Source organism: Narcine bancroftii, chromosome 3, assembly GCF_036971445.1.
Source record: "Narcine bancroftii isolate sNarBan1 chromosome 3, sNarBan1.hap1, whole genome shotgun sequence".
Classification (NCBI taxonomy): domain Eukaryota; kingdom Metazoa; phylum Chordata; class Chondrichthyes; order Torpediniformes; family Narcinidae; genus Narcine; species Narcine bancroftii.
The window spans coordinates 54,163,285-54,235,373 of record NC_091471.1 but is presented as its reverse complement, the minus strand read 5'-3'; the positions used below and the strand labels follow the sequence as shown (position 1 = coordinate 54,235,373).

Below are 72,089 nucleotides of genomic sequence, written 5' to 3'. Positions count from 1 at the left end.
AGTGATTTCTTTGGTGCCCTGTTGTTTTCTATATTGAGCTGTGCATAGAAAGTGTTCAGTGTGTCAAGAAGGGAGATGTCATTATCACTGAGCTGATCTGGAAGGTTGACTTAAGAACTTTTATGTTTTTAATACCTTGCTGTATTCAGGTTGTGTTGCCAGTTCTGCACTGTTATCTACAGATCTTATGTGCATTTCCTCACTTTGCCTTCCTGATTACTTGAGATAGTTCGGACCTTGCTGTTCTTAATTCCATTTTATCATCTGAGCTGAAAGCAGCATCCAAACTCTGAGTAGTGCACATAACTCTGTGACTAGTCATGGTTTCTGGTTCACTTTGGCTGTATAGTATTTGGCTACTGTGGCATCCTCAGTCTATACATTTCCTATACAATTGGTCACTGGACTTGTATTATCATTGATGCTGATATGGTCACAGTAGGTGGTGTTACAAACTGAGCGTAATGTTGGACTCTGGCTTTAATTTATTTACTCTTAATTTAGTCTATGTGTGAGCTGAGTCCAGCGCGTTCGTTGAATGAAGTGATAGGAGAAGGTATTCGGTTCAACAGTCAGTTTATTACACCACACAGCACAGCACAGCACAGCACAAGAATAAAACTTATCAGAGCTCTGGGTCAGTCTGTTAGTTCATAGGTCACCTGCCAGTGAGCTACTCCCCGAGACTGACCCCTATTGTCCAGTTGGCACAGTTTATATAGGTCAATCTTATCATACAGAACAAAAGTTGTTTTCCCTGCTAGATCTTTTTGCATAAGGGTTATCACAAGTCATCTCCTGTTTTGCAGATTTCTGGGGTGTAGCCTTCCCATGTTAATCCTCCAGGCCAGACTATCCTGTTGTTTAGATCTGAAATTAATTCATCCCCAGATATTTCTAATCACCATTTGGTCCCTGTCTGGCCAATTTCTGCTGTTCTCTTTAACACCTCCTCGTGCCTTAATCTTCCTCCTAGACTGGTTTTCCATTCCCTTTGATTCTTGCGGGCCATTCTTTGTTCTGATCTGGCCTGTGTCTCCTGTGCTACTTCCCACCTCCTTCAGTTGAGCATTCCTCCTAAATCGTTTTATGCATATCCTCTCCCTGTATCTTGGGAGCGGCCAATTTCTGTTCAGCCAACTTTGCTCCATGCTGTGACAGCCACTTAGCCACATTCCTCTTTCCCTGACTCATGCAGTACAAATAAACTTATTAATTAATCATTTATTTCATAATGTTTTAACCCCTAGATTCCAACAGTAACAAGCAGAAATGGACAATGAAGCAGACAATGTTTTATTTTAAAACAATAACCTTATTTATAACTCTTAAAATATAGTCTTAACTTTTAAACTATCCTTTACACTAAATCTTTCCCCAGCTATGCGCAGGTGTCTTGTGTGAAAGTTACTGTGATGTGCTGTGGTGCAGCAAACAAAACAAAACTCGAGAAGACTGTACTACAGACTTCAATCAGCTTAACGTTGAACACCAGGTCTCTGTAGCCTCTGGTTCTATGTGATCGACTGATTTAGGAATGGGCCAGTGATTGACAGCTGGCATGGAGAGGCCAGCCTCCCGGGTTGCCTACCTGCAGGTAGGCCGGTTGGAGTGCGGCTATAATACTGGTTATATCACCACAGTTACTTCAAAGTTCAGTCTTTTAAATTCAGTGTTGAAGTGTAGGCCTTTGAAATTTGATGCCCAGGATTAATGTTGAACTGATAGGAAGACTGGAGTTGTGGATGCTTCAGGCTCACAGATTCTCCTTGCGTTGCCTTTGAAGAAATGTCCATCCACACAAGCTGTGGTTATAACACTCCTGGTCCCTTTGAAGGCAAGACTCGAACTGGGCGGCCACCACGAAGCTTCCAAGCACCATTCTCTCCAAGTACCTTCACTGCCAGTCGTATTTAAAATGAAGCAGTCTCTCCAACTGACCTCCACTGTTATTTGTGGGGTAAAGTGATTTCTTTGGTGCCCTGTTGTTTTCTATATTGAGCTGTGCATAGAAAGTGTTCAGTGTGTCAAGAAGGGAGATGTCATTATCACTGAGCTGATCTGGAAGGTTGACTTAAGAAGTTTTATGTTTTTAATACCTTGCTGTATTCAGGTTGTGTTGCCAGTTCTGCACTGTTATTTAAGCCCTTTGTTTCGCAAAAAAACCCTCCTGGCACAGGTCAATCTACCAAAAAAGCCCAGTCATTCACAGAACGTGCTTTGCTCTGAATTCCACAAAAATGGCTGGTCACAAGAACTGGTTCAAAAAGCTTCAGCCGTCAGAATAGTTCTCCCATGCAAAATCACAATGTCTTTGAAATGTATCGAATCTGGAACAGACTGTAACAAACCTTCCCTCAGTTCTTCCAATGTATTGAATTATCACTTGGCTATGAAATGTTAAATGTTAACTGCGACCATTCAGTCCTCCTGTCTATACTATCCCTTTCTGTGATAATCCCATTTTACTAAAATAGGAGCTCATAATATCCACCTCCCTGGATCTCCGTGGTTCCAAAGCAGACTTGCACCTCTGCTGTGGCTTCCCCCTCAACCCCAACCAACTTACGATTTTCCTTTAAACTGATTTGACTCATTTCACCAGTGGTCTGTATGCAGGTATTAGCAGAATGGAAATATGGTCTGAGTTTCTGAGGTGGGGGCAGGCACAACCCTTTAGGCTCCAGGGACATTTATGCACACCCACCCTAAGATGTTCTCTCGTCAGTTTGAAAGATTGAGTTCACTATGGCTAACTGCCATTGAGGAGCTGGTGGTGAGCCACCTTTTTGAGCTACTGCAGTCATGCTGCTCGGCAGTGTTCCAGAGCAAAGATGATGAACTGGTGTAAAAACACAATGCTGGAGAAACTCAGCAGGTCAAACAATGTACTTTACATAGCAAAGAGAATGATACATATCAAGTGTTTTGGGCTTAAGTCCTTCAAGGTATGAAGAACCGGTGACAGTTTCGCAAGTCAGAATGGTGCGTGACTTTAAGTGGAACCTGAGGGCAGCAGTGATCTGATACAACTGGTCTTGGTGTTGGATGTTGATCAGAGAACTGTAGATTGCACATAATACAACTGCTGATCACCAGTGATGGAATGAATAAATATTAAATGTAGTGCCAGTCAATTGGTTATGTTTCTTGAATGGTGTAAAACTTCATGAGAGTTATTGACACTTCATTTCTCCAGACAGTGGATAATACTCCATTATATTCATGATTTGCAGACAGTAGGAGTCGAGAATAAGTCACTTAACCCGGGCACCCAGCTTTTGATCTGATCTTGCTGTAACAGTATTTAGTTGTTGGTCCAGTACAAACTGGGCAATGGTGACCTCTGAAATATTGATGATATGGGACCTGATCATTGCTAATGCCGTTGAATGTCTTGGGAGGTGACTGAATTCTCCTTAGTTGGTTGTGATTATTGTCTGGCCCTTTCATGGGACCAGCATTACTTATGTGCCCTTGCCTGAGTATTGTCTGCATCTTGCTGGATAGTAGCACAATCAGGTTTATTTGCTGAGGAGTTTCAAATGGAATTTGTCTGCAGTTCTTATGATGAAAGGCACATCATTAAAAAAGTCAGCTGAAGATGGTTAGATTTGAGATATTGCCTTAAGGAACTCCTCTGGTAATGTCCTGGAGCTGATCTGGCAGGTATCCAACAACCACAGTCATCTTTCTGTATCAAGGTGTGTGCTCCCTTGAATGACTATTGCCATCAATTTTTATCAGGGCACCTAAAGCCAAACTTGTTATAGGAACATAGGAAGTAGGAACAGGAGTAGGCCAAAAATGGCCCATCGAGCCTGCTCCACCATTCATTAAGATCATGGCTGGTCCATGTTCAAATGCTGTCTTGAATTTAAGGCAGTAGCTCTCGCCCCACCTCTGGAATTTGGCTCTTTAGTCCAGGATTGGACCAAAACATTGATGAGGTCTGAAGCTAAGTTGTCCTGGCAAAACCTATCATGCATTGGTCAGAAGGTTGTCAGTGAGTAAATGCTGCTTGACAGCACTGTCAGCTTTGCTTATGATTGAGAGTAGACAGATCAGGTGGTAATTAGCTAGACTAGATATGTCCTGCAGTTTTCTGAGCAGGACATCCTCGGGCAGAGCTTTGATCTGATCTGTGGGTTGTGATCATGCTTGCTCCATCTAGTTCGTACTATCTTTGATGATCAGCATTTGTGTAGTCCTGAAATAAGACTTTACCAGGGAGGTAACTCATCATTTTTAGGTTGTTCTGACATGTTCTCTGCCATTCCTCTCCGAATCAAGGTTGATCCTCTGACTTACATGATCCAACATTGATGTCAACAGCTAGTTTCCTGTGCTTTCTCTTTGTTCATTGACTTCCTTGTAGTTTATTATCTTCACCTTGAATATATTGAATAATTCTACATCCATAACCCTGAGGGATAGAGAATTTCTTCTATTTTTAAAATAGTTTTATTGATTTTAATAAAGAACTTATACAAATACAAAAGGTACAGATCAGTAAAATGATATGGACAGTAACACAAACTAATAAGAAATTACGTATAACACTAACATAAATAAAATGTAAATCATATCCATAATTCATATTCCAAATAGTACAGTACAACTCAGATTATTTGAAATCAGATTCTTCAAAATCCTCATTTATCCAAATTTTAAAAAAATGTTCAGATGAATGAGGTTATCGGAAACAATCAGAAATCCTCTTTTATCCAAATTTTTTTTGGAGCTGAACTGACCTCACAGGTTGAAAAAAAATTCACCTGACATGAAATTAGATCGATGATTGACCTCATTTCAGGTAACTCCCTCTGCTTTCTCTTTTCATTTTTTGCTTTACCTTCCCTTGTTGACTTTTCCCTTCAACTCTCCCTCTCAAACTGTGTGCCACTATCTCCCAGCCACAAGTGGTCAGAAGAATCCCTTGTCCTGGCGTCATCACGGAGAGCGGCTTCTTGGGCAAGTGAGGGATTTTGGACTCAGTGACCTTCACTCCTATCCCCTTCCCTCCCTCCGACCTTAGCACAACAGAACTCCTGATGCCAAACTCTCCCCTCGCCCTACCATCACACAGCACACCACTCTCAGTGTGTATGTGCAGTCGGCTTAGGGGAGAATTTGGAGTCGGGACTCTGGCATCAAGGGCTTCAGTGACCAGGAAAACAGAGTCCGCTGACTCACCAGTGAGTGTTCTACTGGCTCATGAAGCCTCCCCGGGGATCAGCGGCAGCGGTTGGGAGGTCTCGGTGATCAGTGGTGTGCTGCACTGTTGTGGCCAACATTTTTTTTTGAAGAATTAAACATTATTTTAATACTTAAAAAGCCTTCATACAAGTGATTTGCTGTTGCTACTGGGCTGTTTTTAAAAAATGACCAGTTATCTGAAAATACACATTTATCTGACATCGGCCTGGTCTGACTATTTCCGATAATCGGCATTGTACTGCATACACCTTTTTTAGCAGAAAAAAACCCTCTAATAATGCAAAAAAAAGGAAAGAAGAAAATAATAAAGGATTAAAATCTCAAACCCCTTGCCTAACTCCATTACCAGATGCTACATATGACTGGTATTTAAAAAAAAAGGTTAAAAAAAATATACATAAAGAACTTGGAAAGGATACAAGTCAGACAATTTAATTATATTAGAGTAGGATAGTGAGTCATAAATGACCCCCAAAACTTCTGGAATCCTATATCTGAATTATTAATCAAATAACAAATCTTTTCCATGTTCAAACAGGACATGATGTCACCCAACCACTGATGATGAGGAGGTGGGGCAGCATCCTTCCATTTAAGTAAAATTGCACGCCTCGCCAAAAGAGAGGCAAAGAAATAGCAAAAATTAACAACTGTCTAATGGAGAAAAAAAAAATCCTCCTCATCTCCCTATGAAGTGTGAAATCACTTTTTTGAACCAAGTAACTAGATAACTCGAGAAATATCATTTCCATGTTCATCCTGTTAAGAACCTTATCTACTTCAGTTTGTTAATCTCCCATGCTTCTTGCTGCTCACTTTCTTGCTGCTGCCATTAGGAAAGAGGTGTAAGTGCCACAAGACTCATACCACCAGGATCAGGAACAGTTTCTACCCTTCCACCATCAGACTCCGAAATAACAGACTCAATCAGACACTCATTTAGACTTTTCCTATGCACACTATTTATTACTAATTTTTTTTCTATGTTGCACAGTTTGTTTACATTTCTTTCTTTCTTTCTTTACATATATTTAAAGACTCTTCATTCTTACTATTCAGGCCCACCATGGTCGTGTTGTGAGCGAACTTGATGATATGGTTCAAGTTGTGTTCAGCTGCACAGTCATGGGTCAATCTGAATGAACAACAGTGAACTAAGCACTGTTTCTCTTTTGTACATATATCTTTTTTTTTATCTTGAGTACAATTGACAGTAGAAATTCTGCCTGGTCTACAGGAAAAAAGAATATCAGGTTGTCATGCATGTACTCTGAAATAAATTTAAATTTTGAACTTTGGAACTTTTCTCACCTCCCCATGAGTATTGTCCCAAACTGCTGAACCTCTTTGCCTGTGTGTAATGGAGGATTAAAACCATGTACCCAGATGCTTTTTGCTTATGTGGAACTGACGACACTGGGTCCACACGCAGGTCACCTTACTTTCAGAACTAGCAGATGTAATTAAACTCAGCCATGGGGACTTATCTGAAGATACACTTTGAAATGGAATTCCACTGTGAGGCCCAGGGAAAGCAGTTGTCAAATGCAACACTCTGAAATTGACGAATTGGTCACAACCTGTCTTGCTCGAGAAGTTTTAATAAGTCTTTGTATCTACAAGATAAACCAGGAAATTATAACATCCTGGTTCCATAATAATTAATCTTCTAAATTGTAGAATGTAATGTTCAGTTTTGATTTTGACTGACAAATATTAGAAGGAGTAGGCGCATGATTAATTGTTTTTGGGGTATATAAGCCTGTGGTCCTGCTGCTGAAGTTTAGATTCTCCGAGGGGTGGGAACACCCCTTGTCAAGAAGGAAGAACAGCCAGAGTCCAAGCAACGTCCCGGTCGGGGGAGGTGGAGAAGCTGCTACCAGCGCCCTGACAACCTACTACAAGTGTGCAGTCGTTGCCTCGCTTCGGCAGTTGGGACCAGTCCAAGCGTTGATAAGTATAGTTGGGAAGGGCTTGCATATTGTAGTGTGAAATCAGCTTTTGAATTAGTAATAAACATTTGTATAAACTGAACTGCTCTCGGTGTGTGTGTCTATTTTCTTTCGGTAGCTCAAACACTGTGACCAATCTAAAATGAACAAAATGAGAGGTATAAGTTTACCCAAGACACTGTGTCAGTTCTATTATTGCAAAATTCATCCATGTGAATACTTTCTGAACTGCTGCCAATTCAAGTGCTTCCTTCCTTCACTTTGGAGACCTAAACTTTGCATTGTGCTCCAGTTGCAGTTTAACCACTATCTACTTCCCTGCTTTTATACATCAATCTTCTTACAATAAAAGCCAACATTATAATTGCCTCCCTAATTCCTTGCAGTACCTGTATGCTAATATTTTATGTCTCATGTATCCCTAGGTTGCCCAAATCCCTTTTTAAATTTAATCTATTCAAATAATAACATAGGACAATGAAGATATTGCTTCTTCAACACTTTTCAGTGTATTTTATAGATTTTGGGCTACTGATCACAAAAATCACCTCAAAACTTACACATACGTACCATTTTGTAAGATATAACCTACTTTTTTGTGATTTCCTGTCATATTCTACATCTACTGGTATATTGCCCACAAAGCAAGCTGTTTTAGTCAGGTCAAGCATGCATGGCATTCAGTCTTTAAGAAGTGCAATGCAAATATTGTCTTAGGCAACATGCTTAGTCAGTATAGATGCAGACAGGCTATAAAAGCAGCTCACATATACAGATGGTGTGCATTACATTGATGATAGATTGAATGCACATTGATGCAAATGTTCTTCAAGCAATAGCATAGTGAGTGTACATAACAATAGCATTTATTGTCTTCAAGAAGTTTCAATACACAGCAATGTGTTGTTAATGTCGAAACAGCTGTGATGCATTCTGTTACATCTGTGGCAAGTATATGCTTAAGACTCAAAGATGCAGCATGGCTGCATATATTAAGAAAGCCTATGAACTCTACTTTGGTTGTAAAGTTGGTGACCTACACAAGCCCTGGGCTCCTCACATTTGTTGTACAACATGTGCAGTCAACCTGAGAGCTAAATTCAAAAATGTTAACATTTCTCCAACTTCCTACATGATACAAAAAATCTCAAATTATCTTTGTGTTCAGGCTGAAGTTGTCAGTCATAATCACCAAATTCACTGGACAGTGAAGATTTGTCTTCCTGAACACTTTTGTATGTGTGTGTTGAAATTTGAGTTGCTGATCATGAAATCACCTTAAAATCTTCCTATCACTTAACATTAAAAAAAAGCCCCTATTTTTGTGATTTCTTGTCATATCTTCAGTCGACTTCAACCATGAAGTGCAATATCTCATTGAAACTTCATTTTCTGCACTCGCATTTGGATTTCTTCCCTGCTGATCTTGGTGCAGTCAATGACAACACAGTGAAAGGTTTCACCAGGACATTGTGACCATGGAAAAATGGTATTAGGGCAAATGGAATCCATCAATGCTGGCCGACTATTGGACACTGCTACGAGTGGCACCAGATGGTAAGTGCAAACGAACGTTAGCAGCAAAACATTTTTAGGTCAGTTGAACTAACGCAATGTGGCAGCTTCATTATATGATCAAACATGCTAAATTTAACAAAAGTTAATTTGATGTTTCTCCAACTTCGTACATGATACAACATATAGGAAATTATCTTTCTGTTCAATTTGAAATTGTCTATCATAATCCCCAATTTTTTTCAGGAAGTAAACTTTTAAAAAGATATTTTTGTCCAATGTAATTTGTTCTATCCTTCTGCCTGATATTCTGCCACATTATATTTGAACTGGAAATTAACTTAACATTCTTTCCTATATCCCCATCTGCTTCAATATCCTTTTTCAAACTTTTTGACTGCTAATCTTAATGTGCCAGCCCACCTATTTACTTACTATCAGCAAATTTGACTCTGGTACACAGTTTCTTCATCCAAGTCATTAACATAAATTATAACCTGTGACAATCTATTAATTACTGATTGCCAATGTGAACATAGATCATTTATCCTAACTTTTTATTTCTTGTTAGTTTGTCATTCCTCTATCCATGGCAACATTTAACCACAATTCCATGTACTCTTCATCTTTTATGTAGGACCTGAGAAGGTACATTTTGGAAATCCATTACACTTCAGTTAATGTACTCATTCTATTGTGTACATTTTTGACAACTTCAGCACAATTTTCCTTTTATGAAAGTATATTGATTCTTCTTGATTGTCCATCTATGAATTTAATAATGGATTTCAGCATATTCCCATTGAACTATACTTCTGACTTTCTGCTCCTTTCTTTCCTAAATACTGACAGTAGATTTGCAGTCATACAACTCTTTGGCACATGTCCAGAATTCAGGTAGTTTTCATAATTACAATCAACATAACCATTGTCTTTGCAGCCATATTTGTTAAGATCCTGATCTTTAGCCATTCTAGTGTGCCCAATAATTACAATCAACATGACCATTGTCTTTGCAGCCATATTCGTTAAGATCCTGATCTTTAGCCATTCTAGTGTGCCCAATAATTACAATCAACATGACCATTGTCTTTGCAGCCATATTCGTTAAGAACCTGATCTTTAGCCACTCTAGTGTGCCCAGAACTTATTTCTCAAGTGCTAGAAATTCTTTTAAGTTCATCCCTCCCCGACTCCTTGATTACCTTTGGGATGTTTTGAGCTTCTTCAGTAGAAATCAGATGGCACACACTATTACACTGCCGACGACTCAGGTTCAAATCTGTCAATGTTGGTAAGGACTTTGTACATATTCCTTGTGGCCTGTTTGGGTTTTCTCTGAGTGTTCTGCTTTCCTCCCATTCTCCAAAACATAAGGGTTTTGTAGGCTAATTGGCTGTAATTGGGCAGCATGGGTTCCATGGGCTGGAAGGGCCTTTTCCTGTGCTGTGTGGTTACAATAAAAATAAAAAAAATAAAAATGATCTGAGTTCAATCCTAGCCTCTGGGCATTCTCTGAAGTGTCCTTGTTCTCTCCATTATTGTTTATTTTTTTTTTCTGGGCATTCCATTTTCTCCAGTAGGTAGATTTGTTCACCTCTATAAATTGATCTTGTGTGGGTGAATAGTAGACCCTAAGGGAATAAGATGAAAATTAATTGCAACGAAAGCATCTGTGAACTACTACAGACTTGATGGGTAGAAATTACCTTCCTCTATCTATATTACATGTGGTTGCACTGTGAAGGCCAATACCAAATAATTAATTGAAATATCTGCCATTAATTCCCTAACCTCTTCCTCCATGGGATCAAGGTTTATTTTAGATATTTTGTTCCACAGGATCTCTTATTTATAATTTTTGCTAATTTACTCATGCCTTATAATATACTTCTTTATAAATTTGGAACACACTTTTGCTAATATTTCTTCAATGTTTGTTACTGTTAATGCACTGTGTTGCCTTTTATTGTAATTTCTAAGTTCAATTTAGCCAACTCCCACAATTGCTAATTTAGACCTAAATTTCTCAATCTTAAACTGAAATTGAAAATTTCTTCTGAGATGATACTTATCTGGGGATCTTCTACTTTAAGATCAGTAATTAATCCTTTTACATTGCACACTGCCAAATCTGAAATAACTCGCACTGTGTTTGTTTCCATAACTAAGAATCCATATCAAGCACATTCAAAGAACTTGTCCTTAAAGCTACCTATGCCAATTTGATTTATCCAATCTATATGATTATTAATATCACTCTTGATTGTTATAAAGGCCCCTATTATTTTTTTTCCATTTAACCTCTATCCTACAATATAGCCCCAGTTAGTGACTCCATGAATTATTTCCACCAGAAACCTCTCACATTAATATTTCTTATCTTTGATGTTGTATTTTGAGCTTCTGAGCCAATCCCATTTAGCATCATTGCAGTAGCAATCTCATTCTTTACTAAAAGCTTCTTACCGTTCTGCCTACATCCGTATATAGTTTCCTGCCTTGGTAATCTTTCAATCGTACCTCTGTAGCAATTGTCAGATTATATCTATTTATTTCTATTTGTTCCATAAGCTCATCTATCTTGTTACAAATATTAGATTAAGTTTATAATAAAAAGAGATCTTTGCTTGATCGTATCATTTTTCATTGTGGTAACTCAATTTATTGGTGTATTTATGCTATGCCCATTCTTGATAAACTTTATTTCAGAGTTCACATTCCACCTCCGTTGGTGGAATGTCAATTCAAGTCTTTGGAGAGTTGATTCAGCTTTTATTAAATGAGAAATGACTGCTTTCAATCAAGCGTATTTTTTAGCAGGTCTGGTATCCACCTTAGTTAGTAATAGCATTAAGCTCTCAGACTTTTCTTGAAGAAGTGAATGTGCTGGTGGCCTGTGGGCGCATCACATCATCACAAGGAACATGATAATATCGTCACTCGTATATACTGTGTACTGGGGGATCCATTTTTAGTTCTGTATTAAACAAATGAATGAAGCAACACGTCTACGTCTGCAGTGCTATCTGAAACATCAAAGACATGACAGATTGGCGATGAGGATTGAAATGTACCTCCTCGAGGTGATCCTCTACTGGTGGGCAAATTTTCCTGCCAAAATTGTTTCTGCTGCAGGAAAAGCAACCATACACCAGATAACTACTATTTCAGACCGTCTAAGTGCCATCTATGTGACAAAGAAGGGCACATCAAACCCAAGTGCCCAAGAAGCAAAGGTAGATAGGATACAAAGAAGGGACAAAGATACGAAAAACGTCCCACCAGAGTAAGAACAGTGGAAGAGAAGGTTGAAAGCCCAAACACTGAAACAAATGGAAGAAGTTAAGGCAAGGGACATCATGTATATTCACAGATTTAATGATAGAAAATCCGAATTCTATGTCAGGTGAAAATAAAAGGAGCCTCTTCAAATGGAGCTGGACACAGGAGCCGCAGTTTCACTGATCTCATTAAATTTGCCTTACCTCACCATTAAATAGGCCGAAACAGTGTTAAAAACAGTCACAGGGAAGAAAGTCAAGGTGTTTGGAAAAGGTAACATAAACATGAAATATAAGGAACAAACAACAAAATGACTACCCCACTACATCGTTGACATCGAAAGATACTGGCTATCATACTTTCAACTAAATTGGATGGAAATTGGATTCATAATGAACTTGTGCCTAGAGGATAAAGGCAATTCAAAGCTGGAACATGTTCTCAAGAAATGCTCGGGTTTTTTTTTAAAGACCTGGGAAAAATCAAAGGAGACCAGACAAAATTACACTTGAAACCAGGCATGGAGCCTAAATATTTTAAACCCAGAATTGTATCTTTTGTCATAAAAGGAAAGATTGAAGCAGAACTTAACAGATTGCAAGATGAGGGAATACTGGAAAAAATCCAATGCAGCTCCCATCGTGCAAGTCCGTAAAGCCAATGGAGAAATTTGAATTTGCGGTGATTTCAAAGTCACCATTAACCACATGCCAGAACACCCTATACCCAAAGCAGAAGAATTATTCCAAATTGCACAGAGGAAAGCTTAAAACTTGCACACCAAGTTCTGTACCCTTTCTGGGTCCATGTGCTCTGCTCCTGCCCAGGGACTGGTGATTGGCAGGGAGTAGGTGCAGCCAGTCTCCCAGGTTATGTCCCTGCTGGTACAATGGGTTGACCCTTGACCCCTGCAGTGGGCAGTGCAGGAGTGCAGACAAATGCAGGCAGTCATCGACAGTCCAGCGGTTGTATCTCTACATTCACCCCCTTCTTAGAATGAATCCCTGGGGGGTGGGGGGGAGGGGAGAGAAAAAACAGTGTCCACCAATGTTGTTGTGCCAAGTGTCCACTAGATACCGCATTGTTGGGTCAGAAAAACATATATTTACAAAGTTTACAAACTCAGGCAATCTGGTGATCACCGTTATGCCTGGGACCATCGCAGGACAGATTCCTGGTCAATGGCTGCCTGAAGGTTGGCAGAGTCAGGGGTGGCTGGGGCAGCCGGCAGAGCGGGCTGGTGGTGCATGGCAGTGAGGGGGTGTAGGTCAGGAGTGGGCCTTTGGGCAGCAGGGTCCCATGGTTGATGGTAGGCAGTGGAGGATGTTGGCTCTGGGAGGGTCCAGGAGGTGCCAGGGGTGCCTGGGATGGGGGCTGGGTCCCCGCCAGTGCCAGGTGCTGAGACAAGACGGTGTCTTCACATCCATTGTGGTATGCCACATAAGCATAATGTGGGTTTGCATGGAGGAGGTGCACCTGTTCAATGAGGGGGTCAGATTTGTGAGTCCTCCCATGCCTACTGAGGAGGATGGGTCGCGAAGACATCAACCATGTTGGCAGTGAGACTTGCATCGCCAATTTCCTCAGGAAGGAAAAGAGGCATAAGTGAGGGTCTGGTTGGTAGTTGTACATAAGACTGACCGTATAGCATGAAATGCCTCAAAAAGGGCCTCCTGCTAGTAGTTAGTGGACCATCCCTTTGACTTATTGGCCAGGAAGACTGCCTTCCAGATTATCCCATTTTCCTGTTCTGTTTGTTCATCGCCCTTGGGGTTGTAACTAGTTGTGAGACTAGATGCGATGCCCCACATTGCCAGGTACTGGTGCAGCTCCTCACTCATGAAACTAGAACCCCAATCACTGTGGATGAAAGCCGGGTATCTGAACATGGTAAAGATCTGCGCCAGTGCCTTTATAACAGAGGCGGTAGAGATATTGGGGCAAGCGATGGCAAATGGGAAACAGGAGTATTCGTCTATAACTGAGAGGAAATAGATGTTTTTGTTCGTGGAAGGGAGTGGTCTCTTAAAGTCGATGCTGAGTTGATGAAAGGGCCAAGTGACCTTTATTACATGGGTTTGTGCTGGATGGAAGAAACACAGTTTGCACTCTACACAGACGCAGCAGGACTCAGTCATGATCCTGTCTTCCTGGACAAGAAGGGAAGATTCCCGAGACAAAGCATCAGGGGAGTTATTGAGCTTCCCTGGCCTATACTGGATGTCGTAGCTAAAGGTGGCCAGCTTGATTCTCCAGCACAAGATCTTGTCATTTTTGATCTTGCCTTTCTGGGTGGTGCTGAACATGAATGCCACTGCATGCTGGTCTGTGAGGAGGGTGAACCTCCTGCCTGCCAGGTAGTGGCACCAGTGGTGGTCTGCTTCCATGATCACTTGGGCCTCCTTTTCAATGGAGGAGTGCCCGAGCTCTGAACCATGGAGGGTTCTATAGGAAAAGGCCACAGGTCTGCCCCCTGGGTTGAGGGTGGCAGCGAGGGCAATTTCAGAGGCATCGCACTCCCCCTGGAATCGGGTGATCTCGTCCAGAGCATGTATTGTGTCATTGGTGATATCCTTTCTGATGTGGGCGAAGAACACATGCGCCTCAGCAGGTGGGGATAAATGGTGGCTTGGGCCAGTGGGCGGACCTTGTCTGAGAAGCGGGTGGCCCACTGGGAATAGTAGGGAAAGAGTCCTAGGCACCTGCACAGGGCTTTGAGCTTGTGGGGGAGTGGAAGTTCCATCAGGGGCTCATGCATTTGGGGTCGGGGGTCAATGACACCATGTTTCACAGTGCACCCAAGGATGGTGAGGTGGGTGGTGCTGAACACGCACTTCTTCATATTGTAGGTGAGATACCTACAAGAGATTGGAAGTGACGTGGACTTTTTACCCCCTCCATAAATCTTCGTCCGCGAAGCCAAGCCAAAGAGGTGAGATACAATGCCTCTGTCATCCAGATGAACTTCTCCAGGTTAGCATTGTGGACCTGCTAGTTGTGGCTGCAGATGGTGGCATTGTCTAGGCATGGAAAGGCTGCTCTTAGGTTATATTGATCTACCATACGGTCCATCTCCCTCTGGAACACGGAGACTCCATTTGTGACCCCAAAGGTAAACCAATATAGCCTAAGAGCAGCCTTCCCATACCTAGACTGAGTAGTGGTCTGTAGTTGCTGTCCTGATGAGCCAGGACGGTGGAGGTATCATCATCTGTGTGGCATGGGTCGGCATGGGGAGCATCAAATGCGCTGTCTGGGGATGGCTGTATGGGCACATGTTGACCACATTGTTGGGTTGGTGGGGCAGACGTAACTTGTTTGGTGTGGGCGGAAGTCAGCCGGGACATTGACCATGGCAGTGAACCAGTGAGGGGGCTCTGCGGCTGAGGAACCAGTGCACGTCATCTGAGTTTCCTCTGGCTTAGGATACAAATCCCAGCTAACTTTACCTAACAGATGTGCCTCAACACTCTGGACCCCAGAAAGTCTCAACGTGAATTGCAAAGTGGATATATATCAGGCATCCGAGGCGCTCTAGTACTTGCCAAAGCCCTTTCCTGCTCTTGGTGTTGAAGGCTTTGGTGAGGTCAACAAACGTGATGTAGAGTCCTTTGTTTTGTTATCTGCACTTTTCTTGGAGCTGTCTGAGGGCAAAGACCATATCAGTAGTTCCTCTGTTTGCGCGAAAGCGGCACTGTGATTCTGGGAGAACATTTTCGGCGACACTAGGTATTATTCTATTTAGGAGAATCCTAGTGAAGATTTTGCCTGCAATGGAGAGCAGTGTGATTCCCTTGTAATTTGAGCAGTCTGATTTCTCACCTTTGTTTTTGTACAGGGTGATAATGATGGCATCACGAAGGTCCTGAGGCAGCTTTCCTTGGTCCCAGCAGAGCTTGAAAAATTCATGCAGTTTGGCTTGCAGAGGTTTACCGCCAGCCTTCCAGATCTCTGGGGGGATTCCATCCATGCTGCTTTGCCACTTTTCAGTTGTTCAATTGCCTTATATGTCTCTTCCCAGGTGAGGATCTCATCCAGCTCTAGCCTTAAGGGCTGTTGAGGGAGCTGGAGCAGGGTGGATTCTTGGACTGAGCGGTTGGCACTGAAAAGAGATTGGAAGTGTTCTGACCATCGGTTGAGGATGGAGATCTTGTCGCTGAGGAGGACTTTGCCGTCTGAGCTGCACAGCGGGCTTTGGACTTGGGGTGAGGGGCCGTACACAGACTTTAGAGCCTCGTAAAAACCCCTGAAGTCGCCAATGTCCGCGCTGAGCTGGGTTCGTTTTAGCGAGGCTAGTCCACCACTCATTTTGGATCTCCCGGAGTTTGCGCTGAAGATGGCTGCATGCGTGACGGAAGGCTCGTTTCTTCTCTGGCCAGGATGGCTTTGCAAGGTGAGCCTGGTGGGCAGCTCGCTTCTTTGCCAGCAGCTCCTGGATTTCCTGGTTGTTTTCGTCGAACCAGTCCTTGTTTTTCCTGGAGGAGAAGCCCAGTACCTCTTTAGTGGATTGCAGTATGGTAGTCTTCAGCTGATCCCAGAGGGTTTCAGGGGACGAGTCCATGAGGCGGATTGCAACCTCGAGCTTTGCTTTGAGGTTTAGGGTTAGGGTTCCTCAACATGGTTATCCAACTGCACAAAAACCAACAAGGTCGGGTCAGATACAGCAATGAGCTCTCTGAACCCTTCTCCATTAACAATGGCGTGAAGCAAGGCTGCATTCTCGCACCAACCCTCTTTTCAATCTTCTTCAGCATGATGCTGAAGCAAGCCATGGAAGACCTCAACAATGAAGACAGTGTTTACATCCGGTACCGCACGGATGGCAGTCTCTTCAATCTGAGGCGCCTGCAAGCTCAAGCCAAGACACAAGAGCAACTTGTCCGTGAACTACTCTTTGCAGATGATGCTGCTTTAATTGCCCATTCAGAGCCAGATCTTCAGCGCTTGACGTCCTGTTTTGTGGAAACTGCCAAAATGTTTGGCCTGGAAGTCAGCCTGAAGAAAACTGAGGTCCTCCATCAGCCAGCTCCCCACCATGACTACCAGACCCCCCACATCTCCATCGGGCACACAAAACTCAAAACGGTCAACCAGTTTACCTATCTCGGCTGCACCATTTCATCGGAGGCAAGGATCGACCACGAGATAGTCAACAGACTCGCCAAGGCAAAGAGCGCCTTTGGAAGACTACACAAAAGAGTCTGGAAAAACAACCAACTGAAAAATCTCACAAAGATTAGCATATACAGAGCCGTTGTCATACCCACACTCCTGTTCGGCTCCAAATCATGGGTCCTCTACCGGCATCACCTACAGCTCCTAGAACACTTCCACCAGCGTTGTCTCTGCTCCATCCTCAACATTCATTGGAGCGACTTCATCTCCAACATCGAAGTACTCGAGATGGCAGAGGCTGACAGCATCGAAACCATGCAGCTAAAGATTCAACTGTGCTGGGTAGGTCACATCTCCAGAATGGAGGACCATTGCCTTCCCAAGATCGTGTTATATGGCAAGCTCTCCACTGGCCACCGTGACAGAGGTGCACCAAAGAAGAGGTACAAAGACTGCCTAAAGAAATCTCTTGGAGCCTGCCACATTGACCACCGCCAGTGGGCTGATATCGCCTCAAACCGTGCATCTTGGTGCCTCACAGTTCGGCGGGCAGCAACCTCCTTTGAAGAAGACTGCAGAGCCCACCTCACTGACAAAAGACAAAGGAGGAAAAACCAAACACCCAACCCCAACCAACCAATTTTCCCTTGCAACCACTGCAACCGTGTCTGCCTGTCCCGCATCGAACTTGTCAGCCACAAACGAGCCTGCAGCTGACGTGGACATCTCCCCTCCATAAATCTTCGTCCACGAAGCCAAGCCAAAGAAAGAAGAAGAATATATCAGGCAGACATTGATAGCTACCTGAATAGTCAGGGTATCGAAGGTTATGGAAGTTAGTGGAACTGAGTATGGCCTACTTCTGCTCCTATATCTGATGGTCTTTTGATGTTATAGTTTATGGATACCCAGTTCTGGCAGTGAGTGATGCATAACTGGTTCGTGTAAAATTGGTCACTGGGCATGATTGACCTGAAATCTTCCAAGAAATGGGTTGTGATTGGGAGGAACATCTTTCAAATGATTTTTTTAAAATATACCTGATATGCACTAAAGACTGAGTGAGGAACGATAGGCTTTAATACACATTAGGTTTTGGCTTGCCCAACTCCATGTGCTTGAATGAATGGAAGGGGGCAGGGAGGTTGACCTTTATAATCAGGTGACAGGGGGAGGGATTGCATGGGGTCGAATCATTAGTGGGCGGGCCTGCCACTTATGTACAGAGCAGCATCAGTATATACATATCACTACAATATCATTCAACAAATGGTCGAAAAACCATGAGTTGGTTGCTTCAGGTCTAATGAACTGACTGTAGGAATCTGGGAAGTTGCCATATGGTGATGGGCTCCGGATGTAAAAAGAATATGCATGTAGAACAAGCTTTGCTATGGTTTTGGACCTTCACATGGATTGATTCCAGGGAGTCCTTCCCAACCTCGCACACCTAAAGAGGATGCTACACACCCTATTCCTCCTTTCAGTGATGTTCTTCAACACAAATCAAAGCAGCACTGTACAATACTATTTTTAGGTCATTAACTATTATTTATATTCTGCTTCTGACTCCTGTTCTCTAAGTGTTCTGTTTCCTTTCTGCTAATCATTATTTTATCCTTTGGTCTTATCTTGTGAAATGGTATTTAATTTTGGAAGTGCACAGACAAAACAAGCAATTCTTATTTGTTTAATCTTCTGCATAGAAGATTGCTTGGCTGTTATATTGTTTTCTAAGTGCTCTGACCTGAATTTATCTACTTATTAATTCCATGTCTCTGGAGGATTAAAATATATCTTAGCTCTAAAGACTCATGCAAAATCTTAAAAGAGCATTGAAAAAAGAGGGGCAGAACTCCAAACTATTGTCAATATAATAGACACCTCATATGTTTTGACATTAAGACCAGAAATATGAGCAAATCACTTGTCAGGTTTTATATATTTGTCTTTTTCCATCACCAAAGTATAGCCCTAAGAAGGGATTGATTTTGGGGGGTGGGGGGGGGGGGGTAGTAGGAATTAGCTGTCGGTGGGAGACTTCATTATTGGTCACTGGGCTGTGCCATAAATGTATATGAGAGTTTCAATAATCTGTTGTCACTTCCTGCCTTTTATTTTCAAACGTAGAGAATGAATACCATCTCAGGCTGATCGACTGGCAGGGCTTTAATGCCAAAAGATTTAGGAGGTGCCATGTGGGTTTTCAGGACTTAGGAGGCTGAGTAATTGGGATTTTCCAGTTCCAGAAGGCAAATCATAGAATCATTCAGCTTGCACCACCATTCAATATGCCCAATGCTTTCTACAGCACCCTACTACACACCAGATGTGCCTGTTTTATCCTTTGAAGGAAATCCTCAGCCTCCTTCACACGATCATTGCCTCCTGTTTTATCTCCTGGTCTAAGCAGTGATCCTGCCTACAACTCAATTTCTCCAACCATGCAACTGATGTTCCCTTTAATCCCAAAACCCCGACCGCTACATAAACAATCATCCAAATTTGACTCCTATTAAATAAACAGCCCGTCCATCCAAGTCTGATCACAAACTTCTCTGATGATCAAAACTGGCAGGTACTGTCTCCCAAGGTCATTCAACTGTGGCCTCCTGATAATGGATTTCCTGGCCAACAGCTGGCTAGACATCAGTCAGATATAGAAGAGAATTACTGTGTGTCCAGTCTTTAGTTTTGTCAGGCCATCCATCTTGTCTTCCTTCCTCAATGTAATCACTTTCCCCCAACCTCAATGAATGCTCCATGCATCTCTCAAGCTTCCCTGAGGCCAGTCATTTGAACATGTCATAAATTAAAATAATGCTCTGTGACAGCATCATAATGAGTGATTAAGTAAACTATCACACATTAATTAACCACAAATAGCAGCAGGGTCAGAGTTCTTTCTATTGTGCATTTACAATGGATGCATTGAGATTTCAGGCAGCTGATAGCAAGGTTGCTTAAATTATCTAAGTAACAGACTGAGCGCATGATTAGATGCTCTATTCACCTCTTTTGAGCCTTGAACGAAGCCTCCCAAAGTCATCCATCATTGCTGGAGACTTTATCCAATTCAACCTCAAGAACGTGCAATAAAATGCTCCCAGCATGCCATCTGCCCAACCAGAAGCTCCAACACCATCCATCACTAGAATACAACCATGAAACAAAGATGCCTACTGCTGCATCCCACACACACACACACACACACACACACACACACACACACACACACACACACACACACACACACACACACACACACACACACACACACACACACACACACACACACACCATGACATGTCAGATACCCAGGCTGTTCTTCTCCTATCTGCTTCCATGCAGAATCTAAGTCATGAAGGCTCAGATAATGACTGTCATTCATTGCTGGTCTTAGGACATGCTATGTGACTGCTTTGAGTTGTGGGACTGGCCCACATTCAAACACTCAGCACCCAACCTCAACGAATATATCGTTACTGACTTCATCAGCACATGTGCAGAGGACTGTGTGACAAGCGGAGATGATATCTATGTTCCCCAAGTAGAAACCATGGCTGAGTTGTGAGTTCTCTTATTACTGAAGTCCAGGGCAGAAGCTGTCAAGTCAGGTGAACCAGATCCACCCAAGAAATCCAGGGATGATTTCCACAAGGCCATCGGAGATGCCAAAAGGCAGTACCGAACCAGACTTCAGCCCCTAGATGAACCTCATGGACCTCAAGCACTTGTGCCATCATGTGCTATAAAGCAGAACCAGGCAGAATAGCAAACAATAGTGAACTCCTTCCCAATGAGCTCAGTGCATGCTATGTTCACTTCAAGCAGACTATCATTACAAGCACATCAGGTAAACCTGTACTCACGGCCACTGCTGCAGACATCAGGTCAGTCTTGATAAGAGTGAACCTGCAGAAAGCAACTGGCCTGGGCAATGTCTCTGGACATTAGATACAGAATTTCCTGTTATGAGTCTGTGTCACAAAACTGGCTGTTTTGTAGCTGCATTGCAGGCACAAAATAAAATCACCATCAATTACATTTTTAAAAAACAAAGAAATTATTGCAAAATAAGAAAAAAAATGAGGTAGTGTCTGTAGTTCATTGTCCAGACCAAAATCTTATGATGGAGGGGAAGAAGCTGTTTTTGTACCGTTTGGTGTTCAACTTCCATCTCTTGCTCCTCCTTCCTGGTGGTAGCAGTGAGACAAAGGCATGGTGTAGGCAGTGAGGGTCCTTGAAGATAGAGGCTGTTTTTTTCTTGAGACACTGGCTCCTGTAGATGTCCTTAACAGAGTGAAGACTAATGCCAAAGTTCACAGCTCTCTGTAGCCTCTTCCTAATCTGTCCATTGACACCTCCGCTCCAGAGAGTGCTGACATAAGTCCACGGTACACCTGTAGAGATATGAAAGGGTCTTTGTTGACATATCAAATCTCCTCAAAATATAGCCTCTGGGGAGCCTTCATCACAATTGCATCAACCTGAGGACAAAGTGGTGGGCATACGGGTGGACATCTTTAACCTTCTCCTGCTCCCACCTGCTTTAAGGTCACTATCATCCAGTGCCAAAGATAAACAAACTAACAGGCCTTTCTGACCATTGCCCAGTGACTCTGACATTTGCCATCATGAAGTGCTTCAAGAGGCTGGTCCTTGATTACATGAACCGCATGCTCCCACAAGCCTCAACCCACTTCACTTCACCGACTGCCACAACAAGTCCATGGCAGGTGCCATCACTCCAGCCCTCCATTTAAACTATGGAATATATGGGTATCAAGGAGATCCATGCAGGATAGTATTCATTCACCACAGCTCCACCTAGAATATCATAGTTTCTTCCATGCCTCCTACCACCCTGGAGTTTTCTCAATTGTAATGATTAAGTTGAATATTTATTGCCACATGCACTGCAATACAGAAAGAAAGTTTGCTTTGTGTCACATGTAGGAAATTCAAACCATTCTTTATAACAGGTAGTGCCAATGAAAGAAAAGTGAAGAGTATTGTAAACAGTGCAAGGGCAGCATCATTTTCTAATGTGAGGTCTGTTCAATAATCTGATAGTAGTGGACAAAAAACTGGCCTTGAAACTGGTTAGCACCAAAGCCTGGTAAACTTCATAAATGTTAAATTCTGTGCACAGTATAAGAATTGCCTGCAACCAGTAAACTTGGGGGAATGAGAAGTGAGATAGGACTGGGAACCAAAGAACCTTTCTGAACTTACATACACGTTACACACACTTGTGCTTAGAATTAGAAGTGGGTTGTTAGGTACGTTAAATCACTAGTGATAAGTTACAGTGTGATTCTGTTTTCATTTTTAAAGATAATTATAGCAACTTTTGTTTAGTAACAATTTGTTGCTTCTGGGTTTTGGGGTCCTCTGGGCTGGTAACAATACTTTTTCCAAAAATAATTTAACTTGATTCTAAAAGATCTTAATTTTAGGACAGATCCATGTTGAATGGAAAAAGGTACATATCTCTTTATCACATCTAAAACATAAATTGGAAGACATTAAATTACATCTCTTTAATTTTTGAGGAGTTAAGTACAATTGATGTAAAAAATTATACTGTAGTAATCTATACCTTACATTTATAACCTACGTCATATTATCCTTACATAAATTCCTCCAAACATTTTCATCTATCTTCTTATTCAAATCAGTTTCCCATTTTAATCTTGATTTATGATTATTTGGTTTAGACATTTTACTTTATAATAATTTATACATCTTAGAAATAAATTTATATCTCCTTTAGTAAGTAATAACTCTAAAGAAGATTGTCTACAAAATTTTAAACTATAACCTAACTTTTCAGTTAAAAAAAGCTTTTACTTGATAATGACAAAAAAATTGTATTATTAGGGATCTCATATTTTTCCCTTCATTCGATTAAAGGATATAAATTTCCCTGCTTCAAAACAATTTTCAAATTTTTAAATCCCCAATTGATTCAAAATCTTCAAAAACTGATTATTAACACTAAAATGAAAAAAGCTTACTTTGATATAGAGGTGTTTTAGATGAAATCTTACCTTTTCCATCTGTCTCATAATCAATTTTGTTCCATAATTCAATTAAATGCTTCAATATCGATGGTTCTCTACCAATTAACAATTTGGATTCCATTTGTAGATAAATTCTTGCACACTAACTCCATATTTGCCCAAACTGAGGATTTATTTAAATCAAACATTCCACTAATAAGTTTCAATTGGGCAGCTTTATAATAATTCTGAAAATGTGGAAGTTGTAAGCCAACTAATTCAAATTTCTAAGTTAATTTTTCCAAGGATACTCTTGCCATTTTCCCTTTCCATAAAAAAATTCTAACAATTAAATTAAGATCTTTAAAAAAAATTTGTAGACATTTGACAGGGAATAGATTGAAAAAGTTATTCGATCCTGGGAAAGATATTCATTTTAATACAGTTCAGCCTACATATTAAAGTAATAGGTAAATCATTCCACCTATTTAAATTGTCTTTAATTTTACTAAGTGGTGGTAAATAATTCAATTTGTACAAATTGTCTAAATTTTTATCAATTTTAATACCTGAATATTTAATTGGGTTTTGTGTCATTTAAATTGAGCAATTTATTTACATTGATCATAATCACCCTCAACTAATGGCATAACTTCACTTTTGTCCCAATTAATTTTATAACCAGATATTTCCCCATAATTTTGTAATTTCTTATTTTAAGAAGATAATGAATTTTCAAGATCTGTTATGTATATTAATACATTATCAGCAAACATACTAATCTCTTTATTAAATTTAATTCCTTTAATATTAATGGTTCAATTGCCAAAACAAATAAGGGGGAGACAAAGGATAACCGTGTCTAGCCAATCTAGTTAATGTAAAAGGAGAAATGTGCCTATTAGTGACAACTCCAGCCAAAGAATTTCTATATAAAGTCTTAATTTAATTAATAAATATTGATCCAAATTGAAATTGTTCTAAAACTTAAAATAAATAATTCCATTCTAATCTATCAAAAGCCTTTTCAGCATCTAGTGATAAAATTAAGTCTGAATCTGACTTCTTCTGAGAAATAGGAATTAAATGAATTAATTTAGCATTATCAGTAGCAGAGTAACTCTTTTTAATAAATCCAAACTGATCTGAAGGAACTAATTCTGGTAAACATACATTCGATCTATTGGCCAAAACTTTAGCTGCAACATCTTATAATCAGATATCTTTAATAAAGATTTAGATCTGTAAGACTCTGATTTTAATAAATCTCTGTTTCTTAGCTATTATTGTTATTATAGCATTTGAAAAAGATTCTGCTAATGAACAAGTTTGGTTGCTTGTTTTAATACTTCCATTAATAAAGGCATTAATAAATATTTAAACTTTTTATAAAATTCACAGTAAGCCTATCTTCACCTGAAGATTTATCATTTTGCATAGTATTTAAAGCCTTAATAACTTCTTTCAACATAAACGGAGAATCTAAATCTTTACAAGCTTGACAATGTAAAGATGGAAGTTGAAGTTTATGTATTTCACCATCTTTTGACTGAGATGTATATAGCATAGTATAAAACTCTTTAAAATAATCATTTATATCCTGTGGCTTATAAGTAATTTTTGAATTCTTTTTAACAGCATTAATAGTTCTTGATTCTTGTTCCATTTTCAGTTGTGAGGCGAATAGCTTATGTGCTCTTTCTCCTAGTTCATAATATTTCTGTTTAGTTCTTTCAATTAATTTCTCCATTCTGTACATCAGTGTCAAATTATAATGCATTTTCTTGTTTATATAACAATTACAGCACGGAAACAGGCCATCTTGGCCCTTCTAGTCCGCACCGAACCAAGTACTCTCCCCTAGTCCCACCTAATTATACCCTGCTCATCCTCCTGCATACCCATCCAATTTTTCCTTAAATGACAAAATGGACCCTACCTCCACTCAGGAGCTCATTCCATACAGCCATCCCTCTCTAAGTAAAGAAATTCCCCCTCATGTTACTTCTAAACTTTTGCCCCTTAACTCTTAACCCATGACCTCTTGTTTCAATCTCTCCTACCCTCAAGGGAAAAAGCCTATCCACCTCAACTTTATCTATCCCCCTCATAAATACGTCTATCAAATCCCCCCCTCAATCTTCTACTCTCAAAGGAATAAAAACCTAATCTGCTGAATCTTTCTTTGTAATCTAGATTCTGAAACCCAGGTAATGTTTTCATAAATCTTCTTTCACTCTCTCTACCTTTTTGATATCTTTCCTATAATTCGGTGACCAGAACTGCATACAGTTTTCCAAATTTGCCTTGAACAGTCTCAACATCACCTCCAAACTCCTGTATTCTATGCTTTGATTTATAAAGGCCAGCCTTCTTCACTGCCCTATCCACATAAGATTCTACATACATGGAATGATGAACCATTATTCGTAGATCTTTCTGCTCCACTGCATTCTTCAATGCCCTTCCATTTATGACATATGTCTGGTTTTGATTATTCCTTCCAGAATGAAACAATTCACACTTCTCAGCATTAAAATCCATCTGCCATCTTTCAGCCCACTCTTCTAAGCAGTCCAAATCCTTATGCAATCTTTGAAAACCTTCTTTGTTATCCACAATTCCACCTATTTTAGTATCATCCACATATTTACTAATCCAATTTACCACCCCATCATCCAGATCATTAATGTAAATTACAAACAGCAAGGGACCCAATACAGAACCCTGAGGCACACGGCTTGTTACCAGCATCCAGCATGACAAAAAGATATCCAGTACGGCTCTCTGGCATCTCCCTTCCAGCCACTGTTGAATTCATTTGACTACCTCAAAGTTAAAACCTAGCACTTGAACCTTCCTAAGTAACCTTCCATGCGGAACCTTATCAAAGGCCTTACTGAAGTCCATATAGACAACATCCACTCTCTACCCTGATCAACATTCCTAGTCACCTCTTCAAAAAAAGTCCGGTTGAAGGTAGCAGCCAGGGCCACTTCTGAAGCATCGCTTTCCATCTGCAAATGTACATTCTCATCCACTGTGTGTATGGCAGCTTTCACAATGTGGTTTTGGAGGTAGTTTAAAGCCATTTGGGCTTCAGCCGAGAGGGGAAAAGAAGTGGCTTTTTAAGAGAGGTTGAACCTTATCAGTATTTTGAGGGATCCACTGGGCGTAATACGTGAAAAACCCAGGCATCTCCTCAAAGCTTCCATGGTCCTCTAACATGGGATGCATACTATTGGGATCGGGGCCAATAATGCCATTCTTCACGACGTAGACCAGGATAACCAGACATTTAGTCCTGAACACTCACTTGCTAGAGTTATAAGTGAGATTCAGGGCTTTAGTTGCATGGAGAAAACTCTGAAGGTTGCTGTCATGCTTCTCCAGAATATGGCCACAGATGGTGACATAATCGAAGTAGGGGTAGGTAGCCTTCAATCCATACTCATCGACCATTCTGCCCATCTGCCTCTGGAAAATAGAAACCCCATTAGTAATACTGAAAGGGACCCTCCAGAATTGTTAGAGTTGACCGTTAGCCTCAAATGCCATATGTGGGTGGTCCTCAGAACAGATTGACAGCTGGTGATAAGCAGCTTTCAAGTCGATGGTCAAATGGATCTGATACTGCACAATAACAGTATCTAAAATTCGAGGGAGGGGGTGAGCATCCAGGAATGTGCTCTGATTAGTAGTTTGGCTATAGACAATTACTAGCCTGGACTTGTATTCCGCTTTTACCACTACCATTTGCGCTCTCCACGGGCTGGTACTAAGTTCGATGATACCTTCATTGAGTAGACGCTGTGTCTCAGACTTTATGAAGTCTTGATATGCTGTGCTATACCTCCTGCTCTTGGTAGCAATAGGTTTGCAGACCGAGGACAGATTCGGGAAGAGATGTGGGGGGGTCAATATTCAGTGTGGAGAGGCTGCATGTGGGTTCTGATTTTAGGGGACCTCCGTTCCAAACTGTTACATGGGGGAGGAGACCAGAATACTCCAGGGTCACGCTTTTAAGGTGATACGGGAAATCCAGTCCCAACAACACAGGAGGATATTTTACAAAATTCCACCCCCAAAGGACAAATGTACTTACAATATTCTTGAATATGAGTAGAATACGAATGGAACGCAAGGTATATGCAATAATTGAAAGGATACATCTTTAAATTGTATTCTTGTACAGTCCATGAGTCTCTGAATCTTTCAGTAGAGCCTGTGTCAATTAGGCATTTAGTAGAGTGTCCGTTTACCTTAACGATCACTATGGAGTTGCTGAGCTGCTGAGGTCTGTCCTGATCTAGGACCATCGAGGCTAGGACCCTGGAGACTCTGTACTCCTCCCTCGAGTGGCCCCCACCATCTTGGGTTGCCCGCGGGTAAGATAGTGTCGACCTCATGGCACAGCAAGATGGCCACCTTCCTTCCTCCTCTGACAATGATGGTGCTGAGTTTGAATTTGAGTTGCAGCAAGATGGCATGCCTTCTCATGCCAGTTTCTCACAGCCGCCCTCCTTTAGCATGTAATGCAGCAAGTGGGATCAGGCAAATTCGGGGCAGATGTTTTGGGGCTGGAATTGGATCCAGGAACGATGCAGGCCATGGACTTCCCCAGGCTTCCCCTCGCATGGCAAGCCCTTGCCCAATGTTCTTTCCTTCCACAGCTGGAGCAAACTGAATCTTTAGCCGTGCAATGAGATCGGAGGTATTGGCTCTTGCCACAGAAAAAGTACTCCCTAGCATGGGAGCGTTACCCAGCACGAGAAGCAGCTGCCGTTAGGGCTGGAGTAGTGGGAGCAACCAGTCCTTGGAAAGGGTCACCCGGGTGAGCAAGCTCACAGCTTCGAGCCCATTGTTCTTGAGCTTGGCCTGTTCCAGCAACTTGGACTGTTCCGTCGACTTGGCCAATTCAATGTGGCTAGCCAGGTCCTACGTACCCAACTTGAGCAGTCACTTCCTCATGTACCTCGAGTGGAGCCCTGCAACTAGAATGTCTTGGATCTGTTCTTCCTCATCAATACAGCCCTTAGCCATTTTGTACCTGCACTTTTTGGCAAGGGTTCACAGATCTAGCAGGTAGTCATCGATGGTCTATCCTGCCCATTGGTGACATAGAGTGAGTCGATGCCTCACTAGGATCTTGTTTTGTGACTTCAAAAATCGAGCCTTCAAAGCCTCGATGGCAACGCCATATGTAGTGCAGTCCCTGATGACTCTGTACCCTTTTGTTCCTACCCTTGAAACAAATGCAGACCTCCTGAGTTTATTGGTGTGAAAGACGTCTCTGTTCGCGTTCAGGTAGGCCCGGAAGCAGTCTAGCCAATACTTAAACTCCTCAGCCATGTCAGGGGACAAGGGGTCTATTAGCAGCATACCTGGATTGAGCAGCACATCCATCATTAGGGAATAAGCTAATAAAATTGTATGAATAAAAGCTCTCAAAACTGGAAGGAACATATGCTTTTATTAGCTTATAACGGAGGGTAGGGTCTTACAGTGGTCTTCAAAAGGGCTCAAGGTTTAGGCGGGAAACTAGGGTTATATATGGGTAGATGGGAGCAGAGCTGGGAGGGGCAGCCAGCCATCAGAATAACACACCACCAGTGAATCTCAGTTCACTGCAATGTGAGATTAACAAGGAGAACTTCTTGGAAGAGTGGATGATCGAGGAGGCAGACCAACCTCCGCCAGAAAAGATTCCTTATCTGGGTGCAACAGGCAGAGCTCAAATGGCTATACATGAGGCTATCATGTCCATTTTGTGTGGGCCTGAGGAAGACAACTGAGATATATAACTGAAATGTCAAGAAACAGTTTATTGCACATCAGATAAATTAGTGCACCTCAAAATTTTAAGCTTCTTGGAACGAACATTGTAAAGTCATGTAGAATATCATAGAAACTTTTCAACAGATAACATTTGAAGTATAAAAGTATTTACATTATATAAAACTTGGTAAACCTTCAAACTTGCCAAATAAAATTCTGTTATCAGTGCAAAACAATGTACATCTTATTTCAAACTAAATTTTCAGTCCTCCTCTTCTTTCAACAACCAGACAATAGAGGTGGTGAGAGGGGAACTGAAAGACTCCTCAGCAGACAATATGCCACCACGAGGTAATGCTTCCCAGATACTGAGGGGTCTGCAAAGGTGGGATTGTACATGGGGTGTTGCCATAGGGGTAGGTGAATAATGGTGAGAGGAGGCTGCGGGGTGGTGGGTATTGTGGGGGGGGGGGGGGCAGTCAGATGTATGTGGTTGGATGGAGGAGAACTGAATGGGGAAGGCTGATGGTGGAGGGAGGAGTGTGGTAGGGGGAATCTGCAGGGAAGACTGAGTGATCAAGGAGGCATAATGAAGCTGCATTAAAGAGGGACCAAGCTGTGTCCAGGCAGAGGAAGGAGACTGCAGGGTGGAGTCCCAAGGTTGGAAAGCTTGGAAGGGAGACACAGGGCATGCTAGCTGTGCAATGGATAAGGTGAGGTCCCTCATCACAACTGTCTGTGCCTTCATTTCCTGCCGGATCTCCATTATTAGCTTCAACAGGTCCTCGGTGTTGGACTGACGCTCCTGTTGTGCGGACATGAGCATTTGCATCATCTCCACCAGCCTATACCAATGTAGATGATCTCATTTGCAGTCTTCCTCCTCAAAAATTTGCATCAGGCCATGAAATTCAGATGTTACCTCCTCCATCTTTGTTGGTTTCCTCCACTTTTTCCTTCCCTTTTGTTCCTGCAGAGCAGTGCAGCACAGAAGAAATTAGGGAGATGGAACACAAGACAAAATAAACGATTCCTACCTGTCTCTGGCACCACAGCAGATGAGGTGTTTGGGTCACAGCCCCTCTAGCTTGCTGTTGATGTCCTCTGGCTGGTTGGGATGCTGGTAGTGGATGAGACAGTAGGGGTGGATGCCAAAGTGGTAGTGGGAGTGGATGAGATGAGGCAGTGGGGGTGGGGGGGTGGGGAAATAAGACACATGGGGCAGATAAGAGACCAGGAGTGGATGGGGGATCTGCAGCAGAAGAGGTACAGGGGGCATCGTTATCCTCCTCCAGTGATCACAAACTCGAATCTGGTGCTTGTTACAGGGGCCCTCTCACTTGGATCCATGTTTGCCAGCAAAGACAGGGGCTCTGCTGACCCGCTAGTACCTGGTCATAGTAGGGCCGGTCCAACCACTCCCTCAAACTCTCCCGTTGTGATCCTTAACCCGAAGAAACTTCCTCCAAAGTATCTTTGGCTTACTTATCACCTGGGGTTTGTCCCTAGAAAACTCCATCCCCCTGAGTCTGGCTGCAATTCTCTCATAAAATAGGCCATCATCTCAGCCTCCTCCAGCTTCAGTGAAGAGGAGTTACTGCACCTCCCTATCCCCTCAAGTTTGAGGCCATTGTTTTTATTTTATTACTTAAATGAAACCAATCAAAACAGACCCACCCTGAACCTCACATGAAGTCTCCTGCAGACTATTTGATGGCCGCACTCACAGAAAAACCAGAATACCTAGTGCCCCTTTCACATTGGGCTAATCAGCACACAGGCATCCCCAGTGCCTGATGACACCCAGCGTGCTGATTAAAATTTTTTTCACACTGGACGCTTAACCAGTAGATCAGCCATTAATTACTGGGACAAGGTGCCTGTGTGAAAGGGGCCAGAGGTAGGGTGGACAGCCAGTGGCTTTTTCCCAGGGCAGGATCACCAGAGGACATATGTACAGAGTGAAGGGAAGGAAGTTTAGGGGAGACACCAGGGGTAAGTTTTTTTTATGCAGAGAGTTGTGGGTGCCTGGAATGCCTTGCCAGGGATGGTGGTGGAGGCTGAAACATTAGGGGCATTTAAGAGACTCCTAGAGAGGCACATGGATGAAAGAAAAATAGAGGGTTACAAGAGGGTTTAGTACCTTTTTTAAGAAATGTATGGGTGAGCACAACATCAAGGCCCAAAGTGTGTGTACTGTGCTGTAGTTCTCTATGTTCTAATTAATTTCTTGATATTAAATAAAAGATTGATCATGAATCATAACATCAAATATCCGTATTTTTTTTTCCTTTTAAAATACCAAATTATCTGAACCATCCTTCTCTCTAATCCACCTAAGTCCTTGTGTTCTCTTCCCTTTAATGGATATATGTATTTTGTATCCCAAAGGCCAGTTCTTTTTCTCTGTGTAAAGAACACAGTCTGAAAGAATCAATTCGTAATCTGCATGCCCATATGTGCTTCAGGAGATCTGAGCCCAAACTACAGAGTATCTCTTTGTTGATGCCAACTGTCAGTTATGGAAATACACATCAAAAAGGGGAACATTCTGAAAGTGCAAATAAGCCCAACAATTTAAAAGAATAAAATCTTTCTCTTGTGCAACAAACACTGGATTGTATACAAGAAAAATTGCATTGGCATGCATCCATGTTTATTTCACACTGTGAACAATCCACATATGCAATCCTCAGAAGAAATGAAACAAAAATTTTCATATCTTAAAAAAGACTTTTTAGAGAGGAAAAGGGCAATGGATAAAATGCTGAAGATACATAATTTGAACTGGAGATGGAGAAAAGCAACATTTTTACAAGAAAATAGATGTAGGTCTTTGGAGTCGATAACATCTCGTCTCCTCTTTTTCATATTCATTGGTATATCCTTTTTGTCTTTGATGAGCAAAGTTCAATCAAAATCCGATCTAACAGAATGAATGAATTAATTAATCTAGCCTCTTTTTTTGCTATTTTTTGGAAATGAGATGTAGCTTACATAAAATATTTTCAGTCTCCTGATTTTAGGACTGCGACCCTTGTCAGCAACAAGAAGATGTTTTCACAAGAAGAAGAAGCTGGACCAAGCTACATGGCCATGGTGTCTGCTGTGATTTTCAATAAGATAATGGATGCTCCAATATATTGGTGTCATTTTTCTGCACTAACTCTATATCTATAGGAAAGATGTTGTCAAGCTGGCGAGGGTGCAGAGAAGATTTACAAGAATGCTGCCAGGATTCAGCAGCTTCAGGTATAGGGAGATGTTGAGCAGGCTAAAGGTTTATTTGTTTGAGTGTAGGAGGATGAGGGGTGATCTCATCGAGGTACACAATATTATCAGGGAACTAGATTGGATGAACAGAGAGCGTCTTTTGCCGAGAGTAGGGGAATTGGTAACCAGAGGACATAGGCTTAAGGTGAGGGGAGAGAGATTTAACAGAAATCTGATGGGTAACCTTTTTTACACAGGCGATGGATATATATATAGAATGGACTGATGAAGGAGGTGGTTGAGCCATGTGTGAATGCATTGTTTAAGAAAACATTGGACAGATACGTGGATAGGATGAGTTGTGAGGGATATGTGCCAAATGTAGGCAGGTGGGATTAGTGTGGGTGGGACATATTGGTCATCATGGCCACGTTGGGCTGAAGGGCCTGTTTCCATGCTGTATGACTCTATGACTCGATCTCTTATTTCCCTAATTATCTAAAAATCCATCTAGATCTTGAATATGCATTGTGGTAAAATCTCCATAGCCCTCTTGAGAAGAGAATATCAAAGATTCAATGCCTTCTGGGCAAGATATTTCTTATCCTTTCTGTGTTGATTGCCACTTCTTATTTTTCGACATCCAGCCTGGAGAAACGTCATCCCTGTCATCCCATATTTCTCTCTCAATCTTGTCAATTCCTTTTAAATTTATAACTCATCAGTGTAATCATTGAATTTCCCATGCACTAAGTAATACAAATTGAGTTGAAGTAATCACTCTTCATTATCTAATCCATGAAGCTCTGATAAGTTTTAAATGAGTCGCTTCTTCTGGAGTCAGTGCATTCTTTCTAAAGTGCAATGGTCAGAACCTTACATAGAACACCAGATGTGGTTTAACCATTGACACCAGTATTTCTTCCTCTCCTTATTCCAAAACGCCTGTAATAAAGGTTACTATTTCATTGCAATACACTGGAGAAACTCAGCAGGACACACAGCATCTATAGGAAGTAAAGGGTAACCAGTTTCAGGCCCAAAACATTGGTTAACCTTTACTTCCTGTAGGTACTGCACAACCTGCTATGTTTTATAACCATATAACAATGACAATACAGAAACAGGCTATCTCAGCCCCTCTAGTCCGCACCGATTTAAGAGAACTCCACCAGTTCCACCTGCTCCCTGCCAATAACCCTCCAACCCCCTCACATCCATGTACTCATCCAATCTCCTCTTAGATTACAAAATTGACCCTGTTGCAACCTCCTCTTCTGGAAGGTCATTCCGCTCAACTCCCACTCTCTGAGTGAAGAAACATAATTTGAACTGGAGATGGAGAAAAGCAACATTTTTACTTCTAAACTTTTCCCCCCCTAACCCTTAACTTATGACTTCTCGTTCCAATCTCACCTACCCTCAAGGGGAAGAGCCTATTCACATCTACTCTGTCTATCCCCCTCATAATTTTAAATACCTCTATCAAATCTCCCCTCAATCTTCTACGCTCCAATGAATAAAGACCCAGTCTACTCAATCTTTCTTTGTATTCTAGATACTGTAATCTAGGCAACATTTTAGTAAATCTTCTCTACACCCTCTCCACCTTATTAATATCCTTCCTATAACTTGGGGACCAGAACTGCACACAGTACTCCAAATTTGGCCTCATCAATTTCTTGAACAGTCTCAAAATCACCTCCCAGCTTCAATATTCTATGCTTTGATTTATAAAGGCTAGCATACCAAAAGCCTTCTTTATCACCCTAACTACATGAGAATCCACTTTTCTCAATACTGCTATTCAATCACAATGTCTGCAGATATTCCTGTTTAACTTAATATTTCATTAGCTTTTTGATTATATTGTGTCCTGAGATTGCAAAATCGTCTGTACTCTCCACTATTCTGGGCTTGTCAGTATTTTAGAAATGCCTGAATCTGGTCCAAAGTTTGGTCCCAAGCAACAGAGAAACCAAACAATCTGTAGGATTGTCTATGAGCTACTTATTTTAATTCCCCATCCCATTCCCACTCTGACTTTTCACATCTGTGGTTTCCTGCAGTGCTACAAATGTGATCCAGTGGAAGATAGAGGAACCAACATCTCAAATTTTTGGTCTGCAGGTTTGGCCTGGGGACTCAAAGCTGAATTCTCCAACTTCAGATATCTTGTCATTTCCTTCTTCTTGTATCTAAACAGGCCATTTGTACATACCATTCCTCTCTCCCATTGTATATTCTGGCCTACTCTGCATGCCCCACAAGGTCAGAGTAACTTGCTTTCTCATTTTCTCAGTTCTGATTTAGGGTCTTCAATCTTTGCTCTCCACAAAATGATACTTCACTGGCTCAGTTCTTCTAGCATTTCATGGTTGGTACAAAATAGATGACCTTGTAAAGGCTACTATGGTAGATCTGCTAATGAAATACAAACACACGCCAGAGTAGTCAACTCAACACTGGTTTATTGAAGCTTTACAAGCGGCTTTTATTCCCTGCACTGACGGTGGTGGTTCGCATCACCGCGCTGAGCGCCTGCTCAGCCGCTACACAGCCACTACAACCTCAGACATTAAGACTACTAGAAATGAATGGGAGTATGATAGGAGCTATGGAGAGATGAGTAACTGGAATAAACATTCAAAGGACAAATAAAATAGAAATATTGGACAAAGCTAACCATCATGTTGTTGGTAAAACAAAATTTATTCCAAAAGCAAAAAAACGAAAAGAATATCTGGAAGAGTTTAGTGGGCCAGGTAGCATCAATTGAGGGATACATTGTTGCAGCATTCAGGTTCTTCCATCTTCCTTCCAGTTCTTGTCTGGCTGCCTCAGTGTTTGCCAGTACATCCATTATTTTCATATTGCGGTTTCAATAATGACAATTTCATTATCAACATTTCCAGTTCCCAACCACTTGTCACTGTTGTTGAGCCGTCACTGACAGTCATTGTCTCTGGAGACTCCGATCACTGCCAAACTTTTTGTCTCGATATCTAATATAACCACACCTCGACCTGAAATTCCTTCTCCTTCGTATTCTGTGCAGAACTTTCTTTACCCTCTTGATGTCTTACACATATTTGATTACTTCACTTACAGAATATTGAGAATTCCATTTGAAACAGTAATTGAAGAAATATGCACGCAGGTGGATTTCTTGAAATGCATAAGGGATTTCTTGGCTGAACTGGCACAGATGATGGAAGTGTTTCCTAGTAAACATTGTCGCAATGCTGGATTTGATGCATTGCCCTTCAGTCAGAAAATGTAGAAATTAAAAAAAACCCTGCCTATTGTGACAATATTATAGCTGCCAAGTGAAGATGATTAAATAACTCCTTTTGCCAACCAAATGTGCGACCACAATATTGACTCTATCCACATAATATGCAAGCAATTATATTTTATTTGCTGCAATCGTACAGAGAGAAGTTGCACTTGTTCTGTTTCTTTCATTTTAAAACAGATTATGTTGACTGAATAATGTGACTTTTCTAGTCAACATACATCCTGCCCTTCCTCTATCTCGTGAGCCACAGTGTCTATGGGGAGTTGTCAATAAAGAGAATGATATTTAAACTAAAAAACAAATCACCCACCACCTTAATGGAGGTAATCAACTTGTTCCGAGCAAATAGGCCATCAATTCCTTATTGTGATAAATGTGAGATCCCCATCTAAAAGTATAGCCTAGATATTACAGATGAGTTTATCAAGAGTGCAACTCAGAAACACTTCTTCACATAGAGAAATTTGGAATCCTCGTTGCTGGTGCAATTCATTTTAAATCAATTGTTATTTTTAAATCAGGTTTAAAAATAGATTAATTAAAATAGAATTTTGTTAATTGATAGTAATTAGACATTAGAGAAAGTCTGTGTTAATGGAGTTATGCTACATATTACCCATAATCACATTGAATGGACAAACAAATTACAGGGGATAAATTATCTTTCTTTTATTCTTTTAGTTTCAGAACATAGAACAGAATATTATAGCCCAAGATATAATGTTCTGCATTGATATGTTCCAGTTCTCCTTTTTTGACTGGATCCAGTAATCCATCAGTAAATACTGCCTCTGCCTCCTCCAGTGTCCAGACTCTTTCTTCTCCCATTTATATCATCAGTTTCCTTCTCCTTGCCTATTATCTGACCCTCTAACAAAACCAGGCCACTTCCCTGTCAGAAAACTTCTCGAGACTGGATGGACTCAAACAGCATTGACCATCTTGGGAAGAAACCCCTTCTACTTCTGAATATTCTGATGATCAAAACAGCCTACCAACCACCACCAGCATCCCCCCTCCCCCCGCCACCTGCCAACACACACTACTCTATCAGTGCCTCAAAAACAAATTCCAAAACCGTGTCTCTATTTACTCTTTCATGTTTATGGGATGTGTTCTGATCTCTGTCCTATTTTATTGCAGTCAGCCAATGGCTGCTTGGATCAGGAGACCTTGAAATTTATTGTCATGCATGCCAAAGCAGAACCATAGACCTAATCTTTGTGCCTGGAATCTAGATTACTGAAGGCACACCACCACTCTGTGCTGTGGTCTGAAGTTCAGAATTGGAAAAGTGTGGAGAGCTCAGAGGATGATTCATCTGAATAAGTTTACAAAGTAAGTAATATTGAACCTCGGACGAATTTGTAAATAAGATTGAGAGACTAACACATGGCAATATGGGTGTTTATAATGTTTTTTTTGTGATTAATAAAATATGGACATATTGAGTGATGACAAAATTGCAAACATGATATCAATAAAATGCAATAATCTCTGTAAATTACTTTATTGTCAGGGTTACAGCCCCCTCAATTTACATATGTTTATTGTTTTGCTTATTGTATGGAAATATATTTACTTTATATTTATTAACAAAATACAAAGCTTACAATTTCATGCTCACTGAAAAGTGCTTTAACTTTTTGATTGAGCGGACTGCTAGGAAATTAATGAACTTCGGAAAATCTTTCACACCTCTATTCTCTCAACTGAGTGTAAAATATCAAAGAGCACAATTTTGAAATCTAGCAGGGAAGTTGGTCTTGGTCTTTTGGAAAATATTCATCCCTCATACTTTTTTTAAAATCAAAATTAGACTTTATTCACTATAAATTATTTACAGAAAATAAAACCATTCAAAGTCTTGTAGCAGGCTGTATTCCCCCACCGTGCAGAAGTTCCAGGCTGCAAGAGCGTGTTGCCAGGGGAACGGCCAAGCCTCACAGCAGCATTATGACATCACTCCCGAGAGCCTATTGCCTCCCCTAAAAAAGGAAAGCGCATGGTTTGAATAAACAGAAGTTTCTGGTTTACTTGCTTGGCATGGACACCATTTATTTCAGCAGTTCTGCCTTTAGCAGTTTTCTGACAGGGAAGTGGTTCTGCCTTTAGCAGTGCTACAGTCTCTTCATACCATTAGTTTCAAGTTCATACATCAAGGCTCAAGCCCAAAATGTTGGGTATGTTTGACCTGATGAATTCTCCAGTTTATATTTCAATCATGGTGGCTGCAGACTTTTGTGTCTCACTTATTTCCATCACTGTACATTGTTACATTCACTTCTACTTCACAGTATTGCCACCACTGTGGCATCTTGTCATTATTCAACCCTTGGTCTCAGCCCCTCAATACCCAGTAATGGAAGGACTTAAAACTGTGGTATGTCCACACAGCACCATCATGTTGGCTGTGTCAAGGCTCAGTGCATACCTCAGCATGTACTCCTGCAGCCTGGAATGAGCCAGTTGGCATCACTCCCGCACCGATATCTCCGTGTGCTGAAAGACTAACAAGTTTCAGGCAGACCAAAGTGTGTGTTTCATAGAAACATAGAAGATAAGAGCAGGAGTAAGTTATTCGGCCCTTCGAGCCTGCTCCACCATTTAATGAGATCATGGGTGATCTTAAAGTTCAGTACCCTGTCCCCGCCTTCTACCGCAACCCCTAATTCCCTAATACTGAAGAAATATATCTAATTCCCTCTTAAATATATTAAATGAACCTGCCTCTACTGCCCTCTGTGGCAATGAATTCCACAGATTCACCACCCTCTGGGTAAAGAAATTCCTCCTCATCTCGGTCCTAAATGGTTTGCCTATTATCCTCGAACCATGGCCCCGGGTTCGGGACTCCCCCACCATTGGATATATCCCTTCTGCATTCATTCTATCCAGTCCTGCCAGAATTTTATATGTCTCTATGAGATCCCCTCTCAATCTTCTAAATTCCAGCAAGTACAATCCCAAATTGCGCAATTTTTCCTCATAAGTTATTCCTGTCATTCCAGGTATCAGCCTGGTGAATTGCCTTTGCACTCCCTCCATTGCAAGAACATCCTTCCGCAGGTAAGGTGACCAAAGCTGCACACAATACTCCAGGTGTGGTCTCACCAAGGCTCTGTGCAGCTGCAGTAAGGTATCCTTATTCCTATACTCAAACCCTCTTGATATGAAGGCCAACATACCATTTGCCTTTTTAACCGCCTGCTGTACCTGCATGCTCGCCTTCAGTGACTGGTGCACAAGAACCCCTAGGTCTCTCTGCACTTCCCCATCTCCCAATCTATTGTCATTCAAATAGTAATCTGCTCTCCGGTTTGTATTACCAAAGTGGATAACCTCACATTTATCCACATTGTAGTGCATTTGCCATGTATCTTCCCAGTCCCTCAATTTATCCAAATCACACTGGAGCTTCCTGACCCCCTCTTCCGTGCACACAACCCCTCCTAGCTTAGTGTCATCTGCAAATTTGGAGATATTACATCCAATCCCCTCATATAGATCATTAATGTAAATTGTGAACAGCTGGGGTCCCTGTACAGATCCCTGTGGCACCCCACTGGTCATCGCCTGCCACTCAGAAAATGAGCCATTTATCCCAACTCTCTGTCTTCTATCTGCCAGCCAGTTCTCAATCCACATCAATACCTTTCCCCCAATCCCATGAGCCTTGATTTTGCATGCCAGTCGTTTATGTGGGACCTTATCAAAGGCCTTTTGGAAGTCCAGGTACACCACATCCACTGGCTCACCCTCACCTATTTTACCTGTCGCCATCTCAAAGAATTCTAATAGATTTGTCAAGCACGATTTACCATTTGTAAATCCATGTTGACTCCGTCTGATCCCTTCTCTGCTAGTCATATCCTCTGCTATTACATCCTTAATAAGGGATTCCATCATTTTGCCCACTACTGATGTAAAGCTCACCAGCCTATAATTCCCCGCTTTTTCTCTACCCCCCTTTTTAAATAGTGGGGTAACATTAGCTACCCTCCAATCCATGGGTACTGATCCTAAGTCTATCGAGTTCTGAAAAATAATTCTTAAAGCATCTGCTATCTGAATGACCACTTCCTTAAGTACACTAGGATGTAGATTATCAGGTTCTTAGGATTTATCGGCCTTCAATCCCTTCAATTTCCCCAAGACCATGTCCTTAAAGATACTGATTTCTTTCAGCTCCTCCCTTGCATTAGTCTCTATGTTTCCCAACATCCTCGGGAAGTTATTTGTATCATCGAGTTGATGGTCTTCCAAAAGTTCTGGATGTCTGACTTTGTGTGGGTTCTCAGATACAGTGTGTAAACCTGTAATGCTGGGGATGAACCATGTCAAATATCTTTGCAACCTTTTCCACACGAATCTTCATTCTGAAAAGAGTGAGTCTCTGCTCCACCACTATCATCTTGGGGACAACATGCATTGTAGGTGATGTTCTGATTTTACAGGAAGTATCTGATGGGTGTAATGATAGTGATCATGATTGTAATGCAACTAGCAATGCCTTACTGATTGATTAGACTTGACTGCCAGCGAGGGGCTGTCACACAGTATGCAAGAGCTGTAATGGAGACTTCCAGCCTCATGTCCATTCCTCATGGTGCTGTTTCCATCAACTTCAAAGTAAAATACTTTTTCCTTCATCACAAGATGAAACAGCTGGGAGGTACCTTCTCACTGCCAGCCAAGCAAAGACCTGCTGCTTGATTTTGAGCACTGGTGAGGGGATATTCCACCAGATGACCTGGATGGTCTGTTCAGGGAACCAATTCACTGTGCCCATCACATCCTTGTCCCTCGGTGTCTTCAGGACATTCCATGTAGTGGCGCCACTAGGGTTGGTGCCATCCAGTGTGGTAACTCATGTGGTCGCCAGCTGCCCACCCCCCACCCCCACCATTGACCTCCACCTGTACCAGACCATACAGAATCCTTAGCAATGGTTTTTGTACTAATGTCACTCGTAAATTGCAATTCACATATATCACTGTGAGATAAAAAAAGAAAAATTATACCTTTAAATTACAATATCATATGTACAGCCTAAATGTATTTACATTTACATAGTTTCATGTGGTTAAAGTGAAAATTCGGTAAGAAAACAATAGAAATCAAAATAAAAATGTTTTAAAACTACATCAAAATTATATTGATTTTAATATTAATCTTTATTTTTAAATGAGATACATTAATGGATTAGGCCATGATCGTATTGAAAGGCTCGATGGGCCATGTTTGGCCTACTCCTGTTCCTACTTTCTATGTTCCTAGGTATTGATTTGTGTACTCGATGATGGTGTGGTAGAATATCTCTGCACAATAAAAAAAAGACAAATGAGCAATATTTGAAAATATATATAGTGGTAAAAATGTAGAATAATATGTGATAAATATAATTGCAAATTACTTAAATATTTCTTAGTTTATATGAATACTAACAACAAAATTGTTTTGTAATTTTTTTCTATTTTGAATTACACCATTATTAGTAACTGAACACAAGCCTTTTTTTGATTTTTCTCCTTCTTTACCTTTAATTACTACTTAATTCTCAAAAATATTATTGATAATATGCTCACAAATACTAATTACCACAATATTGTAGCTTAAATATCATAAAATTTGACAAAAGCAGCAACTATAAAAACTCCAGCAGCATTAAAAACAACAGTGCGTGCTTGAAGTGCAGACAAAAGCACATAATTCGAAGCGTCATTGAAATCGGGTAATAATGACAGGTCTGACTGGACTAACTTATAAGGATCAAAAAGTAAATTAGCATAGAGTTTTAGCCTTGATACATGTAAGCTGGTTTTGTAAAAAATATTTTCTTGTTATATCTAACTACAGGGATATTTTTATATTAAAAATAATAAATTTCTGCTGAAACACTGCACAAAAATTTTATAGACAGTCATTTTGGTGTCACCCAGTGTGAAATGCTGACCACTGCCTGATGGACTCGTGGTCAAAGTGTTTGTCTGGAAAAACCTCCTCATGAAGGATAGGCAGTAGGTGTTTTTAAACTGCCCTGTAAAATGGGGTTAACCGGGTAATTTGCCCGGTTAGCACCCCATTCACAGGGCAGTTTGAAAGGGTCTGACACAGTTTGGCACGTCGGAAATCAACCGAGTCCCTGCTCTATCTCAGAGGTAGTCAGGGAACCCATTAAAACTTACCTAGGTCGTGTCCTCCTGTGGCCTGAAAGCAAAAATGGCTGACCCAGTTACTCCTATAATTCAGCGCTTGTGTGCTGGCGTCACAGGGAATCCCCGACAGAAGGGGAAAAGGGTTACCAGAGGGGAAGAGGGGTCCCTGCGCTTTGCAGGCGGGGGGCGGGGGGGAATACTGCAGGCCAGTGGGTGAGGAAAATGTTGTGATCGGCAGGATGCAGAGGCAGATGGGTCAGCTGCTGCAGGGGCAGAGGGGTCGGCTGCTGTGGAGGCAGACGGGTCGGCTGCTGCGGGGTGGGTGTGGTGGAGCATGATTGATGGTGGGAGAGAGACTGACAGCTGGTGGGGGGTCGGAGGAGGCTAGTTTACATGACACATCACTTACCGCGTCATCACGAGGGAGGGATCCCCTTAAATCACAGGGTTGGCAATTTACTGGGGCTATCCCCCCTCAGCTTAAAAGGTGCTGGAGTGCACCTGGGTTCCAGGAGGGCTACCTGGGTGCTGCATCTTGAAAGGACCTGGTGTGCCAAAGTCAAGCTGACTAGGACATCGTGAGGAAACAGGGCCAGGTCCATCCTTTCCAACATCTGGGAAAGGTAGCATCTCAGGATAGTAAATGGTTCTTCCATACCTTCAGTTTGCAGAGAGGCTTTCCCTTGTTGTTCTTTTAATTTCACCAACGATTTATTCACTTTACTTCTGGTCTGCATGCCTACAGACCCAGTCCTGATGTGATCAGCCCATTGATGACCAACTTCACTGATGGTCCAGACTCTGTCAAGAAGATCGCAGACCTGGGACACACCGCGTATGCCCGGCAGTGCCGAGGCTGATCAAGATAAGAAGAAAAAATTGGAAGCCTGGTGCCATCTTGCGAAGGCGTCAGCGTAATATTTAAGCAACCTAGAATACGTTGCTGCTTGGGTACCTGTCCCGTTGATTCCATGGATTCCACTTGGTAAGTAGGCCTCAATTCTTCTGTACTCTTAAAAGGAAGTTTCTTCTGAATCTGTGCTTTCGATTTATTTGTATTCGCAGCCATTGTAATCTTTTAACATTCAGACAACTTCAGAACAAATTTCAAGACTTTTTAAAATTCTGTAATTCGGGTATTTGTTAGTCCAACTGGGGGAAGACGGAATTACACTTCTTCTTCCTTCTCCATCAGGCCATGTCCCTCCTCTATGTATTGTTGTAAAAAATGATCCTGCACACATTTTACAAACTCCAACTCATCCAGCCCATTCACAGAATGGATTTCCCAATCTATATTTGGAAAATTAAATCTCCCACAATCATAACCCTGTGCTTATTACAAATATCTGCTATCTCCCTACAAATTTGTTCCTTTAGCTCTCATTCCCTCATAGGGAATAATACACCCCTTTCCCATTCCTAAGTTTCACCTAAATAGCCTCCCTAGATGAGCCCTCTAAATCTATCCTGCCTAAGCCCTGCTGTAATATTTTCTCTGACAAGCAATGCTACACCACCCCTCTTGACCCTCTGATTCTTTCACACCTAAAGCAATAAATCCAGGAATAGTTAGCTGTCAATCACATCCCTCCTGCAGATTTTGTTCTTTTTCTTGCAGGTAGAAATAAACAATTCATGGGAGCATGTCATGCATTTCTGATGGCCTCGATGATTCAATGCTATACATGCTTCTAGTTCATATTGCTGTGCAGGTTGCACAAATGTAAAGTGGAAATTCACAGCAGTGTCATCTACACGGAGCATGTTTCATATTTCTTGGCAGTACTGCTGCATGGATATAATGGAACATTGCATTATATTTAAACAAATAGTTGATTTGTTTGCATTTCTTTCAATAAACAAGGTGCGTAAGTATTTTGTGTGAAATATTTTTTCAACCCCAATATCTTTGGCTTGGCTTCGCGGACGAAGATTTATGGAGGGGGTAAAAGTCCACGTCAGCTGCAGGCTCGTTTGTGGCTGACAAGTCCGATGCGGGACAGGCAGACACGGTTGCAGCGGTTGCAGGGGAAAATTGGTTGGTTGGGGTTGGGTGTTGGGTTTTTCCTCCTTTGCCTTTTGTCAGTGAGGTAGGCTCTGCGGTCTTCTTCAAAGGAGGTTGCTGCCCGCCGAACTGTGAGGCGCCAAGATGCACGGTTTGAGGCGATATCAGCCCACTGGCGGTGTATCCTACAGTCATATTTTACTGAATGTTTTTAATGTTTCTCAGAATCAGAATTTATTGTCATGAACAAGTCACATGAACAAATTTGTTGTTTTTTGGCAGCATTACAGTGCAAATATTTATATAAACTGCCTTAGAAAAAAATAACTAAAAATAGTGCATGATAAATCAAAGTAAGGCAGGGTCTTTGGTTCACTGATCATTCAGGAATCTGAAGAAGCTATCCTTGTACTGAAGAGTGCTTGTCTTTAGACTCCTGTACCTTTTTCCTGATAGTAGCAGAGTGAAAAGGGCAGGGCCTGGGTGGTGTGTATAGAGTCACCTTTCTTAAGTTATCGTGTCTTGCGATGTCCTCAATGGAGTGAAGTCTGGTGCCCGTGATGTCACAGGCCAAGTTAACAACCCTTTGGATTTTTTTTCTTGTCCTAGGAGTTGGCACCTCTGTACCAGTGAAGCAACTGGCTAGAATGCTCTCCACTGTACATCTGTCAGTGTTTTTGAGTGTCTTTGGTGACATACCAAATCTTCTCTAAGACTTCACAAAGTATAGCCACTGGCGAGCTTTCTTCTTGATTGCATCAACTTAGAGGCTTCAGGACAGATCCTCGAAGATGTTGACACCCAGGAATTTGAAGTTTTTGACCCTCTCCTCTACTAAGATTGGATTGTGTTCTCCTGACTTCCTCCTAAAGTCAACAATGATCTCCTTGGTTTGCTAAAGTTGAGTGCAAGATTGTTGGTGTGACACCACTCAACAAGCTGATCTATCTCCCTCTTATACGCTTCCTCATGCTTTTCTTGTGATTCTGCTGACAGCCATGGTGTCATTGGCAAATTTGTAGGTAACACTGGAATTGTGCCTGACCACACAGTCATAGGTGTATGAGTAGAGCAGTGGGCTAAACACACATTCTTTCTTTTTCAATCTTTTTTATTAATATCTCATAATATACACAGCTTAAGGAGAATAGATATAACAGAATTAAAATGGTATGTCCAAGTCCATAAGTATCATATATAAATTCCAAAGGGTGAAAATGTAACATATTAGAAATAATTTTCCTAACAAAGAAAACAGAGATAAAAAATATTTATAATATTCTCTCTCTTTGGCTTGGCTTCGCGGACGAAGATTTATGGAGGGGGTAAAAAGTCCACGTCAGCTGCAGGCTCGTTTGTGGCTGACAAGTCCGATGCGGGACAGGAAGACACGGTTGCAGCGGTTGCAGGGGAAAATTGGTTGGTTGGGGTTGGGTGTTGGGTTTTTCCTCCTTTGCCTTTTGTCAGTGAGGTGGGCTCTGCGGACTTCTTCAAAGGAGGTTGCTGCCCGCCAAACTGTGAGGTGCCAAGATGCATGGTTTGAGGCGTTATCAGCCCACTGGCGGTGGTCAATGTGGCAGGCACCAAGAGATTTCTTTAGGCAGTCCTTGTACCTTTTCTTTGGTGCACCTCTGTCACGGTGGCCAGTGGAGAGCTCGCCATATAACACGATTTTGGGAAGGCGATGGTCCTCCATTCTGGAGACGTGACCCATCCAGCACAGCTGGATCTTCAGCAGCGTGGACTCGATGCTGTCGACCTCTGTCATCTCGAGTACTTCGACGTTAGGGATGAAAGCGCTCCAATGGATGTTGAGGATGGAGCGGAGACAATGCTGGTGGAAGCGTTCTAGGAGCCGTAGGTGGTGCCGGTAGAGGACCCATGATTCGGAGCCGAACAGGAGTGTGGGTATGACAACGGCTCTGTATACGCTTATCTTTGTGAGGTTTTTCAGTTGGTTGTTTTTCCAGACTCTTTTGTGTAGTCTTCCAAAGGCGCTATTTGCCTTGGCGAGTCTGTTGTAAAATACCCCCAAATAATCTATTTTTAAAAATTTTTAAAAAGGCCTATCCTGAGGATCTGTTGAATACTTTAAAACACAGCTCTGGTCTACACCTCCTTTGGCTTGGCTTCGCGGACGAAGATTTATGGAGGGGGGTAAAAGTCCACGTCAACTGCAGGCTCGTTTGTGGCTGACAAGTCCGATGCGGGACAGGCAGACACGGTTGCAGCGGAAAATTGGTTGGTTGGGGTTGGGTGTTGGGTTTTTCCTCCTTTGTCTTTTGTCAGTGAGGTGGGCTCTGCGGTCTTCTTCAAAGGAGGTTGCTGCCTGCCAAACTGTGAGGCGCCAAGATGCACGGTTTGAGGCGATATCAGCCCACTGGCGGTGGTCAATGTGGCAGGCACCAAGAGATTTCTTTAGGCAGTCCTTGTACCTTTACTTTTGTGCACCTCTGTCATGGTGGCCAGTGGAGAGCTCGCCATATAACACGATCTTGGGAAGGCGATGGTCCTCCATTCTGGAGACGTGACCCACCCAGCGCAGCTTGATCTTCAGCAGCGTGGACTCGATGCTGTCGACCTCTGCCATCTCGAGTACTTCGACGTTAGGGATGAAAGCGCTCCAATGAATGTTGAGGATGGAGCGGAGACAACGCTGGTGGAAGCGTTCTAGGAGCCGTAGGTGATGCCGGTAGAGGACCCATGATGCGGAGCCGAACAGGAGTGTGGGTATGACAACGGCTCTATATACGCTTATCTTTGTGAGGTTTTTCAGTTGGTTGTTTTTCCAGACTCTTTTGTGTAGTCTTCCAAAGGCGCTATTTGCCTTGGCGAGTCTGTTGTCTATCTCGTTGTCGATCCTTGCATCTGATGAAATGGTGCAGCCGAGATAGGTAAACTGGTTGACCGTTTTGAGTTTTCTGTGCCCGATGGAGATGTGGGGGGTGCTGGTAGTCATGGTGGGGAGCTGGCTGATGGAGGACCTCAGTTTTTTTCAGGCTGACTTTCAGGCCAAACTTTTGGCAGTTTCCGCAAAACAGGACGTCAAGCGCTGAAGAGCTGGCTCTGAATGGGCAACTAAAGTGGCATCGTCTGCAAAGAGTAGTTCACGGACAAGTTTCTCTTGTGTCTTGGTGTGAGCTTGCAGGCGCCTCAGATTGAAGAGACTGCCATCCGTGTGGTACCGGATGTAAACAGCGTCTTCAGTTTTGAGGTCTTTCATGGCTTGGTTCAGCATTATGCTGAATAAGATTGAAAAGAGGGTTGGTGCGAGAACACAGCCTTGCTTCACGCCATTGTTAATGGAGAAGGGTTCAGAGAGCTCATTGCTGTATCTGACCCGACCTTGTTGGTTTTCGTGCAGTTACAGATAACAAAAACAGCAAGAGTTATATTTATGTCAGAAAGCAAGAGTTAATTCATAGAATAATGCCAGTTACATCCCATGAAAATAATCAATAGATGGTTTCCATGATTTTTTTAATATTTAATAGTTGTATCTAAAATACGACCTGATTTTTGTCTAGATTTTAGAAAGACATAACATAACAAAGTCATTGAATTAATGTAGGAGAATCAGAGTCTTTCCATTTAAGTAAAATGGCTCTTCTAGCTAATAGAGTAGAAAAAGCGATAACTCGATCTGCAAAAGTAGATAAACAACCTACATCTGTAATTCCAAAAAGAACAGTTAAGGGGTTGTAATTGAATAACCAGTATCATTGATAGAGTTTAAAAATATCTTTCCAAATTTTTTCTAACCAAAACACATGAGTCAATGAAGCCACATCATTATTGCATCTATCACAAGTAGAGTTTGTATTAGAAAAGATGTAAGCTAATTTATAAGCACATGTTCTTGAGGTGGGCCTGTGTTGATAGTCAGAGAGGAGGAGACATTTTTTTCCAATTCGTACTGACTGTGTACTTCCGATGAGGGAGTAAGGATCAAGTTGCAGAAGGTTTGGAGCTCCTTAGGGAATAATGGTATTGAAGGCTGCCATCACGTTATAGGAACATAGGAAATAGGAACAGGAGTAGGCCAAAAATGGCCCATCGAGCCAGCTCCACCATTCAATAAGATCATGGCTGATCTAATTTATGACCTAACTCCACCTACCTGCCTTCTCCCCATATCCCCTAATTTCCCTATCATGTAAAAATTTATCTAACTGAATTTTAAATATGTCTAATGAAGCAGCCTCAACCACTTCCCTGGATAGAGAATTCCAAACATTCACTACTCTCTGGGAAAAACTATTTTTCCTCATCTCTGTCCTAAATCTACTCCCCCGAATCTTGAGACTGTGTCCTCCCGTTTTAGTTTCCAAGTTGTCAATAAATGTATTTTATCAAGTACAGTAAAATCCCCACTATCCAGCATTAAACGATGTATTAATTAGGAATTATAAGAAGTCAACCAGAACATTCACATTTCCAACATCCGCAATCCCCTATAGGTGCTGGATAATAGGGATTTTACTGTACCTTAGGAGGATCTTTTGCAGAAGAGGCACTTTTTTTATAAACATATATTTTGATGCAAAGGGTATTGATAAGGCATAAACAAATGAAAATGTAAGAGAATAAAATGGATTCCTCTTGTCTGATGTACAGATCTCTAAAATATAAAAAAAAATCAAAAATGCAAGATTCTAGTTTTTAAAGATTGAGATTTGAACAATGGATGGTCATTGTGTGACTGATCCATAAAAGGACTTGTTGGGGCCACTTCTTTTTAAGTTGTATGATAATAATTTGGATTGGGAAGTAAAGGCTTCGTGGCTAAGTTGGCAGGTGATTTAAAAAAAAAATAGGTGGAGTGATGGGTGATGATGAGCAGAGAGACTTAGATTAGGAGAAGGGGCAAAGAAGTGGCAAATAAAATATAATGTTGGAAAATGTATGGTCATGCACTTTGGTAGAGAGAATAAATGGGCAGACTATTATTTGGATGGGGACAAAATTCAAAATTCAGAGGTGAAAAGGGACATGTGCAGGATACCCTAAAAGGTTAACCTTAAGGTAGAGTTGCTGATGAAGAAAGCGAATGCAGTGTTGGCATTCATTATCTAGAGGGATGCAGTGTTGGCATTCATTATCTAGAGGGATGCAGTGTTGGCATTCATTATCTAGAGGGATGCAGTGTTGGCATTCATTATCTAGAGGGATGCAGTGTTGGCATTCATTATCTAGAGGGATGCAGTGTTGGCATTCATTATCTAGAGGAATGCAGTGTTGGCATTCATAAGCTAGAGGAATGCAGGGATTTGATGTTCAGGCTTTATAAGGCACTTATTTAAGAAAGAATGTCCTGGCATTCAAGAGGGTTCAGAGGAGATCACAAGAGCAATTCCTGTATTAGCATATGAGGAACATTTGATGCTCTTGGACTGTTCTCCTTGGAGTTCAGAACAATGAAAGGAGAACTCATAGAAGCATTTCAAATGTTGAAAGGCCTGGACAGAGTAGATGTGGTAAAGTTTTTTCCCATGGGAGGGGAGTCTAGTACAAGGGGGCACATCTTCAGGATTGAAGGGTTCCCATTTAAAACAGAGATGCGGAGGAATTTCTTTCACTAGAGAGGGTGAATCTCTGAGATTTCCTGCCATCAATGGCTATGGAAGCCATTGTTGAGTGTATTTAAGGCAGAGATTAGTACAGGTATCATAGTCAGTGTAGCGAAGGTTAGGGGGAGAAGGCAGGGGTGTGGGGCTGAATGGGAGAATGGATTAGCTTGCTTTAGGAAATGTGTAGCAATATCATGGAAGTCAGAAATAAATTTAGGTGTGGAAAGATGGCATGCAGAACTTTGTATATCATTAGAGAAGATTACTGATAATCTGAGAGATATGGAGCCCTATTTACAAAATTTTGGTTTGCATGTATTTCTTGGTAACCTCCAATAGACTTTATTGTCTAAATGTTTTACTTTCTTGGTATTCTCCTGTTTTTTTTTCTTTCTGGGGTGTGGGATGATATATACATGTATAATTTCTTTTGAAATAATTTAGAACTGAATGTAATGTAACTATTACTAGTGGTTTAAAAATTTATAAATAAAATATTCAAAAAAAAAGAGAATGGATCAGCTCATGATGGAATGGCAGAACAGACTCAATGGGCCAAAAGGCCTACTTCTGCTCCTATATCTTATAGTTTTATGGTCTAACTGCAATTGTACTTGTGATTCTTCAGCTGGGCATTCTTGATTAAATGTTGAATGAACCGATCAAGTAGCTATTGTCAAATTTACAACTGCTTCTTGGGAAGGTTCAAGGCCCTATTTAAAATTGAATTGTTCTGAAGTTTAAGGCATAAAGACATGCATTTAGATTTAGCTGATTACACAAATAGACGCATTTGAATCTAAGCTGGGCCAGAAGTTAGCAGTGATTACGAATGCCTCTTTGATTTCCCCGGAACTGCTTAAGAGGATGCTGAGAACCAATATAAGGTTGTCTCTCTAAATCAAAGCATCAAGACTAAAGAAATTACTTTGGACATTTATAACTGACTGATGACCTTGGTTAATCTGGTACAGTTGCTAGATTAACTGATGATGCTGACGTAGGCGCTGTCACCTTGAATGATCCAAATTTAATTAAATCATCTTCTCAAAGGCATCCATAATTCAGACAAAATTTGATATTAATTTAAACAATAAAAGCTGCTTCTAATCACCCATTACTCCTTTTCCACTGCTCCCCTTGCCTACTGCCCATTCCTGACGGGAATGTCCTGCTAATGGCTATCAACTCCTCCAATGCCTTTCTCCATCGAACTTCCATCTGTATCCCTAAAGCCATTAATCCACTCATTTTCACTCCTAATTTTGAGCCAGCCTCACCTTGGAACACCATTATCCTATGGTCATCACTTACCCCAGATCACCAGCTGCCCTATATTACTGTTCCCCCCTCACTTACCTCTTGCCACTACCAATATCCCACTATCATAACCAATCCCATAAATGTCCAATGTCACTGGTCTTCTTAGCCACCCCCTAATTGCCACAAAATCCTAATCACACCCATTTATGCTCAAACTACAATCACCTTTCAACACCAGCCATGGATAAATAAATCCTGTCATCACTAACTTCCCAATCTCCAATCAGTCATGATCATTTGCCCCTTTGACCTTACTGTTACGCAACAGAAACTCCCATTATATACTTATCACATTTTTCACAGCACAGGCACCACTTAATTCCTTGTAACGTCATCTCTGTTACCACAAAAATATATTGAACTGGGAAAATTCACTGATTACTATACTTCCATCTATTTCCACTCAACCACTGACTGCCATTGCTTACTCAGGACTCCCAATATTTCCACCTTCTTGCACTCATCCTAATGATCTCCACTGCACTAATTAGACACATCCAATCCTTGGCACATAGTTGAGAAGTGGAGAATGGAAGAAAATTGGATGTCATATTAGTACAGTTCTTATATCACCTGTCGGTCACAAAGGCTTACCAATCCTCCTCTTTCTAAGTTTGGCATGTTCATCTTGCCTCTCAACAACTTTCATAGCTGCACCATTGAAAGTATACTTGTTAATTTATCACAGCATGGTATGAGAGCAGCTCTGTCAAGATTGGAAGAAGCTATGGAAGGCAGCAAATGCAAATTAGAACATCATGCAAACTTTCCTCTGTTTCATAGACTCATCCCCATCTCCCATTGCCCAAGAAAGGAGGCCAACATACTGAAAAATCCGTCATACCCCAGGCACACTCATTCATCCTTGCTCCCATTGGGGAAAAAGGTTTAAGGTCATTATAGCATGCACTAACAAGTTAAAGACATTTTGTTCTCTGCAGCCATCAGGATCTTGAATGAACCCTCATAAAAGAGCTATCATGCTGACCGTGCTTGCTATTATTTTATCTTCCTTTTCATTGCAATCAAAAGTTCAAAGGTTCATTTTATTGCCACATAATAATTCATAAAATGTAATATACATGATATACTTCAACTATTGTCTACTGTAAGGCAAAAGACAGTCCATTCAGAAAAATCAAGATTTGCTTCCAGCACTCTCGCAGCCTCTGCAGCCACACAGATAATAGTTCAAGCTATCAGCAACCTGAGATCCAGGTCTAAACCTATGATATGATCAGAAAGCCTTCAGCACCAGAAGCCTTTTGGGAGCCCTTCTTGCTCTAAGTACTATCTCAAATTGTGGTTCCGATACCTGATTCCCATCAGCCAATCTCCAGCATTCTGCAGCCCGTATGGGTCCATCGGCTGCAATTACCAATAGCCCACAGCCTACAAGGAACTTGTGGCATAAGGACCGCGTGGTAGGACACTGCAGAGCAGCACTCCCCACTTTCTTGGGTTCGCACCAACTGTAGTGCTGGCATTACATAGCTTTGGGAACGCTGGGATTATTTTTTCTATCATATCCTGTGTAAATTGTCCTCATTATATAGCTGTTGAGAAGGAAATCCTTTCTCACTAAACTCAGTATTTTGTAAACTTTTATATGATTACACTTAAGTGGCAGTCTGAGGAGACTGATAAGAAAGGCGCAGCGCTTGGATTTTTAACCACCTTAGGTTAGCATTTTTGTTTAGAGAACTATGCCACTCAAATATTAGCAGAAAATATCAGTGCAAGGTTAATTGAAATACAAGCAACTGTATTGATTTAGATCCTTGGCTGCTTAAAAATAACATTTGCTGACTCAGCTGGTTACAAATGGAATTAAAGCTTTGGAAAGTGGAGGCATCGATCAGAAGATGTAGAATTCCGGTGGGTAAAAGGCCCTAATGGGAGTTGTATACAGACCTCCAAACAGTAGTCAGGATGTGGCATGCAAACTTCAGATGGAGAAAGAGAAGGCACGCAAAAGGGGCAAAGGGGGATTCCAATGTGCAGATAGTTGGGAAAACCAGGTTGGTGCTAGATTGCAAGAGAAGGAATTTATCTTAGAACAGCTTGTGGCTGAGCCAGCCGGGGAATTGGCAATTCTGGATTGGGCATTGTGTAATGAATTAGAGTTGATAAGGGAGCAGAAGAAGGCAGTGATCATAGAATTCACCAAGCACTTTGTGAAAGAGAAAGTAAAAATCAACATACCAGAGGGGGGAAAAAAACAGGCATGAAAGAGGAACTGGACAAAGTTAATTGGAAAGGGAAACTAGCAGGGAGGAAAACCGAGCAGCAAAGATTGGAGTTTCTGCAAGAAATAAGGAAGGTTCAAGAAAGATATATTCCAAAAATGAAAAATTATTTGAATGGAAAATGATACAACCAGATAAAGATAATAAATAATAGAAAAAAGGTAAATGTTCCATAATTTTCACATCATAATCTTTGGCTTGGCTTCGCGGACGAAGATTTATGGAGGGGGTAAAAAGTCCACGTCAGCTGCAGGCTCGTTTGTGGCTGACCAGTCCGATGCGGGACAGGCAGACACGATTGCAGCGGTTGCAAGGGAAAATTGGTTGGTTGGGGTTGGGTGTTGGGTTTTTCCTCCTTTGCCTTTTGTCAGTGAGGTGGGCTCTGCGGTCTTCTTCAAAGGAGGCTGCTGCCCGCCAAACTGTGAGGCGCCAAGATGCACGGTTTGAGGCGTTATCAGCCCACTGGCGGTGGTCAATGTGGCAGGCACCAAGAGATTTCTTTAGGCAGTCCTTGTACCTTTTCTTTGGTGCACCTCTGTCACGGTGGCCAGTGGAGAGCTCGCCATATAATACGATCTTGGGAAGGCGATGGTCCTCCATTCTGGAGACGTGACCCATCCAGCGCAGCTGGATCTTCAGCAGCGTGGACTCGATGCTGTCGACCTCTGCCATCTCGAGTACCTCGACGTTAGGGGTGTGAGCGCTCCAATGGATGTTGAGGATGGAGCGGAGACAACGCTGGTGGAAGCGTTCTAGGAGCCGTAGGTGGTGCCGGTAGAGGACCCATGATTCGGAGCCGAACAGGAGTGTGGGTATGACAACGGCTCTGTATACGCTTATCTTTGTGAGGTTTTTCAGTTGGTTGTTTTTCCAGACTCTTTTGTGTAGTCTTCCAAAGGCGCTATTTGCCTTGGCGAGTCTGTTGTCTATCTCATTGTCGATCCTTGCATCTGATGAAATGGTGCAGCCGAGATAGGTAAACTGGTTGACCGTTTTGAGTTTTGTGTGCCCGATGGAGATGTGGGGGGGCTGGTAGTCATGGTGGGGAGCTGGCTGATGGAGGACCTCAGTTTTCTTCAGGCTGACTTCCAGGCCAAACATTTTGGCAGTTTCCGCAAAGCAGGACGTCAAGCGCTGAAGAGCTGGCTCTGAATGGGCAACTAAAGCGGCATCATCTGCAAAGAGTAGTTCACGGACAAGTTTCTCTTGTGTCTTGGTGTGAGCTTGCAGGCGCCTCAGATTGAAGAGACTGCCATCCGTGCGGTACTGGATGTAAACAGCGTCTTCATTGTTGGGGTCTTTCATGGCTTGGTTCAGCATCATGCTGAAGAAGATTGAAAAGAGGGTTGGTGCGAGAACACAGCCTTGCTTCACGCCATTGTTAATGGAGAAGGGTTCCGAGAGCTCATTGCTGTATCTGACCCGACCTTGTTGGTTTTCGTGCAGTTGGATAATCATGTTGAGGAACTTTGGGGGACATCCGATGCGCTCTAGTATTTGCCAAAGCCCTTTCCTGCTCACGGTGTCGAAGGCTTTGGTGAGGTCAACAAAGGTGATGTAGAGTCCTTTGTTTTGTTCTCTACACTTTTCTTGGAGCTGTCTGAGGGCAAAGACCATGTCAGTGGTTCCTCTGTTAGCGCGAAAGCCGCACTGTGATTCTGGGAGAATATTCTCAGCGACACTAGGTATTATTCTATTTAGTAGAATCCTAGCGAAGATTTTGCCTGCAATGGAGAGCAACGTGATTCCCCTGTAGTTTGAGCAGTCTGATTTCTCGCCTTTGTTTTTGTACAGGGTGATGATGGTGGCATCACGAAGATCCTGAGGCAGTTTACCTTGGTCCCAACAAAGCTTGAAAAACTCATGCAGTTTGGCATGCAGAGTTTTGCCGCCAGCCTTCCAGACTTCTGGGGGGATTCCATCCATACCTGCTGCTTTGCCACTTTTCAGTTGTTCGATTGCCTTATATGTCTCATCCAGGGTGGGAACCTCATCCAGCTCTAGCCTTAGGGGCTGTTGAGGGAGCTGGAGCAGGGCGGAATCTTGGACTGAGCGGTTGGTACTGAAAAGAGATTGGAAGTGTTCTGACCATCGGTTGAGGATGGAGATCTTGTCGCTGAGGAGGACTTTGCCGTCTGAGCTGCGCAGCGGGCTTTGGACTTGGGGTGAGGGGCCGTACACAGCCTTTAGAGCCTCGTAGAAACCCCTGAAGTCGCCAATGTCCGCGCTGAGCTGTGTTCGTTTGGCGAGGCTAGTCCACCACTCATTTTGGATCTCCCGGAGTTTGCGCTGAAGATGGCTGCATGCGCGACGGAAGGCTTGTTTCTTCTCTGGACAGGACGGCTTTGTAAGGTGAGCCTGGTGGGCAGCTCGCTTCTTTGCCAGCAGCTCCTGGATTTCCTGGCTGTTTTCGTCAAACCAGTCCTTGTTTTTCCTGGAGGAGAAGCCCAGTACCTCTTCAGTGGATTGCAGTATGGTAGTCTTCAACTGATCCCAGAAGGTTTCAGGGGACGGGTCCGTGAGGCGGGTTGCAACGTCGAGCTTTGCTTTGAGGTTTGCCTGGAAGTTTCCTCTCGCTTCGTCTGACTGCAGTTTTCCAACATTGAACCTCTTTCTGGGGGCTTTATTGTTCCTGGGCTTTGGCTTGAAGTGAAGGTTGAGCTTGCAGCGAACCAGCCGGTGGTCAGTGTGGCATTCCGCGCTAGGCATGACCCTGGTGTGGAGCACATCTTGTTTGTCACTTTCTCGCACCAGGATGTAGTCCAGGAGGTGCCAGTGTTTGGATCGGGGATGCATCCAGGTGGTCTTAAGGCTGTCCCTCTGCTGAAAAAGGGTGTTTGTAATGACAAGCCGCTGTTCTGCGCAGAGCTCCAACAGGAGGCGCCCATTGTCGTTGCACATCATAATACTACATTTAGAATGCAACATACTGTGGTGATATGATTGTATGCACTGGCTGGCCCGCCCTCCTGCCTTAGCTCCTTCCTTAGTCCTGCCCATGTGACCCCGGGCCATAAAGGTCGAGTCCCCTCTCCATCCCACTCATTTTCCTAGCCTGGACCCAGGCCAGCAGTCCTAGCTCAATAAAGCCTATCGTTCCCCTCAGTCTTCTGTCTGAATCATATTGGGGCTACTGATAACGCCCAACAATTTATTGAGCTAGATTTTTGGAACTCTCCAGTTATGGAGAAATTGCTGTGCCCCGAACGGCTGGAAGTCGACCCCCAAGTCCGGGGTGCATTGGTGCTCTTCGAGCAGTGGGTGAACTGCTTTAACAGCTTCCTTGATGTCGCTACGGAGGTGGTCGACTCAGATGAAAAGAAGCTCAAGATCCTTCAGGCATGAGTTGACCAGAAGGCATCTGACCATCCAAGGCAGCACGACCTACACCAAGGCAATGGCTGAGCTGCGGGTGCTGTATAAGCTGAAAGTGAACGTGGTTTACTCCCGTTACCTGCTGGCATCCCAGAAACAACAGCCTGGTGAGTCCACTGCAGAGTTCGTCTGGTCCCTGGTCACACTGGGAAAAGACTGTTTGGGGGATCCTATGGGCACGATATCGCTGACCCAATGCGTGGAAGAGCTGATCAGAGATGCCTGCGTTGAGGTCAGACTACATCCGGCAGAGACTCCTCGAGGAGGATCCGCTCCCACTCAAAAGAGCTATCGACTTGATCAGAACTCTGGACTCAGCCCAGCACCATGCACCATGCAGAAGCGGGCCATCTGGGTACGTTCCACCACGAGGGCCATTGGCCTAGGACTCAGCGTCGAGCATCAGCAACCCGACCGCGGCTGCAATAACACCGTCTGCATCGTCAAGATGCAAGTTTTGCGGGCAGGCCAGGCATCTCTGCCCTGCGAAAGGAGCTATGTGCTCAGGCTGCGGAAAGAAGGGCCATTGCCACAAAGCCTGCAGGTCCCGACCGCAGTCCGTGAGCAGTGTTGTGCATCCCTGAAGAGCTTCTGGCGCTGACCGTGTGCGTGGTGAGAGGAGCACCACCTTACCAGCCACAACTCCCAACCTCGGAACCTCGGGACCTCGGCCTACTGCTCCAGTGACGTCACTTCTGACCACCATGACTCCACTTCCACCTTCTTCTTCACTCGATGCTGCGTGGTCAACGTAGAGGTCGCCATCTTGGGTGGGCCTCCCCACTAACAACGATGATGAAGAAGCACCAGTCTTAGCTTCAGTGACACTGAATCAACCCAGTCCTCACCCGATCTCAAACTCAATGATGCAGATCAAGGTGACGTGGTCCAGAGACTCAAACAATGGGATAAAATCAAGAATGACAAGATTCTGAGGTGGAGGATCGAGTTATCCACCTGCAACTATGACATCTTGTACCGGCCAGATAAGCACAATGATCCCCCGGATGCCCTATCCTAAGGGATGTGCGCCAGCGCGCATCTCGACTGTCTCCAGATCCTGCACCCCAGAGTCATGAGGTTGTATCACTTTATCAAGTCAAGGAACCTCCCGTACTCCATCGAGGACGCCCGGTCCACGACCAGATGCTGCCAGATCTGCGTCAAGTGTAAGCCCCAGTTATACTGGCCAGAAAAGGCATATCTCTTCAAGGCCACTTACCCTTTCAACATCGATTTCAAGGGCCCCCTCGCGACCACAAATAGGAATGCATACTTTCTGACGGTGTTGGATGAATTTTTCAGGTTCCCCTTTGCATTCCCTTGCCCAGATATGACCTCAGCTATAGTCACCAAAGCCCTAAGCAGTATCTTCACTCTGTTAGGGTACCCCGACTATATTCATAGTGACCGGGGGACCTCGTTCATGAGTGAGGAGCTGCGACAGTACTTTTTGACCAGAGGAATAGCCACCAGCAGGACCATCAGCTATAACCCCAGAAGTAACGGCCAGGTGGAAAGGGAGAGCGGCACCATCTGGAAGCCAGTGCTCCTGGGCCTTAGGTATAAAGATTTGCCAGTGTCCCACTGGCAGAACGTCTTGCCCGAAGATCTCCAAGCCATCCAGTCATTACTGTGTACCTCTACTAACACCACCCTGCATGAACGCTTGCTTTCCCTAGTAGGCCAGCAAATGGTTTTCCCTGGCTGAAAACCCTGGAGCCAGTTCTCCTTCGGAAGTATGTCAGAGGCCATAAGAGAGATCCACTGGTTGAAGCAGTCCACCTCATACATACAAACCCTCAATTTGGATTTGTGAGGTACTCGGGCAGTCACGAGGACACTGTGTCCATATGAGACCTGGCAAGGGCTGAAGACCCTGAGACTGCCTTGCCAGCTACTGACCACCCCACAGACCCGATGGTGCTACATCCGAGCATGGCCCTGGAGTCTGAGCTGCCTGTCTTGCCACCGGATGTCCAGGCTTCTACCCCTCATGCAGCTGCGGAGGACCCCGCAGCACTCCCAGAGTCCACCGCCAGCACCCCACCCCCACAGTTCCTGTAGCAGATACTCCCCCGTCGGCACCCCCTCCAAAGGAGCACCATACGGACACGCCAGTTCCCTGGCGGCCCGGCAGAGGAGGCCACCTGTGCGGCTCAACTTCTAGCTGGTTGGGGCATCTGCTTCTCCCGCCACTTGTATAATAATTGTTAAATACTGCTGTATTGTTGAATCACTGCTGTTATCTCCCCCGGTTTTTGTTGTTTACTGATAGGTTCTTTTTTAAAGGTCGAGTCCCCTCACCTTCCTGCTCATTTATCCAGCCTGGACCCGGGCCAGCAGTCTCTAGCTTAATAAAGCCTATCGTTCCCCTCAGTCTTCTGTCTGAGTCATTACTGGGGCTATCAAGAGAGCCCAACACATACATGAAATTCTTTATCTTTTGTCTACCGAAAGGCCCTAGAACCCTACAGCACCTGGTGTCCCCAGGCGGTCTCCCCTCTAAGTACTGTCCTGGCCTGAGCCAGCTCAGCTTCTCAGATTGGACAATTTCAGGCATATTCAGGCTATTAGGCTTCTGCTTAGTGCAGGAAAGAAGCACAAAGGTAAACAAACACTCATGATCTTACTGAATACTGAAACAAGCATAGCCTGGTCCTGTTGTGTTCTGTCTTCATTTGCTTCACTTCTCAAATGTCATGTTTGTTCAAGCTTCTAATTGGAGAAAATGCCAAAGGCAGGCCACTCAAACTTGCCTTTTCATCTTTAAAGCTCTTACCTGTTTTCAGCATGAGGTTATTAAACATTGTTCATCTATCACAACATTACAGTGATTCAAGATTCCTTTATTTTCATATAATGGTACAGTACAGAATGTAATATTACACAAAATTCCCTTCTGCCTGCCATAGGCAGACAAAGAATCACCATTAGTGTTACCTGGTGCCCCTTATAGTATGAGAGAAAGAAGCAAAAGAGAGTCCCTTCAGAGTTACTGAGTGTTCGTGGATTCGCCTCCAGTGCTCCAACAGCCTCTGCAGCCATACAGATTCCTGATCATCGGCAACCAGAGCAGTCAGCACCAAGCCCTTTCGGGAGCCCTCCTTGCCATCAGCACCCTCTCAAAACCCAGCTCTGATACCTGGTTCCCAGAAACCAGCCTGCAGCCTGTGTAGGACCTCTGACCGTAAGGCACCCGCAGCCTATCCGAGTCCTTCAGCTGCTTGTCCCTCGCCGGGCTGGTGCCATGGTTACCATTCCATGAAACCTTGGCTTCTCCTTCTCAGCAAGAGGTGTTTTCCATTTCTGGTCCCCTGCACAAATCAGCTGCTCCCACAGAGACTGCAACCCTTCATGGCCACTGCTGGGCACAGACGACACAACTTGGGCAGAGACCCGTGCTTGCAGGATTTTAGTTTAGAAACACCCTCGGCTCCTCTAACAGGCTGTTTAGCACCTGTATGGACTTGCTGGCATTAGGACCAGGCGGCTGAACCCTTGTGACTCTGCTCTCCCAAGTCCACACCAGTGGCAGCGCTGCCATTTTCAACCTGATGATGGGGAATAAAAGTGTGCAAGCTGACAACACCTTCTCTACACAGCTATTTTTCCATTCTCCTCCACTTTATCCTTATATTCTGGAACATACTCCAATGGAGTATCTTCCACCCATGAGAAATTAGGTGGTGATGACAATTAGGTGGAATCAGAAAAGTTCAAGGAACTAAAAGCTTTGTTTTTTGATGTATGGACACTGAAGGAAAGTCCACATACCAATGGAAGTCATGAGGCACAGAAAATTGCTTGAAAGTGTGGTAAAACATTGTATATATATATATGTGTGTGTGTGTGTGTGTGTGTGTGTGTGTGTGTGTGTGTGTGTGTGTGTGTGTGTGTGGATGTGCTAGGACACACCTCTTGCTGACTGTGCCTGAGGCTCCTCCCACTTACCCCTGAATAAAGGCGACTGTGCCACAGACCCCTCCTCAGTCCAGGACAGTCGATCAGTATGGACGGATATCCATTCAGTTGTGAATAAAAGCCTCTCAATTTCTCTACAACAGTGGTTCTTAACCTTTTTCTTTCCACTTACATACCACTTTAAGTGTTTCCTGTTCCATAGGTGCTCTGTGATTAATAAGGGATTGCTTAAGGTGGTAAGTGGGTGGAATGAAAATGTTTGAAAACCACTGTTCTAATCGTACCTCATTGACTCGTTATGTGCATGGTTTCATAACTCCAAAGGAAAAGAGCCAATGACAATTTTCCTTAAGCAAAATATTTCAGAAATAATTGGGTTTAGAGCAGTGATTCTCAATCTTCCTTTCCCACTCAACTACCACCTTAAGCAATCCCTTACTAATCACAGAGCACCGCTGGCATAGGGATTACTTAAAGTGGTACATGAGTGGAAAGAGAAAGGTTGAAAACCACTCCTCGACAACTTCTAATCTTTGAAGTTATTGATGGTGCATCAATTTTATTCACAACAGTTTTTTTTTTTGATAATGGAGCAGATCCTGAAGTCATAGAAGCTGGACCTCAACTGCCTGATGCATCCAACTCTGGCTGAGTTGCATCGAAGCATTCCTGCAGGCCTCGTCCACTATCATCTGATCAGTGGACGACAGGTTACAAGTACTGTATTCCTGGATCGGGCCCCTGCTATACCCGATGATCTGTGACACTCAGTCATACCCAGCAGCAATGAGCCTACTGAAAAGCTAGTATCGGAGGAAGGTAAACGTGGTCTACGCAAGGCACCTTCTGGCTTCCTGTAAGCAGTGATCCAGGGAATCTAGTGCCGAGTATCTTCTGGCCCTGTGAGCTCTTGGACAGACCTGCAACTGCAAAGTAGTGACGGCTGCAGTGAACTCGGAGAGGTCTACTGAATGTCACAGGCATAAGATTCATCTACATCTGTCAAAGACTGATGGAGCAAGGTGAGCTCAATCCGCAAAAGGCAGTCGAGCTAATGGATATGCTAGAGGTGGACCTCCAAAACATGGACGTGTACACAACCGACAACATGGCCGCCTCATGGTTACCGTGGACACCGCCATCTTGGGAAGTGGGAGGGTCACAACCCTACCACACACTGCCACGTCCCACCAGTGACACGAATGAGCACCTGAAGTGCTACTTCCGTAGCCAGCTAAAACACACAAGAAAATGCTGCCCAGCAAAAAATGTGAGAAAAAGGACACTACGCTAAAGTGTGTAAAGCCACGTCACCCTTCAAACCCAGCAGTGCTGCATGAGGGCCAAAGAGACCACCACCTTGGATACCACCATCTCCTCAACCTGGAGGCACCAAGTGTGGACATTGGGGCCGCCATCTTCCCTACCCAGCAGCATTGCATGCAGAGCATATGGGCTGCCATCTTGGAATAAAATGCCCGAACATTCCACTTTATCTACAGAGGTTGACAGCGACTCAACACTGGGTCCATCACACTAGACCAGGGGTGCCCTCATCAACTCACCAGATTGATGATGGACATTGGGGTAAACGGAAATGTGACAAGATGCCTGTTCGACAGTGGGACCATGGAGAGCTTCATCCACCCTGACATGCTGCAGCATTACTTCTTCCCAGAAAGGCTAGTAAACTGCATGGTCTTGCTGGCCTTGAAGTCCCAAACAGTAGATGTCCGTGGCTACTGTATAGCGACTCTGACTGTATGGGGCACAGATTACAAAGACTTTAAACTCCTCATGATGCCACAGCTTTGCACTGCCATGTTGCTGGGGCTGGACTTTCAATGCCACCTTAAGAGTGTCATGTTGGAGTACAATGGGCCCCTTCCTCCCCCCCCACTGTCTATAACCAGCAGTTTTTAAACCACCTACTGCACTCTACCCACGGAACCCCCCTGGCCTTTGTTAGGTCTGCTTTGTTCATGAATGAGTGAGACAAACACCAGGCTGAGTCGAAATCAGGGTTCTTTGTTCTTTATTACCGGATTGTAACACTTGCGACTAACAAAGTTAGTCGGAGAATGCATTCTGCCGTTATCAGCAAAATGGTGATTTTTTATACCCTTGGATACATGCTTAGAACATCATCATATCATTACTTGTCCAATGACTAAAACTGTTGCTATCCTTTCCCTGCTAGCTTCCTGCCTCTCAATCCATCAATGTCTCTCTTATCTTGTAAGTACAAGGATGCATTCTGTTACTCCTTAGTACTGGGTGACTCCTTCTCCGGTCCCATCTCATGATGTTTTACCTAACAGGAGTACAAGGACACCTCCCCTTCTTGTTACTGCCCTGTACAGGGTAACTCCCTACACATTCCCATCTCATGATGTTTTACCTTACACCTTCCTCCCATCTTTCCCAGCCAGCAACCCAAAGATTGCCACCACATGTGACCTGCAACCTTTCAACTCTCAGGATCATCCCTCCACCGCTGTTCATTAGCCTCACCCCCAAATGTAAACCCATTGCCACCAAAAATAGATGATACAGTGCCAGGGACAGGACCTTTATTAGGTCAGAGGTACGGAAGCTTCTGAATGACGGGAATCATTGAAGCCGGCACCAGCCCCTGGAGAGCCCAAGTAGCGGTAGTAATTAATGGGGTGAAACACAGAATAGTCATTGACTATAGCCAGACCACTAAAAGATATATGCAGCTGGATATGTATTCTCTTCCCCACATATCCAACATGGTAAATCAAATTGCTCAATATCGGGTATTCTCCAACAAAGTCTGCAACACCAATGTCAAGTGAAGAGACCACAACCACTAATACCGAAACATCAACACAGCAGTTGTCAGGTGAAGCACAACAAGCTACATCACCTACACGTGGACCAGCAACACAGCGCCCAACGGTCACAACCAAAGATGGTGAAGCAACATACTGCTGCCAGCGTGATATCGCTAAGAACTATTTAAAAATAGTTGTGTAAATAAACTAGTGTACAAGTTCAGTTAGTTAAGTTGCATTGGAAAGAAACTGATAAAGAGCACTATTTTTTTAATGTTGAGAAGGAGAGATCTTATATTGGCAGGATAATGTGAACTATTTTGTAACCACGAAAGAATACACCTTTCTCACTGTAGTAACACTCCACTGTGTTGAGTCTGTATATGTAGAGGTGAGCAGTTTCCTGAGATGGTGGAAATAAAGCCTGGGGTCTTTCTCTTACTGTGCCCAGTGGGTCCCGAATTATGCAGACAAAGCATGACCCCTCGTCAAATCTACCTCTTTCCCCCGATGTCAGGTGCCCGTGCAGCCATCACCCACATTAAGGTGGGTGGACTCAGTGGACGAATCCACTCAGTGGACGAATCCACCCTGTTCCAGGTGGAGAACGATCGCTCCAGCCACCACCCTAGATAGAGAAGGGAAACGGATTTAAATATAAGCATTGCAGAGAAAAATTGGCAGGAATTATGTTATGATAGCATGACAAGTGCAATAATTAATAGATATAGATTGGTTCAACATAATTTTTTACATCAATTGCATCTTACTCCACAAAAATTTAATAGATTAAAATCAGACATCAGATAAATGTTTTAGTATAGTCAAGGGATAGGTACATTTTTTGCATTCTACGTTGTCTTGTTCAAAATTGAGACCATTTTGGACAGAATTAGGAAATTTTCTGGAACAAGTTACGAGAGTTAAATTCCCACAAGACCCAAAGTTTTTCTTATTGGGTAATATTTAGGCGATAAAACCAAAATTGAAATTGAATTTTTTCCAAAAGGAATTTATGAAAATTTCGTGAGTAGCTTCAAGAAAATGTATAGCAGTGACATGGAAATCAGATTCCCATTTAGGAATGGAAAAGTGACATGCAGAAATAAATAGTTGTAACACCTTGAGAAAATTACATAATTTAAGGAATAAATGTATAGCAGTGACATGGAAATCAGATTCCCATTTAGAAATGGAAAAGTGACATGCAGAAATAAATAGTTGTAACTCCTTGAGAAAATTACATAATTTAAGGAATAAATGTATAGCAGTGACATGGAAATCAGATTCCCATTTAGGAATGGAAAAGTGACATGCAGAAATAAATAGTTGTAACACCTTGAGAAAATTACATAATTTAAGGAATAAATGTATAGCAGTGACATGGAAATCAGATTCCCATTTAGAAATGGAAAAGTGACATGCAGAAATAAATAGTTGTAACTCCTTGAGAAAATTACATAATTTAAGGAATAAATATTATACCTTTTTTAAAAATTTGGTCCCCATACTTACATACTATAGATATTAATTTATAAAGAGCTTTCCCTGAACCTCATTAAACCTTGCTAACTCCCTGGGATAAATAAATGATGATATTGAGAAGTTAAAGAAGTGTGAATGGTGGTGATATTTTGCTAAACAGGCAGAAAAATAGATAATAAATATATAAAGATGGATAGTCAAGTTTATTGTCATCTGAATGCACAAGTACAACCCAACAAAACAGCATTCTCTGGTCCTTGGAGAAAATCACTCAGATATATAACCAGACATAATACACGTATAGACATATGCAGGACAAGTATTCATATGTACAAATAAATATGTTAATAGGAGAGTCACAGAGGGTTAGTGTAAACAGTTCCTTTGGTTGTTCAGCAATCTCACTGTTCGTGGAAAGAAGCTGTTTCTCCATCTGGTGGTGCTGGCTCTGACACTCCTGTATCTGTTTCCTGATGGGAGCAGCTGAAAGATGCCATCTACAGGTTGGAAGAAGTCCTCTATGATTTTGCCCACTTCTCGGTAGATCATGTCGAAGGGGTGGGGTGGGGGTGGTGATGGGAAGGAGACCAGTGATGCAGAGATAAATAAATATTCACAGGTGCAATAAATAGTCATAGTTCATAAATATTCATACCCTTAAGCTTCTCAATTCCATGCCTCTATTTGTTCAGCCATTTGACAGATTGGTGGGGTCGTTATACTTCAGTGACACTTTGAATCTTTTCCTCGATCCATCTGGTAACATTTTGCTGTGTCAAAGGTCCGTTTGATGGAAACAACAAAGACATCTGAAGCTAATGAACTGTATTACAAGTTATTCCTGGATTCGAAGCTCAACTAATCCTTGAGGGAAAATGAAACAGTATTAAAGGCATCTGAGCTCTGAGATCCAATGGAAAACTCATCACCTAAAGTATTCAATTAAGAGGAAGAGTATAGGAGGTCAATCAACTCACTGATAGCCATGACATGTATAGGATTTTCAGAATATAGATATTTCAAAGCATAGTGAGATAGCAGGTGTCTAGTGCATGAAATAGTTCAAATAATCTGCCAGTTTTAACCTTGGCATTGCTTAGTATGTTATCCTGGTTAAATCAGAAACCCACTTCCTTTTCACATTATTGACTGGATGTTCTGAGGGGTGCTTCAAAACCAATGTTGGTTGCCATTGACCATGTCTTTGATCTTGTTAGAGGAAGCTATCCCGTAAAATTGCAAAGTCTATCCCCTGATGCTCTACTGGAGATCCATTTTGGGCAGAGATGTCATGATCCCAACAATGTCATGTCAGCTCTGCATGGCTGAAGTCTTAACTTCCTTGAAACTATTTTGTGCTGTAGAATTTGAGAAATTTCAACGCTGTTTCACCAGAATTCACTCAATGAAAACATTCCAACTCAAACCTCACACTACAAGAATAGAAAAGAATTTCACAAGTGCTGGTCCATTTCTTAATTTCCATCTGTCCTAACAAGATAGGTTTCTATGGATATATCCATGGATTTCAGAAGGGAGAGTGTTATGCAGCTGTAACGGTGAATATTGTTTTGATAAATTAATAAATGCTGATGTGTAAAGGGACCCTAATTTCATGAAATGCAGAAAGTTAATATGTGCAGGTAATCAATCAACTAGGAAGACAAATGGTAAGTATATTTTTCAAGGAGATTTGAGTGCAAAAGGCAGAAAGTCTTGCTGAGATTGTACAGGGGTCCTTTATATGTCATGTGTGGTACTCTGTCCACTCTGTGTTATACATCCAAGGAAGATATACTAGCCTTTGAGTGAGGTAGCAAAACTTCACAAACGAATTGTCCTATAAAATGCGGTTAAGGAAGATTGGTTGATACCATATAATGAGATGAGCTGTAGTGATAGGGGATTTAAAATTTAGAGGACAAGATTGAGACTCGCTGATCGTAAGTTGCCTCCCAAGTATTGGAGTCGATAGACAATAAGTGCAGGAGTAGGCCATTCAGCTCTTCAAGGCAGCATCGCCATTCACTGTGATCATGGCTGATCATCCACAATCAGTACCATGTTCTTGCCTTCACTCTGCTATGTTTGAGAGCTCTATCTAACTCTTTCTTGAAACCATCCAGAAAACTGGCAGAGCATTCCACAGATCCACAATTCCTGGATGAAAAAGTTTTTCCTCAATTCCATTCTAAAAGGCCTACCCCTTATTCTTAAACTGTGGCGTCTGGTTCTGGACTCCCCCATCACTGGGAATCTATTTACGGCCTCTAGCATATCCAATCCCTAAATAATCTTATATGTTTCAATCAGATCCCCTCTCATACTTCTAAATTTCAGTGTATACAAGCCCAGTCACTCCAATCTTTCAACATATGACAGTTCCGCCATCCCAGGAATTAACCTCATGAACTTATGCTGGACTCCCTCAATAGCAAGAATGTCCTTCCTCAAACTTGGAGACCAAAACTGCACACAATATTCCAGGTGTGGTCTCACCAGGGCCCTGTACAACTGCAGAGGAACCTCTTTGCTCATATACTCAACTCCCCTTGTTATGTAGGCCAACATGCCTTTAGCTTTCTTCACTGCCTGCTGTACCTGCATGCTTTCTTTCAATGATAACTCAATTAAGTCTTCAGCATTCTCAAATGGCATCCAGATGTTGTGATCCATGTTAGGACGAATAATGTGGGGAGAAAGGATGACAAGGTCCTGAAAAGTGAGTTAAGGGGAATAGGTGCTGTCAAAAGGTATAATCTCCAGGGTTGTATTCTCAGGAGTACTACCTGTACACATGCTAGTAAGGCCAGAAATTGCTTAATTTGTGGCTAAGGAGATGGCATAGTTGGGAGGGATTCAGATTTTTGGATCATTGGCCTCTCTTCTAGGGAAGGTGGGACCTTTAGTGGCAGGATGGTTTGCAGCTGAACTGGAGGGGACCAATATCCTTATGGAAAGATTTGGTGGTGCTGCTCTGTGGGGATTAAACTAATGATGCAGGGGGGTGGAAAGCAGAGTTCCAAAACAGAGAGCGGAGTGGGTGTGGAAAATTATGTTGTTAAACCTGCTGAAAATGAAATAGAAAAGTTCAGCATGGTGGGAATAATGTTCTTAGGATTGGTACCCATGCCACATCCTAGTGAGCTTAACACGGAGCTAAAGAGATAGTGCAGGAGGGAGGGCCTCAGGTTTCGGATCATTGGGCCCTATTCCAGCCTGTTCCGAAGGAACAGTTTGTATCTGAACTGGAGGGAGACCAATAACCTTGCAGGATGGCTTGTTAGTTCTGCTCCGGGGGTGTTTAAATTAGATATGCAGGGGGGTGGGAACCAGAGTGCCAGAGCAAATAGTGGAGTAGAAGAAAAAAAAAGATGAAGGCTGCAAATTTAATATCAAGAGGGCACTTGACTCTCGTGCATGTGCCAACTGAACTCCAATACGTGAACCCATGCATCAACTGAAGGCATGTGAATGTGCACAGGAATCAAGAGGGCCCCGCCCAGCCTATGGACCACGGGATGCTGACTAACAATGGCTTTTACATGCCCTACGTGTGTGTGTGTGTGTGTGTGTGTGTGTGTGTGTGTGAGTGTGTGTGTGTCTGTGTGTGAGTGTGTGTGTGTGTGTGTGTGTGTGAGTATGTGTGTGTGAGTGAGTGAGAGTGTGTGTGTGTGAGTGTGTGTGACTGTGTTTGTGTGTGCGTGTTGTGAGAGTTTGTGTGTGTGAGTATGAGTGTGTGTGTGTGTGTGTGTGTGTGTGTGTGTGTGTGTGTGTGTGTGTGTGTGTGTGTGTGTGTGAGTGAGAGAGACAGACAGACTCTGCTGGTTTTTCTGCAGTGGCTTTTGGAAACTTGCTTGAAAGCCCCATTTTGAAGACGGGTTGTGAGTTCTTAGTTCAGCCTGTTCAAAGCCCTTGTGGTCCATAGAAGAGGAGATGGCTGGCTGTATAATGTTTTGACTGAGATAAGGGAAACAGAAAAAGGAACTCTGTGGTGACCTGAAAGAAAGAGGTTATCATCTGTAAAACCCTGAGGGGAAAAGTTTCTTCGGCAAGACACTGAAGTGGCTGATTGGAAGGAATCAGTTTGTGTGTGTCCAATGAGCAACAAATCTCTCTCTGAAAATCAACAAAAACCTTTCAAGCACCAAAGCCTGAAGATTCATAAATGTTAAATTCTGTGCACAGTATAAGAATTGCCTGATACCTGTGATATTGGAGGAGTGAGGAGTGAGATTGGACCGTGAATCAAATAACTTTTCTGAACCTATACACACATTACATACACATGTGCTTAGAATTAGAAGGGGGTTAAGTTAGGTTAAGTTAATAGTAATAAGTTAAAATTTGATCCTGTTTTCATGTTTAAAGATAATTAAAAGCAAATTTTGTTTACGTAACCATTTGTTTTGGTGAATTTCTATTGCTGCTGGGCTTTGGGGCCCTCTGGGCCTGTCATATTACTGTATTGTCCTCCTTTGGTTTGTCCTTCCAAACTACAAAACCTCACATTTGTCTGCTTTAAATTCATCTGCTATTTTGCAGCCTGTTTTTTTCCAGCTGGTCCACTCATTCTGCAAGCTTTGAAAGCCCTTCCTTGCTGTCCACTCGACCTGCAATCTTTAAGTCACCTTCAAACTCACTGATCCAATTTACCACATTATTATCTGGAATATGGATGTAGATATTATGTTTAAATGGAACATTAGAGGCAATTTCTTCATGGAGAGGATGGTGAGAATTTGGAACAGCAGGTGTGGTGTATGTGGGTTCAATTTGAAAATTTAAGAGAAATTTGATTAGGTATCTGGATCTATGGATGGGTATGGTCTGGGTGCAGATCATTGGGATTTGGTGGGAAAATAATTTGGCACAGACTAGATGGGCTGAAGTGCTGTAGTGCTGTGGGGTTCCATTACCTCAACTCTGAAAGTGATTGGCAAGGTAGATGTCATGAGGCTACTTCTTCCAGTTGGACCCCAGAACCAGAATGTAAGCTTTCAGGGCAAGTGGCCAACATTTTGGACAGTGATGAAGGGGATTTTCTTCATGTGGAACAATGTAACCATTTTAATTTTCCTTCTCCAGATGGCAATGGATGCTTAGCTGCTAAGTGTGAGAACTTGATTCATCAACATTGGAATGGAATGATATGGGTATTAAGAAGTAAGCTGTCCCAAGGCACAAGATCAGCTATAATCTTACTGAATGATGGAGATGGTTTGATATCTACTTGTTCACCCCCTGCCTAAGTTGCATTGATTCCTGTTAAGTGTCTCTGCACATCGTGTAATGAAACAACTAATCATAGTTCAGATGCTATCAAACCCACAGACAAGGTGGTGCTGTTGTGATCTGGTGCACTAACCTCCATCTGGTCAAAACTAGATGACAGCTCTCAGACATCTCCTCTTACTTACCCCTCCAACAGGACCTCACCAAAATTCATCACACACTCTGAACTCATCACCTCCAATTTTTTCCCTTTCATGGCCTCCAACCTTATTGTTTCCCAACCCTGCAGTGCCCAGTTCTACCTCCAAAATCAACAAACCCAATTGTCCTAGTAGACCCATCATTTCGGTATACTACTGCCTCACTGAACTGGTATCTACTTACATCAACTCTGGTTTGCTCACCTGGTCCAGTCCCTCCTCACCTACATTCGTGATTCTTCACATACACTCCATCACTTCAACAACTTCCATTTTCCTGAACTCGATGGTCTCATCTTCACCATGGACATCTAATCACTATACAACTCCATCCCCTGTTCTAAAGGCCTCACACCCCTTTGTTTCTTCCTCAACAACAGACCCAGTCAGTTCCCCTTCACCATCACCCTTTTCTGGCTGACAGAACTTGTCCTTGCCTCAATAACTTCTCCTTTGACATCCCAAATTTTACAAGTTAAAAAGGTAGCCATGAATACCCATATGGGCCCCAGTAATGCCTGTCTTTTTGTTGGCTATATGGATCAATCTATGTTACAAGCCTACAGAGGTTACCCATTGACCACAGGAAGTGCTACAACTGTGCCCACTCCTCCTCACCCACCACTATTCAGCACCCCAAAGAACCCTATGAACTGAAGCCAAACTTCACTTGTGAATTATTGGGGTCATCTACTGCAGCCAGTGTTCCCATTGTGGCCCTCTTTATATCAGAGAAAATGGTCTCAGAGTGGGAGATCAGTTCATTCAGCTTTTACTGTCGCAAGAGTGGGAAACCCCAGTGGCCACCCATTTCAATTCTCCACCCCTTTCCCTTGCCAACATGTCTTTCCGTGGTCTCACGCACTGCCAGATTTAGACCATCTGCAAACTGGAGGAATAATACCTCATAATCCATCTGGACACCATTCAAGCAGATGATTATCAACATTAACTACTCCATTTTCCATTAGCCCCACGCCTTTGTTCCATCCCCTTCCCCTATCCCAATTTCTCCTCTTCTCCAGCACTGTTGGTCTATTTTCCCTTTCCCTCAGTCTCCTTTTCTCCAGGTCTGCATTCACAGAGCTACCCCCTGTCCCAATCAATTCTCACCTTTCCTCTCCTGTTTTCCTATCCATGTCAAATTTTCACCTTTTGTGCTCCTCCCCTGTCCTTTCTTCACCTGGGTCCCAGCTATGTCTGCCTCTTTTTGATGCAGGTACATGGTGCAGTCCATATTACAAACCTATATAGACTGGCCCCTCAACTCTTCCTCTGCTACATCAATGACTACATTGGTGCTGCTTCATGCATCCATGAGGAGCTCTTTAACTTCATCCACTTTGCTACCAACTTCCACCCTAACCTAAAATTCTCTCGGTCCATCTCGAGCAACACTCTCCCCTTTCTCTATGACTCTGTCTTCCATCTTGGGAAACAAATTCTCAACAGACATCTACAAATCCACCAGCACGCAAAGCTACCTGGACTACACGTCTTCACACCTATCCTCTGTAAGGAGTTAATTCCTTTCTCTCAATTTCTCCATCTCTGTCGCATCTGCTCCCAGGGCACAGTCTTAGATGCCAGATCTTCAAAACAAACATGGGTTTTCTTCTACCACCATCAACTTGACCCTCACCTGCATATCCTCCACTACCCACAGGGCAGGAATCTCCTTGTCCTCACCTACCACTCCACCAGCATCCGCAACCAACATATCATCCTCCTTCATTTCCAGCCACCTACTATGTGATCTCACCACTAGACACATATTCTCCTCTCCTGCCCTCACCATCTTCTGCAGGGATCACTATCTCCATGACTCTCTTGTCCACTCCTCCCTCCCCACAAATTGATACCCACCACCATATGGCGTCTCTCACCACCATATGGCGTCCCAAACAGTCTTTCCAAATGAAACAACACCTCTCTTCTGTATCTGCAGGAGTCATCTCCTGCATCTGGTGTTGCCATTGTGGTCTCCTCTACATTGGAGAGAGCGCGCACAATCTGGAGATCACTTCTTTGAACATCTTGGCTCTGTCCACCGCAGTAGCAGGGATTTCCAAGTGGTCACCCGTTTCAATTCCCTCCCCCACTTCCTTGCCGACGTGTCAGTCCGTGGTGTCATGCACTGCCAGGCTGACCACTGACAAACTGAAAGAACAACACCTTATATTCCATCTGGAGTCTTTCCAACCAGATGGCATTAACAATGAGTTCTCCAGATTTCATTATTCCTTCCCACCCTATCTTTCCCTATGTCTCCTCTCTTCTATGTCTGCCTTTCTCTCTCTCTCTCCTTTCCCCTCTATCTCCTTTCACAAAGCCAAAATCAACCCCCTTCCTCCATTCAATTCTCACCTCTCTC

The 72,089-nt window shown here is 42.8% G+C and overlaps 1 long non-coding RNA gene across 1 annotated transcript; it reads left to right on the top strand.

The window, feature by feature from the left end:
- The first annotated feature begins 36,662 nt into the window (after positions 1–36,662).
- On the top strand, positions 36,663–42,524 carry LOC138756109 (uncharacterized). The gene is made up of 3 exons (XR_011352751.1): positions 36,663–36,725; positions 38,399–38,456; positions 42,291–42,524. It is a non-coding gene; the product is annotated as an uncharacterized lncRNA (long non-coding RNA).
- The last annotated feature ends 29,565 nt before the right edge of the window (positions 42,525–72,089 follow it).